Source organism: Tamandua tetradactyla, chromosome 12 (assembly GCF_023851605.1).
Source record: "Tamandua tetradactyla isolate mTamTet1 chromosome 12, mTamTet1.pri, whole genome shotgun sequence".
NCBI classification, from domain to species: domain Eukaryota; kingdom Metazoa; phylum Chordata; class Mammalia; order Pilosa; family Myrmecophagidae; genus Tamandua; species Tamandua tetradactyla.
The window spans coordinates 28,718,504-28,790,592 of NC_135338.1; the positions used below are offsets into that span (position 1 = coordinate 28,718,504).

The 72,089-nt window shown below is 37.2% G+C and overlaps 1 protein-coding gene and 2 pseudogenes across 1 annotated transcript; all 3 read right to left on the minus strand.

Moving 5' to 3' along the window:
* Positions 1-7,308: 7,308 nt before the first annotated feature.
* On the minus strand, positions 7,309-9,801 carry LOC143651934 (disintegrin and metalloproteinase domain-containing protein 21-like). Its single transcript, XM_077122873.1, has one exon. The coding sequence runs from the start codon at positions 9,666-9,668 to the stop codon at positions 7,452-7,454; it is 2,217 nt and encodes a 738-aa protein (XP_076978988.1). The 5' UTR covers positions 9,669-9,801; the 3' UTR covers positions 7,309-7,451.
* Positions 9,802-26,790: 16,989 nt separating this feature from the next.
* LOC143651284 (zinc finger protein PLAGL2-like) lies at positions 26,791-28,769 on the minus strand (annotated as a pseudogene).
* A 6,705-nt stretch (positions 28,770-35,474) lies between these two features.
* On the minus strand, positions 35,475-51,362 carry LOC143651390 (ADP-ribosylation factor-like protein 5A pseudogene; annotated as a pseudogene).
* Positions 51,363-72,089: the final 20,727 nt, after the last annotated feature.

Here is a 72,089-nt window from a genome sequence, read left to right on the forward strand (position 1 = left end):
AGTTTATGTTGCAAACATAAGCCACCATTCAGGTCATAAAGTCAGTCACAACCTAGGTCTTTAACCCTGTGGAGGTGTCAGTGGTGGGAAAAGATGTATCATGGAGTGTGTGGCAACACTAAAAAGAATAAACATAGAGAAGGATTCTTAAGTTTTGAAGCAAGGCCATGGCTTTGGGTCTATGTGCCCCTGATATGTTACTGGGACCTGAGAGAAATGGAATTTTTGAACATGAGACTCCAAGTAAGCATGTGCCCTGAATTTTTGGTATGAGCTGTGTTCTATTGGATATGCCAAGTCACAAGATCAGTGCAAGACCACACAAAAGTAGAAGGCATGTGTAAGCTCTATAACTAAGTACTTGAGATGATCATTTCATTCACCATGGTTTCACCAGTACCCCTCACCCAGCTGGCAACTGTGTTCATATGATGGCGTTGTTCAACCAGCTTAAGGAAGGGAAAAATGCTCAAACTTTTGGTTTGTGGATGGATGGAGTTGCCACGTGGGTAAAAACTTAAAATGGATGGTGTCTGTATGAATACCCTCATGAAAGTTAAGTTCATGTGTCTAACTTGGGCAGGTTTTGGTGTCCAGTTGTTTAGTCAATCAAATACTAGCCTGATTGTTACTGTGAGGTTATTTCATGGACTTAAGTTGATTACATCTACAGCTGTTAATACCTACAATTAATTGAGGAGATTGCTTTCAACAATGAGAGAAATCTCATCCAATCAGTTGAAGGTTTTTAAAAGAAGTGATGATTTTTAGCAATCAGAAGAAAGAATTTCCATCTCTACTTCAGCGAGCCAGCTTCTCCTTGGGAGTTCACTGGAAACCTTCATTGGGGTTCCCACCTTGCAACCTGCACTATGGAATTTGGACTTGCCTATCCCCACAGTCATGTGAGCAAGTTCTTATAAAAATTTACAGAGACCTCCTGTCAGTTCTGTTTCCCTAGAGACCCCTGACAAATAGAGCCCCATTCATGGGTGACTTAAAAAAAAAGGGAAGTGGAAAAATCTCTGTAGTGGGCAGAACTGTGACCAGTGCACTTGCTTATCTACTTTATATGAAAAGTTAATTGGTTCAAAATAAGCTTCTAAAGAAACATCCAGTGAAATAACCACTTCACATGGCCAATGGTCTCACCAACTGTTCAGGAGCCTGGAAAATAAAAGGCTGGAAATTTGGCCAAAGATTGTCTGTGGTAGATGTATGTGACTGCATATCAGAGTGGTTAGGAAGTATAAACATATTTTTTCACAGGTTCATGTCTACAAACAAACATCAACCCTGAAAAAAGCCTTGAACAGCCAAGTAGACAAAATGACATGGTTAGTCAATGAGCCAAACTTCATCACTGACAATCCTGGCACTAGCATACTGGACATAGGAACAGAGTGGCTATAGCACAGAGGTAGAGGCTGCACGTGGGCTCTGAATAACATGAAGTGATTATTTCATTGGATGTTTCATTGGAAATTCACCTTGGACCAATTAACTCTTCACACAAAGTAGATAACCAATGCCTTAGTCTCAGGTCTGTCCACTATGAATATTTTTCCCTTTTTCTTCTTTATTTTTAAGTCATCCATGTATGGAGCTGTATTACTTAGAGTTCTCTAGCATAGACTCCAACTGGCCAAGGATGCTCTTGATACTTGTGCTTGTAAATGTTCTCACTCTCAGCCAGAAAGATAAATGTTGAGTCCCTGATGTGGTAGTATCCCTCAAGAAAACCAACCAACTACTTGGTGAAAAGTCTACTACATTGGGTCTCTTCCACCTGGAAGGACTAGCAATTCATCCTCACAGTAATGTATCCTCATTCTCACTGTGAGTTTGGCTTCCTGCCTCAGCTGAGAGTTTCAACTAGTACCACCAATGGGAGTTCATGAAAAGCTTTATATTCAAGTGTGTAATCCCTCATTACCTAATATCTGACTGGAGGACTTACCCCTCAGTGAATGAAGGGCAGGAATGGGCCCATGATCATGTAACCCATTGTTTGCATCCCATATCAAAATGTCTTGAAGTGGCTGTCCTCACAGAGTGCTGGTATAGCTGAATAAAGACACATTCAAGCACAGTCTTGTAGGAAATACAAATGATGGAGTCCTATCCATCAGGATACAGTGCATGTGTTAGAGATTTCTAAATGATGCTGTATATGCAATAGTTAGAATAAATGGGTCCTGGATTCAAGGGGTAGAGGCAGGGATTGCTTGACCTACCATTACTGTGATTACTGCACTGGTGGCTTTTTGCTTCCCCTGCTGGAAATCTGTCTTTTCTGGAGTTGTATGGCTGAGTCCCTTTAAAGTGCAAGCTATGTTATTTTTTACAAAAAAAAAGAAAAAGAAAAAAAAGGTGATTGTGTTGATAAATGCACAGTTATATTGATGAATTGTGAGCCATTGATTGCACACTTTGGATGATTACATGGCATGTGAATATATAATGTATATGAATAAAACGTTAAAAAAAAAACCGCAAGCTATGGATGTCTCAAGGTACCTTGGTCTTGTACCCAAGGACTAGCAGTTGATGAGTACCCACTTTGGTAGGATAATTAGGGCTGATCAGCAGTAGGAACTAAAGCTGCTACACCTCAACAGAGGCAGGGAGGGGAATATGTAGAACCTGGGTGATTCACTTGGGAACTGTTTGTATCTTTCTTGCGCAAGAGACAATTACAGGAATCCTAATCACACAATGTCTCCTAACCCTCAGGGATGGTATAATACTGCTATTAAAAATATGGTAGAGGGTTCTCTTGTTTCCCATTCCATATACTTTGCTCTTTCATATTCATGTTTGCTATATACCTCACCTACCACATGACTATCCAATAAACCAGAAGTCTGGCAAAAATAATTTTGGAAATACTGATCTATTAGTTGTTGGGAATCCAAACAAAGAGAAGGACAATTGGAATAACTTCCAAGCATGAGTTTTATTTAAAGTTGAAAACAGCAAACTAAACTAAAATGCAAGGACACATATACTCTTTTATAAAAACCCAGATCCTCATTGAGTTGTGAAGTGACCTGGTCTTCAGGTGGTCCCGGATATGATGAATAAAAAGTTAAAAATGACTTTGAGTTGCCTTTCTTTTTCTTTACACTCTGGTGCTATGAGTTGGAACAGGTTTGGACAAATTTCCATCAGTCCAAATGTTTCCATGTTTCTGGTCAAGGACAGAACATACCCAATGCCCTGGTTTCCTTTGGTTCTTGAGCTGGCACCTGCGCTTTGATTTTTGTAATAGAATGGAGATTTTTTTAAAAAAAAAAAAGGTTTAATTTTTTTCTTAAACTTTTTACTTGAAATAATTTCATATTTACAGAACATCTGCAGAAATAATACAAAAACTGTGCAGAGAACTCCAACATAACCAGTTCATGATACCCAGAACTACTAATTTTAACATTTTGCCGTACTGGCTGTATCATTCCATCTATTCTTCTATTTCTCTCTCTATCCTACCATCATTCATCTTTTCATCTATTTTTCTATCTATTTCTGCCTGCTGTCTGTCTACTTATCTATTCATGAGCTATCTATCTATTTAATAAACATTTGAGAATAGGTTGTGTGTGTGTGTGTGTGTGTATATATATCCTTCTTCATTTTCTAAGAATAAAGATATTCTCTTATATAACTACAAGTACAGTTATAATGTTCGAGAACTTTTACATTGATATAAATCTTACAATCTGTGTTCCAACTTTGTTACATCCCAATAATGTCCTTTTGGGCCTTTGTTCCTGGGTTTTATTCTTTTTTTCAGGCTGATCTCTTATCAGACACAAATTATTATTTTCTCTTTGTCTTCTGCAGTTCTTAGCATGAATTGAGAAGATTTTCCTAAGGTAGGGTAAGACCCTCCTCCTTTCTTCCATATCAGACTTCTTTTACTATGAAAAATTCCTAATCTACCAAAACCCTTGATCAGATCTGCTCAAGATAGTTCATTTGGCATAAAGATTGTCACTTTTAATTTTCTCTATATATTCCATGATTTCAGTAAATACAATCTTGAAGTACAGTAGCCTCCTGGTATTCTTGGTGCATGGCAAACTTGTGCATTTGTGTGGCACCTGAGAAGAAAAGGAAAATAAATTAGCTAACACAATATGAATATCTTATTTCAATAGGTCCAAGGATGCCAAGAAAAGAAATGATTGCAGCAGACTCTAATCTTTTGAGGCATCTTTTATATTTGTACATAAATCACTATCATTGTTCACTCTAGACATTCGTAAGTTAAACTGCCTCAGTTTTTATCCTCTATCTTTCCTTCTGATTTCACACACGTCCCCGTCCCTTCTCCCTCAACCATCCTCACATTCAGCTTCATTCAGTGTACCTATATTATCATATTACCATCAGGTAGTATTGTGCTATCCGTTTCTGAATTTTTTACAGTCAGTCCTCTTGCACAACCTGTATTCCTTCAACACCAAATGCCCAATCTCAACCCCCTTTCTATTCCTGATAATCTTCATTTTTAACTTTAACTCTCAAAGTCCATTCATAAAGATTAGTTCATATTAGTGAGACAATACAGTATTTGTCCTTTTGTTTCTGGTTAATTTCACGCAGCATAATGTTCTCAAATTTCAGCTACGTTGTTACATGCTTCGTGTCTTTATTCTGTCTTAGAGCTGGGTAGTATTCCACCATATATGTATATACCACAGCTTATTTAGCCATTCATCTGTTGATGGACATTTCAGCTGTTTCCATCTCTTGGCAATTGTAAATTATGCTGCTATAAACATCGGTGTGCAAATGTCTGCTTGTGTCCTTACCTTTAGTTTTTGAGGCCTCTTTTAAACAACTTCAATGTTCTTCCTCTTCCAAAGACCTTTTGTCTTCTGTCTACCCTATTTCTGCCTCTTAAAACTCCACTCCTTTCACTCTTCCCTCCTATCCTGATACCTGTCTATCTTCTTTTCTTCCCCCTTACATCTCCTCTTCCCCTATCCAGGCCCTGCATACCGTTTGACCTGGCACTTCACCCTACTCTAGGTTTTTTAAAGACCTACAAATAGGAATGAAAAATTTTTAAGTTAACCCTGAAGATTTCAGCCCTGATGTTGTCTAGGAATAGTCGATTCCTGTCGACAAGGGTGTGATGAATCTATCTCAAGTGCCTGGCCCTGATTAGAAACTACTTTTAAGGAATGTTCGAAGTTAGGCTTTAATACCAAAACCTAAATCTGCTTTTATTTATGGTCTAAACCCTGTTATATCAGCTATTGTTCAAAAGCGAAAAATAGAAGGAAGACCACAGCCATCCTCAAGATAAAACACGTCGTTCAACATTTTGAAGAAAGATGATAAACAACATGAAAACCACACACACTCACACTTATGATGCTACAAATTAGACAGCTCTAAGGAAGCAAAAGGTCCTTCACAAATACAAAACAGATCAATAAGGATACATTCAAAAATTGAATACTTAAAAAAAAATAAAGGTCACAGGGTCCACAATCATCATGCTTTGGCCAACAGGCTGCCGAACAGTAACAAAATGACTCCTCCTCTAAGGGAGGCACACTCCAGTGTCCACAAATGCCTTCGAATCAATGTGAAGTAATAACTATATTAGTAAATGGTCATCCAACCTCATTTTGGTAGACACTGGTGCCAAGTGCAAATGCAGCAACCGTGGTTTGACAGGGACATAATAACAGTAAAGCGGGCTCATTATGAATAAAGATCTGGGTTAATTAGATAAGCCACCTAGACACAAAGTGCTGATCAAGAGAGCTGTATAAAAGATGGACAAATTGCAATGTGGTAGAATGGTAATACTACCATCAATAGATTCTGTGCTTGTACATTCTTCTTCTATCCTTGGTTGGCACTCAGCTTGACTCTAAATTTCCTGAAATAGATTTGATCTGAGGCCCAAGGCTATTAAGCAGCATGAATCTAATTCCTTTAGCAAGTCAGACCATGTACTAGTACAGTATTTCTGATGTGACCACTTCCTGTTTCTTTTACCTTAATTTTTGTCTCTATGCATATATCAGATAGTCAGATAAACCCTGAAATTATTAAGCAGTTATTAATTCTCATGATTTTTAGTGTGAAATGCTGTGCTGCTTTGAAATTGCTATTTATCCCCAAAAAGCCATGCTTTCTAATCCAATTTAGTGGGTGCAGACCTATTGCAGGTGGGAGCTCTTATTAAGTTGTTTCCATGGAGATGTGACCCACCTAATTCAAGGCAGGTCTTAATCCTTTTACTGGAGTTCTCTATGAAGAGAATAAAAGGCAGAAAACATAGAAAAAGCTGAGAGCCAACACTGAGAGCTGAGAGATGAAACCAAATGACAAACATTTGGAGATGCAGAAAGAAAATGCTCTAGGAGATGCCAGAAGCTAAAGGAACCATTTGGAACCAGAAGCTTGGAGAGAAGGACCGGAGATGTTGCCATGTGCCTTCCCATGTGACTGAGGAACTTGGATGCCAACTGCCTTTCCTCCAAGAAGGTATCCTCTTGTTGGTTCCTTAATTTGGACATTTTCATGACCACCAAATTGTAATTTGTAACTTAATAAATTTCCTTTATAAAACCAGTCTGATTCTGGTATGTTGTATTCTCACAGCTTTAGCAAACTGAAACAGAAGCTATGACTCAGGAGCATTAAAAGGTGATATATCAGTGATCAATGTATCCTTTTGTTATGGTATTGCGGTAAAGGTATAAGGGCCAAAGAATGATACTTGAAATACCCATGGTTTAGCACAATACAATAATGCCAATAATGTGAGTGATAGCATCTAGCATGTATTAAATGCCTAAAATAGGCCTGGCCTCTTCAGATGCTTACTTTTGGTTTCTTTTTATTCTTTTGATCACTAAACCCTGGAAAAGTGTGCTTCATTCCCAAATATAAACTACTGATCTTGACCAAGATCACAGAGTTAGCAGGTGGTAGAATCAATGTTAAATTCATATCCACGTGACACAAAAAGCCTTTGATTCTTACTGCATCACTGCCAAGTGTAATTTTTATTTGCTTTGTTAAACAAAAATAATTTAAGCTACAAAAATCTAGTTCATAACCGAGATTAAAAAGTCCTTGAAACTGTTCAAATAATTGCATAAATTATTTGATTTTCTAAAAGGGCATCTATAAAAATTAGGATCCAAATCTTAAGTACAGGTCCTCTTTTTACAGAATCCAAGAGTTTCTGCCATCACCCATAAAAGTATACAGAACATGACCAGACATGGAAAGTTAACCAAATTAAAACACAAAAAACCTTTCTTAATTGCCAAGTCATTTTATTTCAAGGTGACAACCTCACTATACATTAAGGATTATGTAATTTCAGAGTGATTATTGATCCTTTTCCCACTAAGTGCCAATACTATTTCCTCTTTTGTGGTCTCCTGTTAGGATACATTGCCACCATCAATTTACGTCTCTGCCCTTCGTCGTATATGTCTTAGTATTTGTGAAAGGGCACCAATGATAAATGTAACCAGAATTAGACTTGTGCGCACCATTACTATCACTAGTATCTTGCTTACATTAAAGATTATGTTGACTTGAATACCATATTCTCTGGCAGGTGGAGGACCACTATCTGTACTGCCACCTGTTCCTATCTGTTCACAAAGTGGTGGTCTCCAACCATGCTGACAGTGGCAATTTCTGTTGTTGTTGCAGACTCCTCTGAAATTGCATTTCTTCACATCACAATCAAAACCCAAGTCTTGATAATAAGTACAATTCTGTTTTAAACAGTATCTTCCAGGGCCGCAAGTTGCTCCATCCACCACAAGCCCCATTTCAGGCAATTCTACCCCAAAATGTGCCTCATATCCAAAGCATGTTACTTGTTTCCTACCTGGTATTATTATGTGACGAAATGTAGTGTGCTCACCTCCACCAGGGATATATTTGGTACTACCACAGTGCAGCAGTCCACAAAGAACATCATCCTCTTCACATTTAAAAGGCTTTCCTCCCCCTGCTTGCACCCTCACCCCACAGTTTCCAAATCGGTCACCTATCATATTCAACTTGTTATAGCATGTTGGTGCAGCATCTTTTATATGTAAGCCAAAAAGGGCTTGACACTGCATATCACGATCACTACAATTTCCTCTCATACAAACGGCTGATGGTGAACATGGGGTTCCATCTTGGACATAAAAGTCATTTGGGCATTCCTGTGCTTTCCCATCACAATATTCTGGTAGATCACAAATACCATGTATATCTCTGCAGATTAGTCCAGGAGGGGCATATTTACAGCTACTGCAGCAACTTCCTGTATTACAAACACTGCCAAGGGTGAGGATACAGTTGGTCCCGCAGCATTTATCATTTGTACACTCTTTTAAGGAGCCACAGTCACATTCTTCATTCTGATTTATGACCTTGTCTCCACAACGAGGAGCTATATAAGGAAAGTTAGTGTATGGAACATTTTGTGGACTCAGACAAGGATCCCATCTATTAAGCCATGCATGCAGTGTTCCATAAGAACAATTGCTCAACATATCTAGAAGACCAGGCACAGGAGCCATGACACAGTTGGTTCTTCGAAAACAGTGACAACTTTCTTTATCATGTGTAAGTTCAAATGCATGACCTACTGCATGTGCTGCAATAGTGGCAGCCAGAAATATGTGAAACATTGACGCATGTACGTATACCACTCCCCAGTTAGCATTGCATATGCTATTTGCAGTGGCATGATATCTGTGCTTTCCTAATTGATGTCCTGTAAGAAGAATTGTAGCATCGTGCGGTATGTGCTTGAACCATGCGTGAAATTTCCACACACCAAAATCACTTGCAGTTGCAGCTGCAGACCATGGTCTATTAAGACTCACTATATCACGACTGTCCCATATGCACAAAACACGTATGTTCACTTCTAGACGACCTTGTGCATAAATGGTATGCAGTATGTTGTTAAAGAGCACTATTTTCTCTATTACATTTGTCTTGTTCGGGTTTAGTCTAAACAATGAATTGGAAACTGTATAGTGAAGTTTCAGGTATTTCCTATGTGGCCACCACAGATAAATGGGGCCTGCTCTAGGAGTTTCTGCAAATTTTGTCTCTTCAAATGCTTGATTTCTTTCTTCCCCTTCATTCCTACACCTTTCAGCCTGGCCTGATGTTCCTTCTGACACAAGCAAAGAAACCACGTGCTCAAATTTGGAAGATGCCTCCAAGGGTTTGATCTCATAAGTAAAGTCATCCACCTGCAGCATGCCACGCAGACCCCCATAGCAGGTGTCCAGTGTGGCCATGGACCCAGGAACCCCTTCCAGGAAGCTGTAGTAATAGCAATCTCGAGGGACATAGGGGTAATCCTCCTGCATGGTGCCTTGATCACTATTGGTAATAACAGGAAAATGTCTGGGCAGCAGCCTCTTCTTTACCTTCATGTGAACCACGTGTCTTCGGCCATGGAAGCGCATGCTGTAGGAGAGCTGGCCTGACATCTCAGCTCCACCCACCCTGCGGGGCATCTTCCTGGGGATCACAACTTCAGAGGAAGTGAATCTCCATGCTGGTGGGTCATGGGAGCAGCAGACAGAGGACCAGAGGGTCCAGAACATATGCACCAAGAGAGGACCTCTCAGGAGAGTCTGGGCCCAGGCAGGACCCATGAGTGTGGGGGCCTGAGAGCTAAGAAAATGCAATCAAGTGGGTGACAAGTCCAGACAAGTGTGAAACAGCAGCTTTCCCAGCAGGGCAGTCATGAGGAGATTTGAGTGGTGCTGGTCTCCACTGAGTGGGGGAGGTGGGGTGGGGAGGTTATTACGTAACAATGGAGGGCTCATTAGGGGAGGCTTGGTGAACTGAGGACCCTAGGACAGGAGACCTAGGGAAGATGGAAAATAGGGGAGCTAAAGAGTCCTGTATTCCCTTGGGGAAAGTCACAAAAGAAGAATAAATGTGTTTGGTGCAATTTCAGAATAGTTATAATGAGTTTTTTCCCAAATCATAATGAAGAAAGGAGTTTGCATCTAATTAAAAAAGGGGATGTAAACAATAGTGAGGAGAGAGGAAGCTTCTTCTTGCATGATTTTATTTTCTTTTGGGGGGTGTGTTGATACTTTTTTTTTAATTTTAATTTTTTTTAAATACCAGAAAACACCAAACACAAACATTCCTAACTTTTGATCATTCCATTCTACATATATAATCAGTAATTCACTATATCATCACAAAGTTGCATATTCATCATCATGATCATTTCTTGCAACATTTGCATCTATTCAGAAAAAGAAAAAGAAAACAGAAAAAAAATTCATAGATACCATACCCCCCACCCCTCCCCCTCATCGATCACCAGCATTTCAATCTAAAGTTATTTTATCATTTGTTCCCCCTATTATTCATCTTTATTCCGTATGTTTTACTCATCTGTTGATAAGGTAGATAAAAGGAGCATCAGACATAAGGTTTTCACAATCACACAGTCACATTGTGAATACAATCATCTTCAAGAAACATGGCTACTGGAACACAGCTCTACATTTTCAGGCAGTTCCCTTCAGTCTCTCCACTACATCTTGACTAACAAGGTGGTATCTATTTAATGCATAGGAATAACCTCCAAGATAACCTCTCGACTTGGTTTGGAATCTCTCAGCCATTGACACTTTATTTTATCTCATTTCACTCTTCCCCCTTTTGTTTGAGAAGATTTTCTCAATTCCTTGATGCTGAGTTTAGCTTATTCTAGGGTTTTTCTCAGTCTCTTGATGCTGAGTCTCAGCTCATTCCAGGATTTCTGTCCCACATTGTCAGGAAGGTCCACACCCCTGGGAGTCATGTCCCATGCAGATGGAGGGGGTGGTGAGTTTGTTTGTTGTGTTGGCAGGAGAGAGAGGCCACATCTGAGCAACAGAAGAGGTTCTCCTGGGGGTGACTCTTAGGCCTAATTTTAAGTAGGCTTGACCTATCCTTTGTGGGGTTAAGTTTCATATGAACAAATCCCAAGATTGGGGGCTCAACCTATAGCTTTGGTTGTCTGCACTGCTTATGAGAATATCAAGAATTCAACTTGGGGAGGTTGAATTTTCCCCCTTTCTCACCATTCCCCAAAGGGGGCTTTGCAAATGCTTTTTTATTCACTGTTCAAATCACTTTGGGATTTATCGGGGCATCACTCTGGACAAACCAACAAAATCTTATATCCTACCCAAGGTTCCATGTACTTATGGTGTTCAATTAAGCTGTCTACATAAGTTATATTACAAAATTCTTGCAAGGGTTTTGAATGTACAATTAGCCTGACTCACACGTTATAGAAATAGGGTAGAGTTGAGGAGACTGATGGAAAAATAATATAGATAGACATCATAAATGGAAAAAGTGAAGGTATAATTATTAAGAGTTTCTTAATGTAGCTATACTTATACTTACCTTAAGATCCAGAAATGCCACTCCTATGATTTGCTCAAATAGTCTTGTATATGAATATCCATAGCAGAGTTATTCTTAAATTTATTCCAAAATCTGAAAATAAACAGAGTCTTATATAGGCAAATGGATAAATACCTGGTGGTATGGTCATCCAATGGAATAACCCTCAGTGACATAAAAGATTGAATATTCAAATGGGCAATGAACAGGAAAATCTGACCCACTATTAGCAGTAATTAGACCAGGAAAATCTGGCCTGCTACCTGCAACAATTAGAGTAGGAAACTGACTTCAAAGTGTCTGTGGAGAGATGAAGAAAGGCACCAAAGGCTTTTTCCATAGAACCCCAAAGCTGGGCTTTCTTCACTTGTCCAGAAAAATGCAGCCCTTTCACTAACTCTCCAGCAGCTCTGAGGAAGCCTAAATCTTTAAGTCTCCTCCTCTGTGGCCCCTGTCTGAACTTGGTTGAACCCATGGCTGGCACTGCCTTTGTCTGGGATGGACAAGTGATCCCAAGTCGCTAATTGAAAACTTTGATCAGTAACAAGTTGTGTCCACATTTTCTTGAGGAGGAGAAATTTTTATGTCCTTCTCGGTCCTTCCCTGTCACCAGTGAGCTAGTCAGGAGCTTTACCTCAGGCCAGCCTGCTGCAATAGAGGGGTCCAGGTGCAAGTAGCCTACAGGCAGAGACAACAACTTATTCTTTTTAACTTTATTAGTTTTTTCCTCCCACTCTTCCTTGGGTGTTGTACAGTGTTCTTTGGTCACCAGGGTTTCAAAATATTTGTTTCAGACAGTTCTTTCTTGTTTAATAGTTTTCTTTTTTTGCCTGCAAGACTGAGTCCTGGAGTTCCCTACTCTTCCACCTTTCCACAGTCCCACTACTCAAACGTTTTCTCATCTAAAAAAGCACTTAACCCTTTAGGTAATAACTCTCTCCTCCTCTCCCTATGCCTGTCTCTAGTAACCTATTTTATACCATCTGTCTTTATGGAATTTGCTTCTTCTGGGCATATCATATCACCAAGATCACACAATATTTCCTTTTTTTGCATCTGGCTTATCTCACTCAACATACTATCTTCAGTATTCATCCATGTTGTAGCACATATTGGGATTTTATTCCTTTTATTAGCTAAATAAAATGCCATTGTGTGTACATACCTCATTGTGTTTATTCATTCATCTATTGATGGATATTTGGGTTGCTTCCACCTTTTGGCTATTGTGAATAGTGCTGATGTCCAAATATCCATTCAAGTTCTTGCTTTCAACTCTTTTGGTTATATCCCAAGGAAAGGGATTGACCTGTGGTATGGTAAATCTTATTTTCAACTTTTCTGAGGAACCACCAACCTGATTTCCAGTGGCTGAACCATTTTATCAATGCCACCAACAATGTATAAAATTTTCTATTTCTTTTCAACCTCACCAACACTTAATTTTTTTTTAATTGCCATCCTATTGAGTGTGAAGTGGTATCGCACTGTGGTTTTGATTCACATTTCCCTGACAACCAACGATGTTGACCCTCTTTTCATGTGCTTATTTGTCATTTTTTGTATTTTCTCTGGAGAAATATATATCCAAGTCTTTTGACTATTTTCCAATTGGGTTGTCTTTTTGTTGTTATGTTGGATATCAAACACTAATAGATATGTGGTTCACAATTATTTTCTCCCATTCTGTAAATTGTCTTTTTACTTTCTTGATAGTGTTCTTTAAGGTACAAAAGTTAATTTTGATGAAGTCAATTTTATCTAATTTTTTTCTGTTTTTGCTTGTGCTTTTAGTGTCATATCTAAGAAACCATAAACAAATCCAAAATTATGACAGTTCCCCACATGTTTTCTTCTAAGCATTTTATGATTTTAGCTCTTGTGTTTAGCTTTTTGTTCCAACGAGCATTAACTTTTGTGTATGTTGGGAAGTAAGGGTACAACTTCATTCTCTTGCAAGTAGACATTTAGTTTTCCCAGCAGCATTTGTTTAAAAGGCCATTATTTCCCCAATGAAGGACCTTGGCAACCTTGTATAGCCAATCAGTTGGCCATAGATGTATGGGGTTATTCTGAACTCTCAATTTTATTTCATTAGTCTAAATGTGTATCTTTCTGCCAGTGCCACACGGTTTTGATTATTGTGGCTTTATAGCAAGTTTTTGTGCTTGTTTGTTTAAAATGAAAAATTTATTTGCTCAGTACCCCAAATAGGATGCAAGCACTGCCCACTGTCATGACAAATATGCAGATCAACTGAAAACTTTAATTTAAATGAAGGTAACTATCTTTACTTGCTACGGTGACATATTCCCAAGAAGAATCTTTTATTTAGTTAACTATACATTTCAATAATAGGTGGTAATGGATTAAGTGGAATTTAGCTTCTGTAAATTGACCTTAAAAATAAAGCTCCAAATCTATTCATCCCTGTTGGTCAAACACTGTTTTAGTTTGCGAGCTACTGGAATGTGATATACCAGAAACAGATGGCTTTTAAAAAAGGGGAATTTAATAAGTTTTTAGTTTACAGTTCTATGGCTGAAAAAATGTCACAATTAAAACAAGTCTATAAAAATGTCCACTCTAAGGCATCCAGGGAAAGATACTTAGGTTCAAGAAGGCTGATGATGTTTAGGGTTTCTCTCTCAACTGGAAGGGCACATGGCAAAGTCTGCTACCTTTCTCTTCTGGCTTCTTGTTTCGTGAAGCTCCCCAGGAGATGTTTTCCTTCCTCATCTCCAAAAGTTGCTGGCTGGTGGACTCTCTGCTTCATGGTTCTGTGGTGGTCTCTGCTCTCTCAGAATCTCCTCATTATCCCATCGTTCTCAAAGGAACTCTCTAGTTCGTGATTCTGCAGCTGTCTGAAGCTTTCCCCAGAATACTTCTTTTTTTATAGGATTCCAGTAAACTAATTAAGACCCACCTTGAATGGTGGACATGTCTCCACCTAATCAAGTTTAATACCCACACTTGATTGAGTCACATCTCCATGGAAAAAATCTAATTAAAGTTTCCAACATACAGTACTGATTAGGGATTAGAAGAAATGCTGCCTTTACAAAATGGGATTAGGATTAAAGCATCACTTTTCTAGGGTACATAAATCCTTCAAACTAGCACAAAAACTATAACTAAAAATTTCAAGTAAGTGCAAAAGGGAAGAAAGGACTTAGTTATCATTTTTATTTGAACAGTCCAGAGAAAAATGGTTGCTATAAATACAACTGGCTAACTGTTAAGTCTGAGTGATCTAAAGCAGTGTAGTAATGAATTTTGGTCTCAAACTATACAATGGTATCATGTTCTTTATTATCATTATATCATCACTGATTTTTAAATATTTTTTAACATTTAAATTTTGACCCATTCATAATGGATTTTATACAAACAAAGGCAAATCCATAGACAGCATACACACCAGGCCTTTTGGCACTGTGCTTAGCACACAGAGACAGGAGTGGTGAATTATGTATAATTTCCTATTGCCTGATGGTTTCTGTAGCACACAGTTCTAGGCGCGGTGGAAGACAATTGACCATAGACTATGGGGATTATAAGCTCCATCTTTTGGGAAGCAGTGTCTCTCCCTGAAATAGCATTCAATATTGATAAGACATGGTAGAACCCTAGTCCACATCTCTCTGATGCCACCTCGGAATTCATTGCTTGGTAGACCATCTACCCCTTCCCTGATGCGATTATGGGTCTGGGGCTCAGGCTTAGCAATTAGAGTAGTATAATGTGACAGAACATTGCGCCTATCTCACCTTATTTTCCTACCTAAGCATTCATGATTGATGGAACACTAGTCACTTCCCTGTGTGATCACTCCACTAAGGTCCAAGCTCTGCAGCTGCAATGATATGATATGGCAGATCAGTCTCAGTTTTCTCCAAAATTATTGCCTTACTGTTGGTTTGTAGTTGATTTCTATGAACCTCTGCAGGTCAACTTCTTCTCTGTTAGGCCAACCTATAGTGAATCAGTCTTAGACAAATCAAGTCTTCTCAGATACTGTAAAATGAACTTGGGACTAACTTTTAAAACAAAATAATATACTCTCAGCAAAGAACATGTTGTGGGTACAGAGGCAAGTGGAGTGTAGAAGCAAAACTATTATCACTCTTTCTTCATTGGTGAGGTAATGGAGAAGTAAAGACATTTTAAAGGCTTCATCTTGGTAGAGGGCAGAGGAGCGGGTAACTAAATTCTTTGGTGACAATAGAGGAAGTAGTCAAAGCAAAGATTCTGGAGTCATTTCCTAGCTTGGACAAAAAGGAGTTACATTCCAGGGCCTGGTACATACCTTTCTTGTTTTCTGCAATGTTTAAAAGACATCTTTTGGCAATGTCATTAGTGTCACTACTGAATTAGGTCAAAGACAGAACATAATGGTAATATCACTAAGGATCTTGTGTACATTCAATTTTAAGACAAAGCTGAATTAGAGGAAGGAGGGATAATTAACAGCTTCCCATTTTTTTACTGCTTCATTATACAATTTGTAATAGGCTGTTTGTCATCCATGTGACATACAATTAGTGTTGATATTAAAAGTAGTTTACGACATGGATTGCTAACATTTCCATGTGGTTTTAATGTTTACTATTGGGAGAAAGGAACAGTTTACATTTGGGTGGTATCTTTTTTCACTTTGAAGTGGCCAAAATGGGAGTGGAAAAAAATTTTTTTAATTTTTTTTCTTCAATTGGAGAAGTCATGCATAAAATACACAAAATAAAGAGTTTCCATATACCACCCTAATATTAACCCAACTATTCACTAGGCTGGAGAAATTTTATAGATGATTTATATGTTTAGCACTGAACTTGTGGTACATTGTGATTTTACAAGGCCACTGATTAAAAGACTTTCATGCATTAGCAAAGAAAACTGCCTTCATAATGGGTTGTTATGCAAGGGGGTAAAAGAATATCTGGCTCTAGCTACAGGTGGAGTTTTGTGGGTAGATAATAATTAGAATGAAATATGAAAAGTTGAATTATGTATATCACTTGACACATATTTCAATGTGTATACCTTTATGATTGCAGCTATAGAGTGCTTCTAACAACAAAGCTTATTCAAATTAACTATGGGGATAGGCAGTAGCAGTAAATTAACTGAAGACAGATTTGATTCTGCAAACTAAACAGAATAAATATGTATGAAGAATAATACATGATTTTAATACTGCAGCAAAATAATGGCAGAACTACAGTAATTTTGGAAATAATTTACTAATGGTATTAAAATATTGATCAAACAATATAAATATTCAGGTAACATCAGCATTTTAAATATATCAAATATTCAAAATCCATGGTATGATGAAGACCAGTTTAATTATTTAATGTATTTCAAATAAAATGTTCATGCATCACAAAGTAGCAAATAAACATATTTATAAAAATAATACTTAGAATAACAAAAATTAATAATTTTAACTATGAGCAAGTACATGAAGTATTAACGTTAAAAATAAAATAAATATTATAAATATGGTTTAAATGGTATAAATAAAACATTACATAAATTAACAGTTACAAATAAGAATAAAGTACTCAAAGATGAATTAAATATTTCATAACTATGAAGAAAAGATAATGAATAATGAAAAATACTTAAAATTATATATTGTGTATACTTACTTTTTTAAAAAGTGATCTCCCTAAAATAGGTTTTTTTTTTTTTTGCATGGGCAGGCTTTGGGAATCCAACCCAGGTCTTGGCATGCCACTTGAGCCACTGTCGCACCTCACCCCAAAATAGTTTTTAATGAAGTCATTGTTGAGCTATAAACATATTTTTCTGTGTAAAAATATTTCTGTTATAAAAATGTTTTATATGTCTCCATTCTTTGGAAGAATAATGCAAAAACAGTTGCAAGCTGATTCCAGATTCTTTCTTCTGATCTTTCACTTTCAAATGATCCTCACTTGGTGATAACTTTTTGATATTTTCAAGTTCGTGTCTGTGCATTGTCTATAATCTTCTCTTATTAATAGAGAGCTGTAGTCTTTCTAATTTACAGTTGAGCTTTGGATGACAAACTGGGATATTTAACTTTTGATCAACCATGTTTTGTTCAGATTAAAAAATCAATTAATCAGATAAGGAGTTTTCACTGCTAATAATTCTTTTAGCTTGACTTATGCCTTTAAGGATTCAGAGAATGTTTTAAGGTATTTATTATGTAATGAAGTAGGAAAACACTAATCCAATGTAGGCTGTATTAAGGAAAGAGTACATATTCTAATCTCTAGCATAGGACTGTCTACTATAGGAGTCATTGGTCACAAGTGACTGTTGAGCACTTGAGACGTGGCTGGCCCAAATTGAAAGGTGCTGAAAATGTAATATACACATTTGATTTTGAATACAATGCAGAAAAAGTAAAATATCTCATTAATAACTTTTCTACTGATTGCATGTTGAAATTATAATATTTGAATATATTGAGTTATAGAGATATATTATTAAAATTAATTTCAATGGTGTATTTCCCACTGTTTTTAATGTGACTACTAGAATATTTAAAATTAATATGTGGTTCACATTCTATTTCTTTTGGACAGCACATCTCAGGAGTAACCACTATATACTATACAAATGTAGGACTAATACAAACAAGATAACATGAAATAATAACTAATAACTGATACATTTTTAAAAGGCAGGGAAAAATAAACAATGAAAAGAGAACACAAAAATTGCAAGACGAGACTAAAATATCAGCACTTACATTAAATCAAAATGGAATAAACATATTTGTAAAAATACAGCGAGTCAAGCAAGATAAAATAACATAAATTCCAAACTCTCTTTTATGAGATTAGTGCCACTTGCTATCAGACAGAGACATTATAAGAAATGAAAACTAAAGAAAACTATTCCTCATGAATACAGGCATAAAAATATTAACAGAATATTAACCAACCGAATACAGACATGTATATAGAAGATGATGGTTATTATGCCCAATTGGAATTTATTCTAGCAATACAATGTTGCTTTAACATTTGAAAATCAATCAATGTAATTAACTATAGTCAAAGAACACAGAGAAAAATCATATGATCATCTCAGTCGATACAAAGCATTTGACTTTATTCAACACCCATTTATGATGAAAACTCTCATTGAACTAGGAATAGATGGAAACTTCTTCAACCTGATAAAGAGTATCTATGAGATAGCTATAGTAAAAAGCATATTTAATGATGAAGAATTACTCCTACTTTAATTAGGGACAAATGAAGGATGTCTACTATCATTCTTGATTTCAACGTAGTAATAGAGGTCCTAGCCAGTATAATAAGGAAAGAAATAAAAATAAAAAGGCATACAGATTTGACTTGAAAAAAAAAAAACATTTGTAGTCAAAGACAACATAGTCCAGTGCACAGAAACCCCTTTAAAATTCTAAATTGAAGTCCCTATAAATATAAATTTAATTTACAAAGTTCCTAAGACACAATGTTATTCAGCAAAAGTCAAACCTATTTCTATGTATTATCAATGGGAAAAATTGAATTTAAAGGTACAATTTACAATAGTATCAAAGTCATGAATTATTTTGGATAAATTTACAAAATATATGCAATATGTGTGCACTGTGAAGTACAGCAGACAAGAATTTTAAAAAACCTAAAATAAATATCCAATTGGATAATTTATTATTAATTAAATGTATACACACAAATGACCATTCAATTCCTAGTAATTTATACAAGTGAAGTAAAAATATATGTTTACATAAAGACTTGTACATGAAGGCAATGGTAGCTTATACAATAGCTATAACCTGGAAATATTCCAAATATTAATCAACCAATGGATGAATAAACATAGAATGCAATAATACTCAGCAATACAAAGGAATGGACAAAATTTTCATGTTGAAAAGACCACTACAGATTGGGAGTATGACCAAAAGAGAAGGAGGAATTATAACAGAGAAGATAGGATTTAACAAACAAGTATGACTGCTGAATCATTATAATGATATTTCTTTTAGTTTCCAGTGTTTGGGAGTAACAAGGGAAAAAGCTGAAGATGTGGAATGGTAACCCATAACAACTTTGAAAACTGTTCTGTAGATACTTGTTAAAATGTCCTTTGAAGATTATTGTTTTATATAATATGTTATATTTCACAATTAAGAAAACATTAAAAAATGGAATGGACTGTGTTCTGGTTCTGGAGAAGATGGAGTCAACACATTTCAGAATTGAAAAATACAATCACTGAAATAAAAAATATAATGGATTGAATCAATCAAAGACTGGAAATGAGACTAGAATCAGTGAACTTGAAGACTGATCAATAGAAATGTTCCAATTTGAATAACAGAGAGAAAATACAAAGAAAACGAACTAAATCACAGAAGATGAATAAAAAAATCAATGCAGGAATGAACAAATATTTGTCAAAATAATGATAAAATTTGCAAAACACATAAACTGAAGATTCAAGAATCTGAGTGAACTACCCAAATAAAAACAAAGAAAAAAATTGAAAACAGTCATATAGAAATAACACATCAACTAGAGGGGAATGGCAATTCAAAGGGGAGCACAGTTATTGCCAGAAATCATGGAATGAGAAAGAAGAGGCACAGCACTTTCAAGAACAAAAAAAGAGATCTGTGAACTCAAAATTCTACCTCAAGCAAAAATATTCTTTGGAGTCTAAGTGAAATGAAAATATACTAAGATGTAGGGAAAATGAAAGAGTTTATTTCAGCACACTTACTTTGAGGACTGGCTAAAGGAATTCTTAAGACAAAAAATGAAATGAAAGTGGAAGAAGGAATGGTACATTAGGAATGAGGAAAGAGCTTGGTACATTAGCAATGAAGAAAGTGCTTGAAAATGATGCCTATACAGTAAATATAATAGGCTTTTATTCTCTTCTTCAGTTTTTAAAATTGTGTTTGACAGTTCAAAGCAGAATTTTAATTGTTTTATGTCATTCTCAATGTGTGTTGAAGTAATACTTAAGACAACTATGTCATAAAGTAGAAAAGGTGTAGGCATGTAGTGTGGTAAAGTATCTACATTTCACTTAAAGTGGTAAAATGTTGATACTGGTAGAGGTGATAAGCTATGCAAGCTTGTTGTAATCCCTAGAGATACTGTTAAATATAATATTAAAAGTGATATGCTAAATACACTATAAAATGAAAATGGATTATTTAAAGTATTGAAGTAACCCAAAGGAAGACAGGAAATGGGAAACACATTAATGCAAAACAAATGGAATGAAAGAAATCAATGGCAAAAATGGTAGACCTAAATCCAAAAATATAAATAATTATGTTAACTATAAATGGTGAAAACACACCAATTAAAGCATAGAGGTTGGCAGAATAGAAAAAACACATGAGCCTATTATAGGTTGACTGCAAGAAAGGCACTTCAAATATGATATATGAAATTAAATATAATATTGGAAAAGGTTATTCCATGAAAACACGGTATCAAGAAAGCTGGAGTGCATATATTAATATCAGACGAAGTAGACATTGTATCAAAGAAAACGCTATATTAAAGCGAGCACTACACAGTGTTAAAAGAGTTAATTCAACATGAAGACATAACAATTTTAAATATTTATGCCCCAAACCACAGAGCTATAAAACACAAGAAGCCAAACTCAACAAAACTGAAAGGAGAAATAAACAAATCCAGAGTTAAAGCTGACAACACCCACAAATCACATTTAATAGTTGATAGAATGACTAGTCAAAAATGTCAACAACTATTTTGAAGGATTGAAGAATACCACCAACTGATTGGCTTTCATAGGACACACCACCCAACAACAGCACAATACATGTCCTTTTCAAGCACCAGAATAGGATATTCACCAAAATAGTCAGTATCTTTGATCATGAAATAAACCTAATAAATGTCAAAGAATTGGAATTATACAAACTATGTTCTTGGATCATAATAGAAACAAAATAGAAATTAATAATAGACAGGTGACAGGTGACAGGAAAATTTCCAGACACTTGAAAATTAAAAACACATATAAATAATCAAAGGGGAAGGCTTAGGGAAATTAAAACAACAAAATGTACTGAATGAAATCAAAATACCACATGTTGAAATATGTGGAATGCAGCTAAAGCAATGCAGAGAGGAAAAGTTATAGCACTAAAAATGTTTAAGTCAGACAGAAAGGAAAATCTCATATCAAGAATCTAATCCCCCACCTCAAGAAATAAACCCAAAGGAAACCCAATGAAGGAAATAATGAAAATAGCAGGAATCAATGGAAAGGAACACAGAAAAATAATATAATCAATGAAACCAATTTTTGAAAGATCTGTAAAATCATGACTACCTAGCCAAACAGATAAAGGAAAATGAGGAAACATATTTTGAATATGGTGAATGTTCCACACACATTAGAATTATAATAAGAACTACAATGAAATTTTTACACGTAAATGTGATGTTAGATGAAATGGACCAATTCCTTAAAAATCAGAACCTACCAAACTTGCCCATAACTAAGTGAATAATCTTAACAGTTCAATATATATTAAAGTAAATAAATTGATAATAAGAGAGTTTTTGGAAAAGACGTAAAGCTCAGATGGCTTCACTGCTGAATCTTACTAAAAATTAAATGAAAAATAAAACTAATTCTACACAATGTCACCAGGCATTACTGTAATAGAAAATGCAACATACAGAATGTAAAAAAAGCAATTACAGACCAAATTCCTCTTGAGTGCAGATGGAAAATTCACATTATAATATAAGCAAGTTGAATTTAGCATTTTATAAGGAAGAAGTACATACTATAACGAAATTGGACTTTTCAGGACAGCTTGTCAGTCCCAATAAAATAATCAATGTAATACTTCATATTAACTGACATTATTTTTTTGCAGAAAAAATACCTAAGAAAATTCAGTACCCATTCATGGTAAAAATGCTCATCAATTTAGGAACAGGAAGGAACTTATTCATTCTGATAAAAAGCATCTACAAAAACAGGCCCAGCATCATACTTAACCTATAAAATCAGGAACAAAGGAAGCATGTCCTCTCTCCCAACTCTTTTTTCAATGTTGTACTGAAAATTCTAGCCAGCACAATAAGACCACAAAAAAAAAAAAAAAAAGGCATGCAGATGAAAAGGAAAAAATAAAACTGTCCCTGTTCACAGTTGATGTGTATGTTTAGTTAGAAAATCTCAAAAATCTACAAAATAACCTCTTAAAATTAATGCCTGACTTTAGTAAGTTCCCAGGACACAAGTTCAATGTACAAAAGTCAATCTTATTTCATATGCTACCAATCAATAAGAAGATAAAACTAAAAACACAATGTCTTTTACAATTGCTCCAATAACATGAAATACATAAATCTAGCTAAGTATGTATAGGAGCTGTCATCTGAAAGCTAATAATATACTTATTAATACTAATTAAAGTAAATCCAAGAATATCTAAATAAATGACTAGATATACTGTGTTCATGGATTGGAAGACACACATGGTAAAAATGGCAACTATCCTCAAATTGATCTAAAGGTTTAATGTGATTTCTATCAAGATAGATAGACAATCTCATTCTAAATTTGATGTAGAAAGTCAAAGCAATTAGAATATTCAAAACAATTTTGAAAGAGAATAAGTTGAACAAATTACACTACATTATTTTAAGAGTTACTACAAACCTTCAGTCATTAAGACTCTGTGATATTGTTGAAAGGATAGAGCATCAGAAATAAACTCACACAAGAAAATATGACTGACTTTTACAAAAATGTACATACAAATCAATGAAGAACAGGGAAATACAGACTTTTCAACAATGATTTTGGAATATGAGTACATTCATAGGGTCAAGGAAAGAAACAGTGGAAACTTCACATCTGGTAAAAAAAAATAATTCGAAATGTTTTATAGAACTAAATTTGAAGTAAATTATAAAAGACTTAAACCATAGAATACAAACTTTGTGTGCTAGAGTTAGATTTAATATTCTGAGGCATAACAGAAAAGGCATTATTCTTATAAGAAAAAGCTGATAAATTGTACCTTGTCAAAGTTAAATTACCAGTGGCAGAGTTCTTGCCTGCCATGTGGAGACCCAGGTCTGATTCGTGTTGCCTGCCCATGGAAAAGGAAAAAAAAAAAAAAAACATAAAAAAATTTAAATTACTTTTGGTACATTCACACAAAAGCAGTAAACAAATGTTCATTGCAGGTTTTGTTTGTAATAGCTCAAAAGTAGAAACAATTCAAATGTCTTTCAAAAGGTGAATAAAGTAAAGTGTATCTATAAAATGGAATAATACTCAGCTGTATAGAACAACAAACTGTTGATTGACTGGAACTCAAGGGCATTATGATGATTGAGAAAAAGCCTAACTAAAAAGGTTACCTAGTGCATGATTCCATTTATATAACATTTTCCAAGTGACTAAATTATAGTGGAGAACAAACCAGTGTTTGACAGGGTTTATGTTTGAAGGAGATTGTGAAAGTTAATGGATTTTTTGTGTGATACAACAGTTATGTATCATTGTGGAGATAGTTGCACAAACCTATATATACGATAAAATTTTGAAGAACTACACACCTAGTAAATATTAAATAAACAAGCAAATATATGAATATATAATTACTTCCTAAGTCAAACTCATAATAATTTATACAAGAAGAGGCCTAACAAAGGGAAAGAATGTTGAAGAGAATGTATAAGGAAATCTTGAAGACTGTTTCTCTATCATTATCTCAAAAAATAATCAATCACTGAAGAGCAGAGCAGAAAATAACAGATTGGGTATGCTTCAGAGTTTTATGGCTCATCTATAGCATGTTCTTCTGGGTACTGAACAGTCAGGAATGAGGGGAGACTGGGTTGCTTATTTGATCACCCCCAGGCCTTGGTAATCTTACCAGAATCCAAATAACTCTTTGTCTCTTATTTCTGAGCTTATCGAAGGTGGCAGATGTTCTTTTCTGTTATTGAGACCTCATGAAAACAACAAAGATTTTCAAAGAAAATCCTGGAAATGTGAATAAACTATGGAAGTGTGCAATGGCTGGATGAATTTCAGAAATTTTATTCTCAATGAAATCAGCCAGGCATAAAACTATAAATTCTACATGATTGCACTTATGTGAAATTCTAGAAAAGGCAAAACTAATGTATAATGACGAAAAGTAGACCAGCAATTTCCTGCATCAATGGATGAAGGAGTTGACTACAATGTGGACCCAGGGTATTCTTTCATCATTCAGAAGGCCTTGATAAACAACTCTTTTTTTTTTCACATGAGTAGGCGCTGGGAATCAAACCCAGGTCTCCGGCATGGCAGGTGAGAATTCTACCACTGAGCCATCTTCATACTGTCCAATAAACAACTTTTATAAAAATTTTTTGAAAATGTAATTGTATAAAATATTGGAAAATCTACTTTAAGAAAGATATGCCTTGTCCATTTTCTAACGGCACTTGTATTTTACAATTAAAAATCTTGCTTTATATAAAACCAAAACTACTCCAAGAAGTTATTCACCATGTGTAAATGTGCTAGGTTTTTGTCTTGTTATTTTCTCTCTTTAAATAATATGGCATTTCAGGGCAGGCCATGGTGGCTCAACAGGCAGAGTTCTCACCTGTCCTACTGGAGATCCGGGTTCAATTGCTGGTGCCTGCCCATGCAAAAGTAACTAACTAAATAATAATAATAATAATAATATGGCATTTCAAAGAGTGGCTGCAAAGCCTTGACCACTGGAAGGCAGGAAGGGGCCTAAGGAGGAGTGGTGTTTCAGGAGTAGTGCCAGATACTTATAGGTGGAGTGCTGTGTACCAGGAGAATCAGCTAAGGACATCAACTGACAACTGAAGAAAAGGGACTGGAATACATCTCCTAACCCTTCAAGGTGCACTAGATGAACACAGTGAATAGATCCTTCTCAGGACCAGAGCACCACTTTCCATTACCATAGACCCAACACCCCAGTGGTGAAGGCCAGAGCCAATTCCTTCTATAGCAGATTCAGAGCCACGGGAGAGACCAGGGTGAGGTCCCAGATGAACATGGACTTTTCTGGTCAACACCTGCTTAAGGCAAAATTTATTACATAAATATCCTGTTTGAAAAACAAAATATTGATCTTGTACATATAAACAAGATTGTTTAAAAAATTGTGCTTCAAAACTGCTCCTCGAGAACAGGGCAGGTGGAAAAGAGATGTAGAGCACAGCTACTAAAAAGAAAAGAGTGCATTTAAAGTGCTACGAGAGAAAGTTCAGGACAGCTGGAGAATTTCAATTTAGGACACTATCTATGAGTAAAAAAGTAATCACAACTGTTTCATGGATTTCCATTAACAAAATGCTATTTGTAGTAGATTAAGGGGGATAAAAACTCACTGACTCTCCTTTCCCAGCCTCTCACCTCTTCATGGTGGTACAGAGATTCTTTGAACCTAGCCCCCAAGGACTGCACTTACTTCTGACCTATTACTCTGCACGGTAGGAGGTACACCTGCCTCTTTGAGAGCAGCTTATGTCTGATGAGTCTGGGAAAGGCTGCAGGGAAAGGGGTTTTACCCTTTTTGTTCTCGTTTGGTTTTCATTGCATGCCATGGTTCTCATCCTGAGCACTTGCCTTCAGGCTCTCATAGCCTCAGTAAGTGTACTAAGTTGGTTTTGTTTATTGAAAGTACGATAAAGGTATTCTTATTGATTGACCAACCAGGCCAATAAAGTTTTGTTGTTTTTTGTTGTTTTAATTTAGGGAGGAAGTTTTAAAAAACGGCTGGGTGACTATGGTCCAAAAAAAAAAGATGAGGGCAGATGCTCTTCTTCACCAACAAAATTGGAGTGATAGGGAAATTCCTAGTTGGTACGAGGACATTGAGGGAAAAGGAAGGGGGATACAGGAAACACGGGGTAATCTAGAAGAAAAGACATGGAGCAAAGATGACCATAGGAGTAATGGGGAAAGCAAGACCTCAGTTATGAGGTTTTAAATAGTTGCTTTGTCTGTCTGTGAGTTTGTTAGCATCACTAATGGGAGTAGAGAATTCAGGAAGGAATGATAAAGAACAGGCACAGATGAACAGAAAGTCTCATCTAGTAACAGTCCATAAAAAATAAAAGTAAAATAGCAGAAGACCTATGGTATTCTATCTTTCACAGGGTTGGGGCTCAAGGCTCTTCCTGGAATTGATCCTGGAGCCTGAACCCCCAAACCAAAAATATGAAACATTTTTCTCTTTGCATCCAGCTCTGAAAGCTCATAGGAGATTCAGATGGGGTGGATACTGAGCTTCCCTGACAGAGCTGAGGTCTCACTGGGGAGCAACTAGAATGCCTGGTGGAAATCAAGTAGGGTAGCGGTGTTGACGCCAGAGGTGAAGATGGGGTGGAGGTGGCGGTGGGCCAGAATTGCAGAGGTCTGAAGCTCTGTAGACCTCTAGCCCCTGGGGCACCCTGAGGCTGAGCTTAAAAAGTGGTAGAAAGCCTATGCTTTGGCTTCAGAGTAGCCCATGACAAGTCCTCCTCTGGCAGTTTACATGAGGGCAGGTTGAGGGAAGAAAGCCCAGTAAGTGAAAGCAGTCCACATTACCAGTACAGAGGGCCTCAGAGAGTTGGCTGAGTTCTTAGTGAGCAGTGTTTCATCTAGGAGAGCCACAGCTCCTGCTGACTGAGGTGATGTGGGCTAGGGACCAGCAGGAAACAGAGACAGGCTTCCAGGAAGTTCTACCAAGAAGACTATCCACCTCCACTTAGGGCATTTTGTTGGACAAGTATGAGGTAGATCCAAGCTGGTATTTTGGAGGAAGCTGAGCTGGGGAAGAGAGAGGTAAGGATCCAGAATATAGCTCACACCCATGGGCAGCATGTTGTGCATCAGGAAGTGTGGCACACCTGTGCCAGGCATGGTAGGGATGTGGGCACCATACATGCCAATGGGCAACAGGCCAGGAAAGGCCTTGGCCCCTGTGGTAGTTTGGTTCAGGTGTCAACTTGGCCAGGTAAAGGTGCCTAGTTCTATTGCTGTGGACAAGAGCCAATGGCATGTGAATCTAATCTGTTGCTGATAACATCTGCAGTCGGCTAGGAGGCATACCTGCTGCAATGAATGATATTTGATTTAATCGGCTGGTGCTTAAATGAGAGAGCTCAACGTAGCACAGCCCAAGCAACTCAGCATACCTCATCTCAGCACTTGCAGCTCAGCCCAGGCCTTTGAAGATGCAGAAAGGAATCACCCTGGGGAAAGTTGTTGGAACCCAGAGGCCTGGAGAGAAGGTCATCAAAGATCACCCTGTGCTTTCCCACGTAAGAAAGAAACTCAATTGAAAGTTAGCTGCCTTTCCTCTGAAGGACTATACATCTTTAAATGAATAAATCCCCTTTAATTAAAAGCCAATCCATCTCTGGTGTGTTGCATTCTGGCAGCTAGCAAAGTAGAACAGCCCCTATCATGTCCAGAGAGGCTAGGCACAGCACGGGGCTCAGCTCTTCCTTTACACTGACTGTGGAGCTACAGCTAAGCAGGCCTAAAATGTCCACTGGATCTGCCTTAACCTCGAGCAGCTCCTATGAGTGAATCGTTTTGACATGTCCTGCCAGGTGATCCTTGCTGGGCACAATACTGACACAGGAAATCCTTCTGGCATGTCTGCACCTCTAGGTGCCACCACACATCCTGATAAGTATAGAACTGCCAGTTGCAGTGGTTGAAGGGGTGCTTCTCTTTGGCACTGCCTGTTACCTGGCATGAGTGGGCTTTCAGGTACTCTAGCTTGGCCTGGGTACTCTCAAACGACTGCAGGCACAATTTGCAACTGAGGTTACCACTGCTGGTAGCATGCATGGCCAGGTGGTACTGGTAGCCCAGCTTTGTATTGTATTGTAATTGTATTTGTATTGTAATTTCAACTGCATGCAGAACAGTGGAGGGCCTCATTGTTGGGGGTATGGGTCTGCAGGTGGTTCTAGAGACGATCCTTGTGATGAAATCTTACCACAGTACATGTACTGATGGGGTTTCTGGGCCAAGTGGGTGGCCATATGCCTATCCAGCTTGTACTTGGGGGCAAAAGTCTTGCCTCAGTGTAGCTGAAAGCAGCTATATGGTCTCTGCTCTGGATGGGGGGGCTGTGAGGCCTCAGCTTCTCCCCACTTGAGAAGGGCATCTCTGAGATTTCACACTGGCACTTCACTTACTGTCCGGCCTCCAGACCCAAAGCCTAGGAACTAGTTTCCAGCCCGCTTTCTCCACCTGCTTTGCATCTTATATCTAGTGGGGATGATGCTGGTGAAAAATGTGATCATGGCACGGCTAATAGCAAAGGGCTATGTTATCCAGAAAGCCACCCCATCAGCTCCACAAAGGCTCTCTGCTCTGTCACAGTCTCCAAAGCGGCTTTCAGAAAACAATCTCTTTGTGAGCTCGGGGCTGTACATTGCAGCCTGGTGACTCTCCAGCTCCACCAGACCTGCTCAGGCCCAAGTAGTGGCAACGGTCAGGCCAGTGTGCAGTGCATTGTGGGACACCAGGGAACTATTTGTGGTGATGGAAATATTCTACATTTTAACTGTGGTGGCTATAGTGTGAATTTATTGGACTGCATATTGTAAATGAGTGAATTTCATTATAGCTAGGTTTATATTCCATTAAAACTGAGGATAAAATAGAAGAGATTTGTAGATAAATAAAAACTAAGTACTTGTCGCTAGCAAATTAGCCCTCCAAGACAGGTTAAAGGAATTTTAGCCTGAATTTTAGACTGAAGTAAAATGATAACAAGGGATGAATAGAGTGTGTAAGAAATGGTAAATAGGATGGCTTTGTGTTTTTATACCCTTTTCAACTCATCTGTGTATTTGAAAAAATATTAATAACATATAGTGGGGCTTATAAGGTAGGAAGAGGTAAAATATATGGCCACAATCACACAAATTAACATTAGACAGAGAAAATCATATTGTTGTAATTTTCCTACATTTGTCATGGAGGAAACATTAACCTAATGGTAATTAGGATTGCATAAAAGAAAAACAATAATATGAAATTCTTAAATACAGTAAAAGTATATGATAAATTTCAGCAATGTTCATCATTAGGAGAAAAATTCAGCAAACTAGGAATAAAAGAGAGTATCCTCATTTTATGAGGGCACCAAAAACAAGCTAATAAACATGTGCCTTCATAGTAAATGGTGATATATTGAATGCTTTTTCTCTGACAATAGAAGGACGTCATCTCTGATGACATCTATTCAACATTTACTGAGGTAGTTGCCAGTGAAAAAAGAAAGGAAAAAAATAAAAAATAAAAAGATTGGAAAGAATATGTAAATCAGGTTGTTGTTTTGATGCTTTTATTCACTGACAAGGGCACCATGATAAAGTCTAGCCAAAAATTTTTTCATCTAACTTTTATTTCTGCTTGAGCTGTTCTTATTTTCAAAAAATTATAACTGCAAACACCTAAGCTGCTGAACACTCCAGCTCCTGCAGTTACAACCCTCTCGCCTGCAGTGAAATATGAAGTCCTGAGCCAATGAAAACGCCAGAACCCATTTCAGTGTTTACTTCAAGTTCCTGCCTCATGGCAGCCAGGTAATCCCCTTCCCAGAGCATGCGCACTAAGCCTACAACCCTGACCTTACTTTACCTTTGTTCATTATAATAAATTCCTTGCCTCTGGGTGGGACTTAGATGCCATTTTCTGAAATGTAATGTATGTAGAAGCATGTTCTAGCACAGCCAGTGACTACACATGCTCAGAACCAACTCTTAGAAAAACCCCTTGAATTCTTTGGAAATCCCCTTGCCCACTTGCTCCAGCCACTGCCAGCACACAACTTTTGTCCCCCTATAAAATATTCCCACTCACCTCCCTTCAAAGAGAAAGTGGCTTTAGGAAATGAGCCACCCTTCTTCATTCTTTGATCAAAGAATAAAGTTCTGTTCTGCTTTACTGAATCCAGTTTCATTCTGTTGTGAAACCACATGACCAGGAGACCCATTTCTGGGGTCTGATATAAGGAGTGCCGGTAACAAATTTTGGAACTCCACTGGGGCTGCTTTGGTTCTAGGCTGTCCTATTTGCTGTCCTGTAACTGGAGTGCCCCTCCATGAGTCCTGCAGCCACAAAAGAATAGTGGTCACACTGAGTCCTTTCTGAGTTTTACCCATTTTGTGGACCCAGGCAGACAGGACGGGGAGTGCTGTTAGTTTACTTTCGGTTTATAACAGAACTAGGGGAAATTTAAGGTTAGAGAGTTTCAGTAAACACACTTGAGGATGTCTGGGTGAGGATGAATCAATTAGGGACGCTTGGCCATAGGATTCCAAGACCCAATTGCAAGGACCCAGGACAAAAGGTAGGAGACAGCTGTCTTAAGTTTCTATAGCCCCAGGGCTGGGCCCAGATTTTTGTATTTTTTCCTCTCTCTCTCTCTTTCTCTCCTGTACCTCCCCAAAAGCTCCTCCCCTGTTTCTCCTTTCTTTGTCATAAGTCCCCCCCCCATCCCTCACTCACCACTCTGACCTTCCTGACCCTTCACATAGATCAAGCTAATACTCGACCCTTTCCTCTTTGCTTAACCAGAGAGCTCTGGAAGCCACTCTCACCCCATATACTCTTTTGAAGGAATCTGACTGGTGCTGGCGGGAACTATCCGAGTGTCAGAGGAAATGATGACTAAGGCCCTGTGAGCCCCTTATCATTTATTTTCTATACCACTAACGTTTGGCCCAGACTCCCCTAAATCCTGGGGAACCTCACAGAGAAAGCTGGCCCATCCCCTCACTTCTCCAGGTTTTTAATGCGGTATTCAGCCTTATCATACAACAGCTTCTGTGGTTAAGATAAAATATCTCATTCCTTGTCCCTTCTTTGGTGTTGGAGGATTCCTTGGGAAAGGAGAGATGATCTCTGACAGAGATTAAGGCAGAGGCATTAAAAAACTTGGGCCCCCAAGACCCATTAGTAGCTGACTGTCTAATTCATCCCGTAGTGGCCTGACTGTAGGAACAACTAAGAAAAGTAAACTTAATCTGGCTCAAGGCCTGTGGAATTTGTGTCCCTAATAACAATTGGGAACTGCTGTTGGGCAGTTGGTCTCACATAAAGAAACCCACCTCTCTAGTATGGGAAATCAGGCATCAACCTCGATGCCATAAGAGAGCCTATTGAGGTTCATCCTAAAACACTGGACCTCTTTTGAATACCATCCTTCAACTGAATTTTCTGCAAAAGATCCAAAATTTGGAAAAAGATCCCTTGTGTTCAATTCTTTGTAGCCTTGTAACTAAGTAGAATGTTACAAAAACTGGTGTCACTGTAACCCATTTTCCTTTTTAACATAACGTTCAAACCAGACAAATTTTGATATTTTACTTTCTTAAGGCGAGCCCTAAAATGATATCTTTTTATTTCAAGCTAAGAGAAAAGATTTGTTCTTTACCCTTATAAAATTGGGGTGCTAAAAATAATTAATTTAATATGTTATGAGTTGCATGAGAAGTGTTTAAAAAATATTTTAACCTTCTGTTGGTCAAGTTTACATTAATAAAACATTATTCTATATTAATATTTTAAAAGACTATATACAATTTCTAAAAACTTAAAAATGTTCTGTCTGTGCTATATCCTAATATTAATCTGCATGATGTTACACAATAGTATTATGTTGTTAGTCATATTTTCAGTTATTTGAAAGATGATATAATGTCACAGATGTAACCAATTTCTCTTATCAGTTACATTATTTTACTCTGATACTTATCTGGAGTCTTTACCTCAAAACCCAGACAAAGTTTCCTCCTCAGAAAAAAAAAAAAAGAAACATAAAACGAGAAACAAGGCAAATCTATAATTATGTTTTATCTGTTAATTATCAGAACCCCAGTAAAAATATAAAAGGAAAACATGAGGAAAACTTTTGCTGTATGGACTGTGGTTACTAACCTAAAGATAAGTCACTGACAAATGTTTTGTTTCTGGAAATAATTTCATTTGGAAGATCTTCATAAAAGAATTAAGGCCTAGACTATAAGCTCTTAAAACAATCTCATTTGTTCCTGGGTTTCACTTGCTAATATGAAATTCTAAAATGCTTTTCTCTTCATGTATAACCTAGTAATTCCCTGGAATTTTGAGTATTTGTGTAATACCTTGGACTCAGAATTAAAGGAGCTACATTAATTCTAGAAAAGGACTCCATGTAGCCACCAATGAAAAAGCTAAAGAAAAGATCAAATTTCAATGACTAAGGTGAATCAGAACACAAGATAAAAAGTGATATTATCTATTTTTTGGAACTTTCATTCATTCGGACCAAGGAGGAGAGATTCATTTTATACAAAATCTATATTTTTGTGACTTTGATTTAACCTGACTAGTCAGTTTATTTAGGCAACCTAGCTTAGTTTTATTTAACATAAACTTTATGTAAAATATTTCCTTCACTCACAATCCAACCTGGACTGACATACAATCCCTCCTGAACATTTACTGATGGGAAAGGAAAAGACCCCTGTCTTAACAGAGCAGAAGAGGAAGAAGATAAAGAAAATCAGGACCATGCTTAGCCTTCCCTGACAGTGATCCTGAGTAGAACTATCTAGATGATCAGGACAAAAAGAGGGTAGAACACAACTGGAATATGAATATGCATCTGAAGGGTAATGAAAGCCACTAGGGAAAACCCCATAAATTGGAACAGGATCATAAATATCGACCAGGCACCTCAAGAAGAGGTTTTAGTCTTCCTTGAGAGATGAAGAGAGGGTCTAAGTTTCTACAGAAGTCTGCCTTAGGCCAAGACTTTCTGAAATCTGAAGACAGTGGAGTCCTGAAAGCATGCTTTATTTCACAAAATGCCCCAGGCATCTGGCACAAGCTAAAGAGATTAGAGTTAGAGTCTGATTCCCCCATGTTTTGGCTGGGATTGGTTGCCAATAAGGTGTTGAACAGCTGAGATAAAGAGGAGGAAAAGAAAGAGGACAGAAAGGCCTAGCAGAATTCTGCCCTGATGACCGTTGCCCTCCAGTGTCAGACAGGTAAATTGGTAAGGGCATTAGCCCTATGGAGACTCACCCATTGGTGAATGGGCTCCCTTTGCCCAGGAAGAATGGAATACCAAGAATTCTAGGCCACAACCAGGGTACAATATATAGATGGAAAGGGCACTGGAAAGGGGATACCCTTTCACCTCTGAAGGGTCAAAGGAGGACACCCCAGACTGGCACCCAACACAAAAGGGCTTCCAGATAGTCCAGATAGATGAGGAATGACAAGGCCAAGGGTCTCCTCACCAGCTTCCAGTTATATGACCACAACCCCAAAGAAGCCCAGCTGACATTGGACATAGGGGGCAAGCTTATCTAATTCTTAATTGACAATGTTGAACACCAAACCTGGCAAATTCACCCAACAAAAATATAATATAATGGTGTACTGGGAAATGCTAATAGTAAATTATTTATAGAGACCCTAGCGTATAAATTATAACAAGCTCTGTTGTTTTCCTTCTTGTATGTTATGAAGTGCCCCATGCCTCTATTAAGAAGACATCTCTTGGGTGGGCAACAGTGGCTCGGTGGCAGAGTACTTGACCTCCATGCCGAGACCCAGGTTTGATTCCCGGAGCCTGCCCATGTCAAAAAAAAGAAGAAGAGATCTCTTACACAAGTTAGATACAGTACAAAGAAATAAGTTACAAATAAATGTTCCCATTTCACAAGGACACAAACTCATCATGCTAAAGACCAAAGGGGAATAGAAAGAGACGTGTTGTATTAGTCAGATTCTCTATCAGAATGGGAAGTTTAAGTTTGATTCTTAAAATGTACAGGGTTCCTATTGCGAATAATGGAAATGTTTTGGTCATTACCAAGACTGCATTAGCCATGTTCTCTAGGGACACAGAACTAACAGGTGATATCTGTAAATATTATAAAATTGTATAAAAGTGTCTCATGCAACTGTGGGGATGCACAAGTCCAAATTCTGTAGGGCAGGCTGATAACTCTGATGAAGATTTATGATGAATTCCCCAGGAGAAGCTGGATGGCTGAAATTGAGGTCAAACTTCTCTCTTTGGACTGCTGAAGTGATCACTTTCCCTTTTTTTTTTTTTTTTAAGTGGATCAACAATTCATTCAGTAATATAGATTGCATACGGACCTATACAGGGAATGATCTGATAATTATTTTCTCTGTAATTCTGCCTATTAGTAATACTTAAGCCAAGATTTGATATAAATTCTGTTTAGCTAAAGAAAGTTTCTGTGTGATTTGATCAACAAAAAAATAAGTACACAACATCAAACTTTTTCTCTTTTTCTTTCTTTTTTTTTAAAAGAGTAGCTTCACGATTTGGGGGTTGGTCAGTACAGTACAGAGAACCTGAGGGGAAAAGTACAAATTAGGCACATAGCACCAATGCCAGTACTAATCATATATGGTTACAACTAAAGATAAATTAATTTTTGGGTAACTCACATTTCTTTAGAACATAAATCAAAGCCATTAACTTGAACTTGAGGTATATACACAATACATACACAGCCTTAAGTAAAATACTTTTCAAAAGTAACATACCACATTAAAATAGTGGAAACTGATTAACTGTGCTGATTTGTTTTGATTTAATAGAACAAGAAGAGAACAACATTCAACTAAGGAAGTTTATACCTGATAATAAAGCTCTTAAAGTTAACAATGTCTTTCTCTCCCTTTATACTTACCACAGGCTAAACAATATCCTGAGAGGGTTCATTATGAGAAAAATGTCACAGCTTCAAGACCTTACTTTGGAAGGAACTAATGAGAAAGCAGATTGGAAGGTGAGATGTCATCTTTGTTTTCAAATAAGAAATCTTAATGTTTCTTCTTACAGAAAAAGTTTAAGTAAGTTTACTATAAATATATCTAAACCATTAATTTTTGCAGCAGGAAAAGTCCAGCACTTTGTTTATATAAAGTCTATAAAAAGAGGTTAGTAGAGATTATCTGATCTTAAATCATGGCATCATCCATTCAAGTCCTGGGCACAATCCCTCACTTGCAAGAGCACGGCATGCCTGTATATGCCACTGGTGATCTTTCATTGAAGTTAATTTCAAAAACTGGGAGATTTCTGCTAGAGTCATATATTCTGTAGCATCTTGTTTTTAGCAAAAATCAGCAATTCAGCTTTTCTTAGGTCCTCATGCGCTAACATTTTATACATTTCTTCACTAGTTACAGAAATCCATTCTCTGTCTGTACTGTCCACAGTTATTACAAACTAAGTGTTAGCATAGTAAATGTTCCAGAAAGAATGAAGCGATTCTTGGCCACCAATATCCCACATTAGGAAACCTATATTATTAATGATTATCTCTTCTACATTACTTCCTATGGTAGGGAATGTATATAAAAGTTCATTCATAGAAAATTGGTAGAGGGTGGTAGTTTTCCCTGCATTGTCCAGCCCAACAATGATAATAACTTTGTGCTCCTGGTGATTGAACAGACTGTATATCCTGGTAAAGAGAATTCCATTCTCAGGCAGTGGACCCCATCCAGCCACCCAGGCCTCCTGGCCTCCCTCGGCTCAGGCTGAAGGGGAAGAGGAGTTAGGGACTCCACCTCTACTGCTGCTACTCTCCTACTTGCCTGGCAGGCTTCTTGGAAACAGGAAGAAGCCCAAAGCCCAGGCTACCCTGCAATGCCTGAGGCTGCACTGCTGCAGTTGTGGCATTTACCTGGCTTGAGAACATCTCAGCCGTGTTTCTGCAATGAGCCTTGCGGGCCACTGTCCTTCCCCAGTTCCTCTCCTGTGCCTGTGGTGGCCCTACCCTATGGAGGCCCACTTCCCCTTTCAAAGCCCTCAACTGATTGGATTATATGTGTGTCATTGCAGAAGGTGCTCCTGTTAGCGGACTACAGATGTAATCAGCCATAGATGAAATCAACACACTGACTATTTAAGTCCATGAAATGTCCTTGCAGCAACAGATAGGTTGGTGCTTGCTTGACTAGACAAATGGGCACCATCACCTGACCAAATTGACACATGGACCTAACCATCACAGCCCACCCTTGTCAGTTTGGCAGTTATACACACCACATTAAACCATGCTTAAATTCTAAATAAAAATAGTAACAGATATAGTTTTCACCTAACAATACTCAACTGTCCTGTGTACAAACAGAAATGCATTAAATCTCTCCAGAATAGGATGCAAGTTCTTGGGTAACATTCACTCTTTAACTTGACATCCTATAACTTAAATACTATAATATGAACAATGCAACTTACACATACCATAACGGGATAAGATAGAAAAGACTATAAGATATTTGCTTTATGTACAAATACCAGCATACTCATAACAAAACCAGGAAGAAATATTCATACCATTACAGTCTTCATTTCTGTTACGGTTCACTTGGTCATAGTTCATATTTATCGCTACCTTCTTCCACTACCCATTCCATGTTTCAGCCAACTGCCCAAACAAAATGTTATTGCTCTTTCTAACCCCTTGAGCTACAACATTGAATTCAGAATCTGTTTAGTGTGCCCATCTCAATGAATTCAGCCTGATCCAGCTTTATTCTTTCTACCATTATCCCACATCCTTATCATCTAGTTATAGGCCTGGAAGAGAAGAGAAAATTTGTTTTCATTTTCTAATGAAAAAAAATTGAAGTGTCTTTCAATCCAATTACCTCAGAACATTCCCTTGCAGTTTCATCTGGTGAAACAGGATTAATCTCTCCAGATAGAGAAGTGAGGACTATTTCCTCAAAGGAGGTGTTTACATATTTTGCAGGCACTGAAGGTTTAATCTTTTAAAGTGGAGAATAGATGGCAGACTCTTCAGGGCATACTAGAGGTCAGAAAGCTGTTTCCTCAGGTAGGGTGGAGGGAATCTCTTTCCTCAGGGCAGATTGAAGGTCAGGTGGCTGTTTCCTCCGTGCAGACCATTACAGGTTTATCTAGCAAAGACTCAGCAGGCTCTACGGCTTCAGTGTTCCCACTGCCATCATTATCAACCCATATGTCCCCATTCCAATTTTCAGGATCCCATTCTTTTCCAAATAATGCCTTCACTTTAACGGCAGAGATCCTACAAGTTCAAGACTTTTGTTTATGTTGTAATCTGCTACTCATACAATGAGACTCTGGGTCTGGTATTCAGAGATCTCAAGTCTGCGATCACAGAAAATAAGATTTTCTTTCAGGGCACACATAGAAAATTTTACATTTTTCATACTGCACTTAAGCTGTGAATTGAAGACTTTAGCTCATCCCTTTCTCTTATAATTGTATTCAGCATATCTAGGAATAATCAGCCAAAATAATTATATCTTTCAACTTCACAAAACTCTGTTAAGGTATAAAAAACACTGTCACCAGAGCCTTGCCTCATAGAAGCACATAATTAGCAGAATAAAATGGTGACATTTTGTGTATCTCTATTGTCAAGTCACAACAAGGACTATCAGTGCCATTTTGATTATGGGAAATAGAGTCATTTGTGCCTCTGAGTCTAAACAGTAGAAAATTAATAGCAAAAACCCATTTTCAAGATTCTAGTTCTTAAAAACCACTCCTAGTACCAAAGCTATAGTAGTCAGGATTCTCTAGGGATATAGAGCCAACAGAAGATATCTGTAAATAGTATGAGATTTTATAAAAGTGTCTCATGCAACTGTAGGGATGTACAAGTCCAAATTTCATAGGGCATGCTGCAAACTGGCTACTCCAATGAAGGTTTTCAGTGAAGTCTCCAGTAGAGCCTGGATAGCTGGCTGAAGTAGAGATGAAAGTTCTCTCTTCTGATTGCTGAAGTGATCACTTCCCTCTTAAAAGCCTTTAATTGATTAAATTAAACATCTCTCATTGCAGAAGACACTCCCCTTAGCTAACTACGACTACAGATATAATAAACCATATTTGCAATGAACATTCTGATCATTTAAGTCCATGAATTGTCCTTGCAGAAACTGATAGTCCAGTGTTTGCTTGACCATACAACTGGGCACCATCACTTGGCCAAGTTGACACATGAACCTGTCACAAATATCAATGCAAAAAATCCCAGTATAAGTTTGAGTAATGTGAAACTAATTGCTTAATAAAATATAATGCAGAATGACCAAATAGTTGTATTCTGAGTATGCAGAGATTAGATATCATGTTGCAAAATAATGTTATTCAGTATATTAAAATATCTAGAAAGAAAATATGTGAATCTTTTCATGAACATTGGAAATATATTCCACAAGATTCAGTATCCACTCCTGATTTCAAACTAAAATTTCTTGGTATAATTGCAATTGTTTAATGCTTCCTTAACATGATAAAGTCAAAATTTTCTAATCTCTACAGTTGATATTTAATGGAATATAGAAACAATAGAAGCATTTCCATAAACACAGGAAAAAAGATTTGAAGGTCATCATCTCCAACACAGTGTAGCAGTTTATTTTCAAAAGCAATCAGACCAGATAAAATAGAAACATAAGACTAAGAAATTAGAAATGAAGGTTTCTTTATTGGCAATGTCATAGCATACATGTAAACCCAAAGAAAATCAATGATTAAAAATAATCATAAACAGTATATAATTAAATTATTGAACCTGACATAAAATTAGCCTAAAACATGTGGCTTCCATGCTTATGAACAATTTGTATTTAGGGGATTTAAGGGGGAAGAAAATTCCACTTATACGAACAACATGAAGTATGAAATATTAGGAACATTTGTTAATGGGCAGTCTTCCAATATATATGAATTGAAATTTAAACACTCCTATAAAAACAAAAACTTGATATTTTTTCTCCAGCACCCAAGGGACTCTACCAATACTTTTAATTATCAGCCCCCCATAGTCTTGGATGTCTCGGGGTATTACATTAAGTTACATAGAATTACAAGACTCATTCCCCTCCTGGGCTCCGTACGTTTGGGTTGCTTAAATGAGCTATCCAAACAGGTTGATTAGATTGTGTGTTACAGAGAATTTAGGTTCTAGACACAATAAACCTTTCTATATTTGGTCTCATTCAGTAGATGAAGCCCTAGAATACACACACTATCATCTTTTGCCCTGCATTCTGATTAGCCTTGGTCCCAACCAGACTGGCTTCATTTTTTATCTCTAATTGAAGCTTGTCTCTTTTTCAGTTACTCTAACTGTTATTGCATGTGGCAATGCTAACTTTTAGAGATACAGAACTCCAGCTCTGAATCTTAGGTACCAAATACACAAATATCCATCATTTTTGGATAGCATGACTTAAATTCATAAAGATACGTTACACTGGTTTGAAACAGTTATGTACCCCCAAAAAAACCTGTTCTTTATTCTAATCCAATTTTGTGGGGGCAATCAAGTTCTACAATCCTGATTCAATATTGTAGGGTGGAACCTTTTTGTTAGGTTGCTTCCATGAGGATGTGACACACCCAATTGTGGGTGTGACCTTTTGAGTAGCTGGAGATGTGACTGCCTATTCAAGGTGGGTCTTAATTAGTTTACTGGAGTCTTTTAAAAGGAGAAACTTTTTGTACAAAGCTTCAGAGCTGACAAAGACAGAGGTGTTTGGAGATTTAGAAAGAAAATGCCTGCAGGGAAGCTGTTTGAAACCAAAAAACAAAAGAACAGTAGACGCCAGCTATGTGCCTTCCCAGCACAGCCTTTCTTGAGTTAAGGTATCTTTCTCTGGATGCCTTTTCATGGCCTTAGGACTGTAAACTATTTTTGTTTTTTTTTTAATTTTTATATTTTTATTTTTTAGTAATTTTTAAATATTTTAAATATATATATCCACAAACAAATACAAACATTCTTAACTTCTGATCATTCCATTCTACATATATAATCAGTAATTCATAATATCATCACATAGTTGCATATTCATCATCGTGATCATTTCTTAGAACATTTGCATCTATTCAGAAAAAGAAATAAAATGAAAACAGAAAAAAAATTATACATATCATACCCCTTACCCCTCCCTTTCATTGACCACTAGCATTTCAAACTAAATTTAACATTTGTTCCCCCTATTATTTATTTTTATTCCATATGTTCTACTCATCTGTTGACAAGGTAGATACAAGGAGCATCAAGCACAAGGTTTTCACAATCACACAGCCACATTGTGAAAGCTATTTCATTATTCAATCATCATCAAGAAACATGGCTACTGGAACACAGCTCTACATTTTCAGGCAGTTCCCTCCAGTCACTCCATTACATCTTGAATAACAAGGTGATATCTACTTAATGCATAAGAATAACCTCCAGGATAACCTCTTGACTCTGTTTGGAATCTCTCAGCCATTGACACTTTGTCTCATTTCACTCTTCCCCTTTTTGGTTGAGAAGATTTTCTCAATACCTTGATGCTGAGTCTCAGCTCATTCTAGGGGTTTCTGTCCCACGTTGCCAGGATGGTCCACACCCCTGGGAGTCATGTCCCACATAGATGGGGGAGAGCAGTGAGTTTGCTTGTTGTATTGGCTGGGGAGGGAGAGGCCACATCCAAGCAACAAAAGAGGTTCTCTTGGAGGTGACTCTTAGGCCTAATTTTAAGTAGGCTTGCCCTATCCTTTGTGGGGTTAAGTTTCATATGAACAAATCCCAAGATTGGGGGCCCAGCCTATAGCTTTGGTTGTCTGCACTGCTTATGAGAATATCAAGAATTTAACTTGGGGAAGCTGAATTTTCCCCCTTTCTCACCATTCCCCAAAGGGGACTTTGCAAATACTTTTTTATTCACTGTTCAAATCACTCTGGGATTTATCGGAGCATTACTCTGGACAAACCAACAAAATCTCATGCCCAACTCAAGGTTCCATGCATTATGGTGTTGAATTAAGCTGTCTACATAAGTTATATTAGGAAATGCACTAGTCAAAATATAAATTTTGTACCAAATAAACATTTTTTGCTTTAGCCTCACATACAAGTTAAAATTTTTAAATATTATTTACAAACTATTTTAAACACCCTGCAGTAATGACATTCCTTTGTTCTTCCTAATGCAAAAACATTTTTAAATTTGTACATTTAGTCATTATCATTATGCACTCTAGGCATTATTAGATTATACCATCTCATTCTTCATTGTCTATCTTTCTTTCTGATTTCATTTGTGCCCCCAGCCCTCCTCCCTCTATCGTTCTTGCATTCAGCTTCATTCAATGTTTTAACATAATTGTATTACAGTTAGGTAGTATTGTGCTATCCATTTCTGAGTTTTTACATTCAGTCCTATTGCACAATCTGTATTTCTGCAGCTCTGATTACCCAATATCTTACCCTATTTCTATCCCCTGATGGTCTCTGCTACCAATGAAATTCTCCAAATTTATTCACTAATGTCAGTTCATATCAGTGAGATCATACAGAATTTGTCCTTTTGTTTCTGACTAATCTCACTCAGCATAATGTCCTTAAGGTCCATCCATGTTGTTACATACTTCATAACTTTATTGTGTCTTATAGGTGCATAATATTCCATTGTATGTATATACCAACGTTTGTTTAGCCACTCATCTGTTGATGGACATTTTGGCTGTTTCCATCTCTTTGCAATTGTAAATAATGCTGCTATAAACATTGGTGTGCAAATGTCCATTTGTGTCCTTGCCCTCATGTCCTCTGAGTAGATACCTAGCAATGGTATTGCCGAGTCATATGGCAATTCTATATGTAGCTTTTTCAGGAACCGCCAAACTGCCTTTCACAGCAGTTGTACCTTTTGACATTCCCACCAACAGTGGATAAGTGTGCCTCTTTCTCCACATCCTCTCCAGCACTTGTCATTTTCTATTTTATAGATAATGGCCATTCTGGTGGGTGTAAGATGGTATCTCATTGTGGTTCTGATTTGTATATCTCTAATAGGCAGGAAAGTTGAGCATCTTTTCATGTGCCTTTTGGTCGTTTGTATTTCCTCTTCTGAGAAGCGTCTGTTCAAGTCTTTTGCCCATTTTGTAATTGGGTTGTCTGTCTTCTTGTTGTTGAATTGAACAATCTCTTTATAAATTCTGGATCCTAGACCTTTATCTGATGTGTCGTTTCCAAATATTGTCTCCCATTGTGTAGGCTGTATTTTTACTTTCGTGGTGAAGTTGTTTAATGCGCAAAAGTGTTTAATTAAGGCGTTCCCATTCATTTATTACTTTTTTCAATGCTCTTGCTTTGGGTGTAAGGTCTATAAAACAGCCTCCTAGTATAAGATTTATAAGATATTTCCCTACATTATCTTCTAACAGTTTTATGGTCTTAGACCTAATGTTTAGGTCTTTGATCCATTTTGAGTTAATTTTTGTATAGGATGTGAAATATGGATATCCAGTTCTCTAGGCATCATTTATTGAAGAGACTGTTCTGTCCCAGGTGAGTTGGCTTGACTGCGTTATCAAAGATCAATTATCCAAAGATGAGAGGTTCTACATCTGAACACTCTATTCTATTCCATTGGTTGGTATATCTATCTTTATGCCAGTACCATGCTGTTTTGACCACTGTAGCTTCATAATACATGAGAAAGTCAGGTAGTGTGAGACCTCCAGCTTCAGTTTTTTTTTTCCTCAGGATACTTTTAGCTATTCGGGACACCCTGCCCTTCCAGATAAATTTGGTTATCGGTTTTTCTATTTCTGAAAACTAAGTTTTGGGGATTTTAATTGGTATTGCATTGAATCTGTAAGTCGATTTAGGTGGAATTGATATCTTAACTGTATTTTGTCTTCCAATCCATGAACATGGTATGCCCTTCCATCTATTTAGGTCTTCTGTGATTTCTTTTAATAATATCTTATAGTTTTCTTTGTATAGGTCTTTTTCTCTTTAGTTAAATTTATTCCTAAATATTTCATTCTTTTGGTTGTAATTGTAAATGGACTTTTTTTTCTTGATATCCCCCTCAGATTGTTCATTACTACTGCATAGAAACACTACAGATTTTTTAGTGTTGATCTTGTATCTTGCCACTTTGCTGTACTGATTTATTAGCTCTAGTAATTTTGCTTTGGATTTTTCAGGGTTTTCAACATATAGTATCATATCATCTGCAAACAGTGAGAGTTTTACTTCTTTCTTTACAATTTTGATGCCTTGTATTTCTTTTTCTTGTCTAATTGCTCTGGCTAGAACTTCCAATGCAATGTTGAATAACAGTGGTGATAGTGGATATCCTTCTCTTATTCCTGATCTTAGGGAAAAGTTTTCAGTTTTTCCCCATTGAGGATAATGTTAGCTGTGGGTTTTTCATATATTCCCGTTATCATTTTGAGGAAGTTCCCTTCTATTCCTATCCTTTGAAGTGTTTTCAACAGGAAAGGATGTTGAATTTTGTCAAATGCCTTTTCTACATCAATCGAGATGATCATGTGGTTTTTCTACTTTGATTTGCTGATATGGTGCACTACATTAATTGATTTTGTTATGTTGAACCATCCTTGCATACCTGGGATAAATCCTACTTGGTCATGATGTATAATTCTTTTGTGTTGCTGCATTCTATTTGCTAGAATTTTGTTGAGGATTTTTGCATCTATATTCATTAGAGAGACTGGTCTGCAGTTTTCTTTTTTTGTAATATATTTGTCTAGCTTTGGTATGAGGGTGATGTTGGCTTCGTAGAATGAATTAGGTAGCTTTCCCTCCACTTCAATTTTTTTGAAGAGTTTGAGCAGAATTAGTACTAATTATTTCTGGAATGTTTGGTAGAATTCATATATGAAGCCATCTGGTCCTGGGCTTTTCTTTTTAGGGAGCTTCTTAATGACTGATTCAATTTCTTTACTTGTGATTGGTTTGTTGAAGTCATCTATTTCTTCTCAAGTCAATGTTGGTTATTCATGCCTTTCTAGAAAGTTGTCCATTTCATCTACATTGTTGTATTTATTAGCATAAAATTGTTCATAGTATCCTGTCATTACTTCCTTTATTTCTGTGGGGTCAGTAGTTATGTCTCCTCTTCCATTTCTGATCTTATTTATTTGCATCCTCTCTGTTCTTTTTTTTATCAACGTTGCTAATGGTCCATCAATCTTATTGATTTTCTCATAGAACTAACCTCTGGTTTTGTTGATTTTCTCAATTGTTTTCATTTTCTCACTTCCATTTATTTCTGCTCTAATCTTTGTTATTTCTTTCCTTTTGCTTGCTTTGGGGTTAGTTTGCTGTTCCTTCTCTAGTTCTTCCAACTGGACAGTTAATTCCTTGACTTTTGCCCTTGCTTCTTTTTTGATATAGGCATTTAGAGAAATAAATTTCCCTCTTAGTGCTACCTTTGCTGCATCCCATACGTTTTGATGTGTTGTGTTTTCATTTTCATTTGCCTCAAGGTACTTACTGATTTCTCTTGTAATTTCTTCCTTGACCCACTGGTTGTTTAAGAGTGTGTTGTTGAGCCTCCACATATTTGTGAATTTTCTAGCACACTGCCTATTATCAATTTCCAATTTCATTCCTCTATGATCTGAGAAAGTGTTTTGTATGATTTCAGTCTTTTTAAATTTATTGAGACTTGCTTTGTGACCCAGCATATGGTCTATCTTGAGAATGATCCAAGAACACTTGAGAAAGAGGTGTATCCTGCTGTTGTGGGGTGTAATGTTCAATAAATGTCTGTTAAGTCTAGCTCATTTATTGTATTATTCAGATTCTCTGTTTCTTTATTTTCCTCTCTCTAGATGTTCTGTTCATTGATGAGATTGTGGAATTGAATTCTCCAACTATTATGGTAGATGTGTTTATTTCTCTTTTCAGTGTTTGTGTCATGTATTTTGGAGCATTCTGACTGGTGCATAAACATTTATGATTGTTATGTCTTCTTGTTGAATTCTTTCTTTCATTAATACATAGTGTCCTTCTTTGTCTCTTTTAACTGCTTTACATTTGAAGTCTAATTCGAGGATATTAGTATAGCTACTCCTGTTCTTTTCTGATTGTTATTTGCATGAAATATCTTTTCCTAACCTTTCACTTTCAACCTATGTTTATCCTTGTGTCTAAGATGTGTTTTCTCTAGAAAGCATATAGATGGGTCCTGTTTTTTATTCCATTCTGCCAGTCTATGTTTTTTTATTAATTAAATAAAAAAAGGAATTAACACAACATTTAAAAATCATTCCATTCTACATATGCAATCAGTAATTCTTAATATCATCACATAGATGTATGATCATCATTTCTTAGTACATTTGCATCAATTTAGGAAAAGAACTAGCAAAACAACAGAAAAAGATATAGAATGTTAATATAGAGAAAAAAATAAAAATAATAATAAAAAATAAAAAAATATATATATAAAAAGGAAAAAGAAAAAAACAAAAGACACAAACAAACAAAAAAACTATAGCTCAGATGCAGCTTCATTCAGTGTTTTAACATAATTACATTACAATTAGGTAGTATTGTGCTGTCCATTTTTGAGTTTTTGTATCTAGTCCTGTTGCACAGTCTGTATCCCTTCAGCTCCAATTACCCATTATCTTACCCTGTTTCTAACGCCTGCTGGTCTCTGTTACCAATGACATATTCCAAGTTTATTCTCGAATGTTGGTTCACATCAGTGGGACCATACAGTATTTGTCTTTTAGTTTTTGGCTAGACTTACTCAGCATAATGTTCTCTAGGTCCATCCATGTTATTACATGCTTCATAAGTTTATTCTGTCTTAAAGCTGCATAATATTCCATCGTATGTATATACCACAGTTTGTTTAGCCAATCCTCTGTTGATGGACATTTTGGCTGTTTCCATATCTTTGCAATTGTAAATAATGCTGCTATAAACATTGGTGTGCAAATGTCCATTTGTGTCTTTGCCCTTAAGTCCTTTGAGTAGATACGTAGCAGTGGTATTGCTGGGCCATATGGCAATTCTATATTCAGTTTTTTGAGGAACTGCCAAACTGCCTTCCACAGTGGTTGCACCATTTGACATTCCCACCAACAGTGGATAAGTGTGCCTCTTTCTCCGCATCCTCTCCAGCACTTGTCATTTTCTGTTTTGTTGATAATGGCCATTCTGGTGGGTGTGAGATGATATCTCATTGTGGTTTTGATTTGCATTTCTCTAATGGCCAGGGACATTGAGCATCTCTTCATGTGCCTTTTGGCCATTTGTATTTCCTCTTCTGATAGGTGTCTGTTCAAGTCTTTTTCCCATTTTGTAATTGGGTTGGCTGTCTTTTTGTTGTTGAGTTGAACAATCTCTTTATAAATTCTGGATACTAGACCTTTATCTGATATGTCGTTTCCAAATATTGTCTCCCATTGTGTAGGCTGTCTTTCTACTTTCTTGATGAAGTTCTTTGATGCACAAAAGTGTTTAATTTTGAGGAGCTCCCATTTATTTATTTTTTTCTTCAGTGCTCTTGCTTTAGGTTTAAGGTCCATAAAACCACCTCCAATTGTAAGCTTCATAAGATATCTCCCTACATTTTCCTCTAACTGTTTTATGGTCTTAGACCTAATGTTTAGATCTTTGATCCATTTTGAGTTAACTTTTGTATAGGGTATGAGATACGGGTCCTCTTTCATTCTTTTGCATATGGATATCCAGTTCTCTAGGCACCATTTATTGAAGAGACTGTTCTGTCCCAGGTGACTTGGCTTGACTGCCTTATCAAAGATCAAATGTCCATAAATGAGAGGGTCTATATCTGAGCACTCTATTCGATTCCATTGGTCGATATATCTATCTTTATGCCAATACCATGCTGGTTTGACCACTGTGGCTTCATAATATGCCTTAAAGTCTGGCAGTGTGAGACCTCCAGCTTCGTTTTTTTTCCTCAAGATACTTTTAGCAATTTGGGGCACCCTGCCTTTCCAGATAAATTTGGTTATTGGTTTTTCTATTTCTGAAAAATAAGTTGTTGTGATTTTGATTGGTATTGCATTGAATCTGTAAATCAATTTAGGTAGGAATGGCATCTTAACTATATCTTAACTAGTCTTCCAATCCATGAACACGGTATGCCCTTCCATCTATTTAGGTCTTCCGTGATTTCTTTTAACAGTTTTTTGTAGTTTTCTTTGTATAGGTTTTTTGTCTCTTTAGTTAAATTTATTCCTAGGTATTTTATTCTTTTAGTTGCAATTGTAAATGGAATTCGTTTCTTGATTTCCCCCTCAGCTTGTTCATTGCTCGTGTATAGAAATGCTACAGATTTTTGAATGTTGATCTTGTAGCCTGCTACTTTGCTATACTCATTTATTAGCTCTAGTAGTTTTGTTGTGGATTTTTCCGGGTTTTCGACGTATAGTATCATATCGTCTGCAAGCAGTGATAGTTGTACTTCTTCCTTTCCAATTTTGATGCCTTGTATTTCTTTTTCTTGTATAATTGCTCTGGCTAGAACCTCCAACATGATGTTGAATAATAGTGGTGAAAATGGACATCCTTGTCTTGTTCCTGATCTTAGGGGGAAAGTTTTCAATTTTTCCCCATTGAGGATGTTATTAGCTGTGGGTTTTTCATATATTCCCTCTATCATTTTAAGGAAGTTCCCTTGTATTCCTATCTTTTGAAGTGCTTTCAACAGGAAAGGATGTTGAATCTTGTCAAATGCCTTCTCTGCATCAATTGAGATGATCATGTGATTTTTCTGTTTTGATTTGTTGATATGGTGTATTACATTAATTGATTCTCTTATGTTGAACGATCCTTGCATACCTGGGATGAATCCTACTTGGTCATGATGTATAATTCTTTTAATGTGTTGTTGGATTCGATTTGCTAGAATTTTGTTGAGGATTTTTGCATCTATATTCATTAGAGAGATTGGTCTGTAGTTTTCTTTTTTTGTAATATATCTGCCTGGTTTTGGTATGAGGGTGATGTTGGCTTCATAGAATGAATTAGGTAGCTTTCCGTCCACTTCGATTTTTTTGAAGAGTTTGAGGAGAGTTGGTACTAATTCTTTCTGGAATCTTTGGTAGAATTCACATGTGAAGCCGTCTGGTCCTGGACTTTTCTTTTTAGGAAGCTTTTGAATGACTGATTCAATTTCTTTACTTGTGATTGGTTTGTTGAGGTCATCTATTTCTTCTTGAGTCAAAATTGGTTGTTCATGCCTTTCCAGGAACCCGTCCATTTCATCTAAATTGTTGTATTTATTAGCATAAAGTTGTTCATAGTATCCTGTTATTACCTCCTTTATTTCTGTGAGGTCAGTGGTTATGTCTCCTCTTCCATTTCTGATCTTATTTATTTGTATCCTCTCTCTTCTTCTTTTTGTCAATCTTGCTAAGGGCCCATCAATCTTATTGATTTTCTCATAGAACCAACTTCTGGTCTTATTGATTTTCTCTATCGTTTTCATGTTTTCAATTTCATTTATTTCTGCTCTAATCTTTGTTATTTCTTTCTTTTTGCTTGCTTTGGGGTTAGTTTGCTGTTCTTTCTCTAGTTCTTCCAAGTGGGCAGTTAATTCCTGAATTTTTGCCTTTTCTTCTTTTCTGATATAGGCATTTTGGGCAATAAATTTCCCTCTTAGCACTGCCTTTGCTGTGTCCCATAGGTTTTGATATGTTGTGTTTTCGTTTTCATTCGCTTCGAGATATTTACTAATTTCTCTTGCAATTTCTTCCTTGACCCCCCTCGTTGTTTAAGAGTGTGTTGTTGAGCCTCCACGTATTTGTGAATTTTCTGGCACTCTGCCTATTATTGATTTCCAACTTCATTCCTTTATGATCCGAGAAAGTGTTGTGTATGATTTCAATCTTTTTAAATTTGTTAAGACTTGCTTTGTGACCCTGAGTATTGTCTATCTTTGAGAATGATCCATGAGCACTTGAGAAAAAGGTGTATCCTGCTGTTGTGGGATGTAATGTCCTATAAATGTCTGTTAAGTCTAGCTCATTTATTGTAATATTCAAATTCTCTATTTCTTTATTGATCGTCTGTCTAGATGTTCTGTCCATTGATGAGAGTGGTGAATTGAAGTCTCCAACTATTATGGTATATGTGTCTATTTCCCTTTTCAGTGATTGCAGTGTATTCCTCATGTATTTTGGGGCATTCTGGTTCGGTGCATAAATATTTATGATTGTTATGTCTTCTTGTTTAATTGTTCCTTTTATTAGTAGATAGTGTCCTTCTTTGTCTCTTTTAACTGTTTTACATTCGAAGTCTAATTTGTTGGATATTAGTATAGCCACTCCTCTTTTCTGGTTGTTATTTGCATGAAATATCTTTTCCCATTCTTTCACTTTCAACCTATGTTTATCTTTGGGTCTAAGATGTGTTTCCTGTAGACAGCATATGGAAGGATCCTGTTTTTTAATCCATTCTGCCAGTCTATGTCTTTTGATTGGGGAATTCAGTCCGTTAACATTTAGTGTTATTACTGTTTGGATAATATTTTTCTTTAACATGTTGCCTTTTGTATTATATATATCATATCTGATTTTCCTTCTTTCTACACACTTCTCCACACTTCTCTCTTCTGTCTTTTCATATCTGACTCTAGTGCTCCCTTTAGTATTTCTTGCAGAGCTGGTCTCTTGGTCACAAATTCTCTCAGTGACTTTTTGTCTGAAAATGTTTTAATTTCTCCCTCATTTTTGAAGGACAATTTTACTGGATATAGAAGTCTTTGTTGGCAGTTTTTCTCTTTTAGTAATTTAAATATATCATCCCACTCTTCTAGCTTCCATGGTTTCTGCTGAGAAATCTACATATAGTCTTACTGGGTTTCCCTTGTATGTGATGGATTGTTTTTCTCTTGCTGCTTTCAAGATCCTCTCTTTCTCTTTGACCTCTGACATTCGAACTAGTAAGTGTCTTGGAGAATGCCTATTTGGGTCTATTCTCTTCGGGGTGCGCTGCACTTCTTGGATCTGTAATTTTAGGTCTTTCATAAGAGTTGGGAAATTTTCAGTGATAATTTCTTCCATTAGTTTTTCTCCTCCTTTTCCCTTCTCTTCTCCTTCTGGGACACCCACAACACGTATATTTGTGCGCTTCATATTGTCATTCAGTTCCCTGATCCCCTGCTCAAATTTTTCCATTCTTTTCCCTATAGTTTCTGTTTCTTTTTGGAATTCAGATGTTCCATCCTCCAGTTCACTAATTCTAGCTTCTGTCTCTTTAAATCTACCATTGTAGGTATCCATTGTTTTTTCCATCTTTTCTACTTTGTCCTTCACTCCCATAAGTTTTTTTTTTTCAGATTTGCTATTTCTTCTTTTTGTTCAGCCCGTGTCTTCTTCATGTCCTCCCTCAATTTGTTGATTTAGTTTTTGAAGAGGTTTTCCATTTCTGTTTGTATATTCAGCATTAGTTGTCTCAGCTCCTGTATCTCATTTGAACTATTGGTTTGTTCCTTTGACTGGGCCGTATCTTCAATTTTCCGAGCGTGATCTGTTATTTTTTGCTGGCGTCTGGGCATTTAATCAGATTTCCCTGGGCGTGTGACCCAGCAGGTTGAAAGATTTTTCTGTGAAATCTCTGGGCTCTGTTTTTCTTATCCTGCCCAGTAGGTAGCACTTGTGGCGCTCGTCTGTCTGTGGGTCCCACTAGTAAAAGATGCTGTGGCTCCTTTAACTTTGGAAAACTCTCACTGTGGGGGAGGGTCACCAGCTGAAGCGGCTTGGCGGAGTGCCAATACGAATCTCCCAGCTGGCCCGGGAATCCGTGCATGGGGAGGGTCGCCGGCCTCCGTGGCTTGGGGGAGTGCTGGTCCAAATCTCCCAGCTGGCCCGGGACTCCAAGCATGGCAGGGGGGCACTGGCCGCCGCGGCTTGGGGGAGTGCCTATCCAACGTTCCCAGCTGGGCCTGGAAGCCACGTGTGTGGAAGGGACCCCAGTCGCCGGTCTCCGCAGCTTGGGAGACCTCTGATCCAATTCTCCCAGCCGGTCCAGGGGGCCGCACATGGTGGGGGGCACCAGCCGCTGCAGCTTGAGAAGACCACCTGTCCAATTCTCCCAGCCGGCCCGGTAAGGAGGGAGGGAGGGACTCCGGCCTCCAGCCGCCCCAGCGCTGGGAAGCGCGTGCCCCTCGGTGATCTCACCGCAGCGGATTCTCCCTGCCGGTTCAGCCATTCCAGAATGGGGTACGCTGTCTTTTTGGTCTCTGTCGTGGCTCCAGGAGCTGTTCTGTACCATTTCTACTTCTTTAATAGCCGTTCTGGAGGAGGAACTAAGACCCGTGCGTCTTACTAAGCCACCATCTTCTCCAGAAGTCCCAGTCTATGTTTTTTGATTGGAGAGTTTAATCCATTAACATTTAGTGTTATTACTGTATGGGTAGTACTTTCTTCTACCATTATGTCTTTTGGATTTTATATGGCATATCTAATTTTTCTTCTTTTTACCTTTACTCATAGTCTTCCTTTTTACACTCTTCTCCACCTCTCTCTCTTCTGTCTTTTCATATCTGTCTCTAGTGCTCCCTTTAGTATTTATTGCAGAGCTGGTCTCTTTGTCACCAATTATCTCAGTGATTTTTTTGTCTGAAAATGTTTTAATTTCCCCCTCATTTTTGAAAGACAATTTTGCTGGATATAATTCTTGGTTGGCATTTTTCTCTCTTAGTATTTAAATATATCATTCCACTGTTTTCTTGCCTCCATGGTTTCTGCTGAGAAATCTATGCATAGTCTTATTGGGCGTCCCTTGTGTGTGACGGAATACTTTTCTCTTGCTGCTTTCAAGATTCTCTCTTTCTCTTTTACCTCTGACATTCTCATTAGTAAGTGTCCCGGAGTATGTCTACTTGGATTTATTCTATTTTGGGGTATGCTGCCCTTCTTGCATCTATAATTTTAAATCTTTCATAAGAGTTGGGAAATTTTCAGTGATAATTTCTTCCACTAGTTTTTCTCCTTCTTTTCCCTTCCCTTCTCCTTCTGGGACACCCACAACACGTACATTCATGTGCTTCATATTGTCACTCCATTCCCTGAGTCCCTGCTCATATTTTTCCATTTTTTCCCCTATATTTTCTTTTTCTTGTTGGATTTCAGATGTTCCATCCTCCAGTTCACTAATCCTATGTTCTGCCTCTTGAAATCTAACACTGTAGGTTTCCATTGTTTTTTCATCTCTTCTACCGTGCCTTTCATTTCCATAAGTTCTGTGATTTATTTTTTCAGACTTTCGATTTTTTCTTTTTGTTCATTCCTTTCCTTCTTTATATCCTCCCTCAATTCATTGATTTGGTTTTTGATGAGGTTTTCCCTGTCTGTTTGTATATTCTGAATTAATTGTTTCAACTCCTGTATTTCATTTGAATGGTTGGTGTGTTCCTTTGACTGGGTCATATCTTCAGTTTTCCTAATGTCATTTGTTATTTTTTGCTGGTGTTTAGGCATTTAATTACCTTAATTAGTTTATTCTGGAGATTGCTTTCACTTCTTTTACCTAAGGTTTTCTTGCTGGATGAATCTGTTGTCTACCTGTTTTGACATTCAGTTCTGCTTATTCTGGGCCACTAGCTTAGGTTTTATTTAACAGAGGGGAATTTTTCAGTTCTTCTTTTCTCGTTTCTTGCCCTCCTTGTATGGTGCCTTTCCCCTGCCCCCCCCAACCCTTAGGATGCCCTACTTAGGTATTATAAACCCCAGCCAGATTTTCCCAGACCAAACTGGCCTCCTGTCAGGAGGAAAGAGTCACCTGCATTAGTTTTTCCTGATGGTGAGACCCAGCAGGTTGAAAGACTTTCCTGAGAAGTCTCTGGGCTCTGTTTTTCTTATCCTTTCCAGTATGTGGTGCTTATCTGCCTGCACATTCCACCAGCATAAGATGATGCAATACCTTTAAGTTTGGCAGACTCTCCCTGTTGGGGGTGTGGTGGAGACAGAGGAGAGGTTGTAGGCTGGTTTTAATGGCTTCAAATTACCAAGCCCTGGGGTCTGAATTCCTTGAAAGAGGGATTCCACCTGAGTTGGGATTCACCCCCCCCCCCCCGGGGGAAGGCATAGCCTCCAGACAAGCCCCTAAGCGAGCTTGTTTCTGCCTATGTCTGGGGTAGTTGCAGCCTGAGAAGCCCTGCCGCTGTATCCAAAGATAGTCAAGCCTTTGTAGAAACACAGTAACAAAAACCTCTGTTTCTTTTTTCCATCAGTGCCCCCCCTCCCCCGCACTGGGGCAAAAATGAGCGACCTCTGCTTTGACCAGGTTCACCTGAGCTAGGGACCTATTTTTAGTAGTCAGAGTTGGTTAATTAATTCCACAATTGGCGTTTGGTGAGGCTCAGACCCTGCTACCAGAAAAGTCCCTTTCCTTCCCCCTCTGGAAAGCAGTCTGTGGGGGAGGAGCGCCAGCCACTGCAGCTTGGGGAACTCATGGTTCTGGGGGTGGCTCACAGCCAGTCCAGCTCTTCCACATTGGTATATACTGTGTGTCCAGTCACTGACGTGACCCCAGGAGCTGTTCTGTACTGTTTCTGGTTATTTAGTAGTTGTTCTGGAGGACAGACTAAAACATGCACATTGCTAAGCCGAAATCTTGGCCCGGACTCTGTATAATTCTTTTAATGAGCTGCTGGATTTGATTTGCAAGTATTTTGTTCAGGGTTTCTGCATCTATGTTCATTAAAGAGATTGTTTTGTAATTTTCCTTTCTTATAGTATCTTTGTCTGGCTTTGGTATTAGGCTGATGTTGGCTTCATAGAATGAGTTAGGTAGCTTTCCTTCCTCTTCAATTTTTTTTGAAGAGTTTCAGCAGGATTGGCACTAATTATTTCTTGAATGTTTCATAGAATTCACATGTGGAACCATCTGGTCCTGGACTTTTCTTTGGGGGAGCTTCTTGATGACTGATTCAATCATTTTACTTGTTATTTGTTTCTTGGGGTTGTGTATTTGTTCTTGAGTCAATGTTGGTTGTTCATGCCTTTCAACAAAGTTGTCTATTTCATCTACATTGTCTAGTTTATTAGTATAAAATTGCTCATGGTATCCTCTCATTAACATCTTTATATATGTAGACAGTGGTTATGACCCTTTTCCATTTTTTTATTTTATTTAATTGCGTTTGGCTCTCTCTCTCTCTCTCTCTCTCTCTGTCAGCCCACCTAAGCTTCCACTGATTTTATTGATTTTTCTCAAAGAACCAACTTCTGGTTGTGTTGATTTTCTCTATGGTTTTCATATTCTCAAATTCTTTTATTTCTTCCCTAATATTCATAATTTCTCTCCTTTTGTTACTTTGAGGTTAGTGTGTTGTTCTTTAGTTCTTCCAGGTGTACAGTTAATTCATTGATTTTGTTCTTTCTTATATTTTAACATAGGCATTTAAGGTAATAAATTTCTTTCTTAGCACTGCCTCTGCTGCATCCTATACATTTTTTAACTTTTTTATTGCATAGTATAACATATATACAAAGCTAAGAAATAAAAAAGAAACAGTTTTCAAAGCACTCTTCAACAAGTAGTTACAGGACAGATCCCAGAGTTGTCATAAACTAGCATAAGATCCTCTCATAATTTCCTTTCTACCTGCTCCAGGATATAGGAAGCTAGAAGGCATAAAGAATTTTTATCATCACAATCAACTTTTTCCCCATCTTTTTTGTGAAAAATAGCATATATACAAAACAGCTGTAAATTTCAAAGCACAGCATCACAATTAGTTGTAGAACATATTTCAGAGTTTGACATGGGTTACAATTTCACAAATGCTTTTACTTCTAGCTACTCTAAAATACTCACGACTAAAAGAAATATTTATTTAATGATTCAGCATTCATATTCATTTGTTAAATCCTACATTCTCCGTATAACTCCACCATCACCTTTGATCTTTCTATCCCTCTCTTTAGGGTGTTTGGACTACACAGTTCTAAATTTTTCATATTGGAAGGGTCTGTCACTAATATGAGATAGAGAGAGATGGAACTATCTGATGTTCTGAAGAGGCTGGGCTAGATTTCAGGAGTTATCAGTACCAGGGACTCATCTGGAGGTTGTAGGTTTCTGGAAAGTTACTCTAGTGCATGGAACCCTTGTGGAATCTTATACATTGCCCGAAGTGTTCTTTAAGATTGGCTGGAATTGGTCCTGGTTGGGGCTTGGCAGGTTATGATTGAAGCTTGCGTAAGACCAACCTCCAGAGTAGTCTCTCAGCTCTATTTGAACTTTCTCTACTACTGATACTTTATTAAACTTCTTTTTCCCCCATTTTGTCAGGATGGAATTGTTGATCCCACAAGTCAGGTCTGAATTCTTTACCCCTGGGAGTCATCTCCCATGTCACCAGGGAGACTTTCACCCCTGGATGTCATGTCCCATGTAGAGGGTAGGGCAATGATTTCACTTGCAGAGTTGAGCTTAGAGAGAGTGAGGCCACATCTGAGCAACAAAAGAGGTCCTCCAGAAGTAACTTTTAGGCATGCCTATAGGTAGTCTAAGCTTCTCTGCTACCTGCATAAGCTTCACACAAGTAAGCCTCATGATCAAGGGCATAGCCTATTGATTTGGGTGTCCCTAAAGTTTGACACAGTATCAGGGGATTTTCTTATGGTAAGGTTTAATAGTTCCATATCTTTCTTCCCTCCCTCAGGGGACTTTGCCAATACTTTTTGATTATCTGCTTAATATACTCTAGGGTGTATCCAGGCATTAAAATAATCTATACAGAATTAAAGGACCTCTTTTTATTCTGTGCTCCCTGTGTTTCAGTTGTTCAAATCAGCTATACAGATAGGTTGAATTAGATTATGCACTACAGAAAATTTCAGTTCCAGACAAAATAAACCTTTCTTCCATTGGTCTCAAAGAGTATGTGTGGTTCTAAAATATAGACACTGTCTTCCTTATCCCATGTTCTGAATTACTTTAACCTCAACCTGTTTGGCTTCATTCTTCTCTCTAAATATCAGGTTATATATATAAAACAGCTTCTGATAATCCAGGAATAATAATAATCACCACTCCAGACTTAATGTATCCGCTCTAAAAACTTACAGTCTAGGCCCCTGTTTTCTTTTCTTTCTTTCTTCTTCTTCTTCTTTTTTTTTATTTTTTTTTTTGCATGGGCAGGCATCAGCAATCAGACCCGGGTCTCTGGTATGGCAGGCGAGGAATCTGTCACTGTGCCCTATTGCCCGCCCGCCCCGTTTTCTTGTAAGAATTTTCTAAAGGTGACCATACCATTCTTGTTCTTTTGTTTCTGGCTTATTTTGTCTCACCAGATGTCCCACCTGTTCATTCACATCATTGCATGCCTCATGATTTTGATCCTTTTTGTAGCAGCTCAACCTTCATTTATAAATATACACCATTGTTCACCAATCTACTTCTCCATCAGTGCATCCTTCGGCCACCTGCATTAATCAGTGCATCCTATAAGTTTTGATACGTTACATTTTCATTTACAATTGCCTCAAGATATTTACCGACTCCTCTTGTGATTTCTTCCTCAATCCACTGGTTGTTTAAGAGGGTGTTATTTAGCCTCCACATATTTATAAATTTTCTGGCCCTCTGCCTGTCATTGATTTCCAACTTAATTGCATTATGATCCAAGAAAGTGCTTTGGATAATTTTGATCTTTTTAAATTTATTGAGACTTTCTTTGCCACCCAGCATATGGTCTGTCTTTGAGAATGATCCATGAGCACTTGAGTAAAAGGTGTATTCTGCTGTTGTGGGGTGTAATGTTCTGCAAATGTCTGTTAAGTCTAGTTCATTTATTATATCATTCAAAATCTGTTTCCTTATTGATCCTCTGTCTAGATGTTCTATCCATTGATGAGAGTGGGGAATTGAAGTCTTCAACAATCATTGTAAAGGTATCTTCTTCTCCCTTCAGTGTTGTCAGTGAGTGCTCTTGCTTGGTGCATAAATAATTATGATTGTTATGTATTCTTATTGAATTGTTCATTTTATTAATACATAGTGCTTTTTGTCTCTTTTAATTGTTTTACATTTGAAGTCTAATTTGCTGCATAATAAAATAACTACTCCTGCTTTTTTCTGATTGTTGTTTGCATGAAATAGCTTTTCCCGGCTGTTCACTTTCAACCTATTTTTGTCCTTGGGTCTAAAGTGAGTCTCCTGTAGGCAGCATGTAGATAGGTCCTGTTTTTCAATCCATTTTGCCAGTCTATGTCTCTTAATTGGAATGTTTAATCCATTACATTTAATGTTATTACTGTAAAGGCAGTAATTTCTTCTACCATTTTGACTTTTGGATTTTATATGTTATATCTATTTTTTTCTCTTTTTCACCTCTACAGACACTATTCATTTCTACACTATTCTCTAGACCTCTCTCTCCTGTCTTTTCCTATCTGCCTGTATTGATCCCTTTAGTATTTCTTGTAAAGCCAGTCTCTTAGTCATAAATTCTCTCAATGACTGTCTGAAAATATTTTAATCTCCCCTCATTAAAAAATATATATTTTATTGAGAAATATCCATACACATACAGCCCAATCATCTTATACAATCATTGGCTTCCAAAATCATCACATTGTTGTATATTCATTACCATGATCATTTTTAGATTATTTGCATAACTCCAGAAAAAGAAATAAAAAAAGAACTCATAGATTCCATACCCTTACCCCTCCCCTCATTGGCCAACAATTCTATCTATCTACCCAATTATCACCTCCTTTTTTGTACTTTTTTATCCTTGTTATTTTTGTTTACTCATCTGTTCACACCCTGGATAAAAGGATCCAAGGTTCTCACAATCAGTTGGTCACATTGTAAAAGCTATATAGTTATACAGTCTTCTTCAAGAATGAGGTCCACTGGAACACAGTTCAGCAGTTTCAGGTACTTCCCTCTAGCCACTCCAATATACCATAAATTAAAACAGGATATCTATATAATGGCTAAGAATAACCTCCAAGATAACTTCCCAAATCTGTTTGAAATCTCTCAACTACTGAAACTATTTTGCTGCATTGCTCTTTTCCCCTTTTTGATCAAGAAGATTTTCTCATTCCCTTGATGCTGGTCCTGGCTCATTTCTGGGGATCAGGTCTCATGTTGCCAGGGAGATTTATACCCCTGGGAGTCATTTCTCAAGTATGGGGAAGGGCAGTGAGTTCACCTGCTGAGTTGTCTTAGAGAGAGAGGCCGCCTAAAAGTGACAAAAGAGGCTCTCTGGGGGTGACTCTTAGGCATAATTATCAGTAGGCTTAGCCTCTCCTTTGCAGAAATAAGCTTCATAGGGGTAAGCCCCAAGATTGAGGACTTATCCTATTGAATTGGTTACCCCACTCCTTGCAAGATTATTATGCGTTCCCCAAAGGCGGAAATATAATATTTCCCTCTTTCTCCCCAGTCCCCCAAGAGGACTTTGAAAATACCTTTTTATTCTCTGCCCAAATTACTCTGGAATATATCAGGGCATTATACTAATCTATATGAACCAACCACATCTCACGCCCTATTCAAGAATCCATGTAATTATGGTGTTCAAGTAAACTGACCATACAAGTTAAATTAGATAATGCACTACCAAAATATAAATTTTGGAAAAATAAACATCTCTCCCTTTGGTCTTTCACAGAGGTTGAAGTTTGAAAATATGGGCCATTTCATCCTTTACCCTGTATTCTGATTTACCTTAGTCCTATCCAGATCAGCTTCATTCATATTTCTAAACAGAGTCTGACCACTTTTTCAGCTTTTTATTTTTTAAGTTGCTGAATGGGATAATGCTTTCATAGTTTCAGTGCTCTGCATTTCAGTTGTCACATAAATACATGAAGTTTCAGGGACTGACCAGATTATATACAGATAGTTCAGTATCCCAGAATTTAGAAATGCCAGTTACAATTCCTAAATATACATGACTGCAATAAAAGCTTACAATCTAAGACCCTGTACAATAGGCCCCAACCTCATATCCCATGCTGTCAACTTCATTTCTCTGAGTTTATATATTATAGATAATCCATATGAGTAAGGCATGATGATATTTGTCTTTTTGTTTCTGACATTTTATTCAACATATTGTCATTAAATTTCATTCATCTAGTTGTATGCCTCACAATCTCATTCCTTCTTTCAGGCACTCAGTAGTCTGTGGTATGAAAACACCACAGTTCCCCCTTCCATTCCTCAATCATTATACCTTGGGCCACCTCCATCCATTGAGATTTATAAACACTGCTGCCATAAACACAAGTGTGCAAATGTCCATTTTTGTCCCCACTCCCAATTCTTTCATGTATATACCTAGCAACAAAGTTGTAAGATCATATACCAACCCTGCCCCTAACCTCATCTAAAACCACCACATTCCCCTCCAAAGGGGCTGCGTCTCTCAGCTTCCCTACCAACAGTGAATAGGTACATCTCTTTCTCCACATTTTCTCTAGCACTTGTTTCTCTTTGTTCTTTTTTTTTTATGCAGTATGGTGAGGGTCACATTTCATTCTTTTTCCATGTGAGTACCCTGGTATTGCAGCACCATTTGTTGAATTTTTTTCTTTTGCAAGTACATGGGTGGGGAATTGAAACTCGGTCTCTTGAATTGCAGGCAAGAATTCTACCACTGAACTACAATTGCACCCCTCTTCTCTGTTCATTTTTAAACAATTTTATTCACATATCATACAATCCAAACTAAGTAAATAGACATGCCTTCACCACCATAATCTATATGAAGTCAGAATCTTTTCTTCTGCATAGAATCCATACCCCTCCCCCATGCCACTTGTTGACAGGGTTTTGGTATAATGTCTTTGTTACATTCAATATTGCTGTTGACTGTAGAGCCTATCCCTCTTTGACTGTACCTTTTCCTGTATGCTATCCATTTTCAACTGTTTGCAATGTGACATTCATTTGTTCTCCCTAATACAAAGTTTTAATATTTGTACATTTAATCCTCATCTTTGTCAACTCTAGGCATCCCTAAGTTATACTGTCTCACTCTTTGTCCTTTATCTTTCATTCTAGAGTCATCTGTGCCCCTAGCCCTTTTCCCTCACCCATGCTCACATTCAGCTTCATTCAATGTACTATCATCAGGCAGTATTGTGCTATCCATTCCTGAATTTTTACAGTAGTCCTGTTGCACACCAAATGCTCAATCTTGACCTCTTTCCATCTCCTGTTAACCTGTGTTCTCAACATTAACTCTCAATGTTCACTTATTAACATTAGCTCATATTGGTGAGACCATACAGGGTATGTTTCTGACTAATTTCACACAGCATAATATCCTCAAGGTTCAGCTACATTGTTATATCCTTCAGGACTTCATTCTCTCTTAAAGCTGTGTAATAGTCCATTCTATGTATATCACAACTTGTTTATCCACTCTTCAGTTGATTGACTTGGGCTGTTTCCATCTCTTGGTAACAGTAAATAATGCTGCTATAAACATTTTCTCTATTGTTTTCTATTCGCAATTTTACTTATTTCTGTTCTGAGCTTTGTAATTTCTTTCCTTTTGTTTGTTTTGGGGTTACTTTGCTATTCTTTCTCTCATTCTTCCAGGTGAACAGTTAATTTCTTGATTTTTGCTCTTTCTTATTTTTTAATATAGGCATTTAAGATGAATTTCCCTCTCAGCACTACTTTTGCTGAGCTCATAAATTTTGATACATTGTTTTCATTTTCATTTGCCCTGAGATATTTACTGGTTTCTCTTGTGATTTCTTCCTCGACCCACTGGTTGTTTAAGAGTATGCTGTTTAACATACATATATTTATGAATATTCTGGCCCTCTGTCTGTTATTGATTTCCAACTTCATTCTATTATGATCTGAGAAAGTGCTTGTGTGATTTCAATCTTTTAAAATTTATTAAGACTTCCTTTGCTACTCAGCATATAGCCTGTCTTTGAGAATGATCCATGAGCACTTGAGAAAAAAGGTGTATCCTACTGTTATGGGGTGTAATGTTCTGTAAATGTCTGTTACGTCTATTTCATTTATTGTATCATTCATAATCTCCATTTCCTCATTGATCCTCTGTCTAGATGTTCTATCCATTGATGAGAGTAGCGAATTGAAGTCTCCAATTATTATGGTAGAGCTGTCTACTTCTACCTTCAATTTTGCCAGTGTTTGTCTCATGTATTTTGAAGCACTCTTCCTTGGTGCATAAATATTTGTGATTCTTATGTCTTCTTGTTGAATTGTTCTTTTTATTAATGCATCATGTTTTTCTTTGTTTTACATCTGAAGTCTAATTTATCAGATATTAGTATAGTATACCTTGCTCTTTTCTGGTTGTTGTTTTGATGAAATATTTTTTTTAGGTGCATGGTCTGGGAATCGAACCTGGGCCTCCCACGTGGAAGGCAGGCATTCTAACCACTGAGCTACCCATGCACGCCACCTCTTCATTTTTGAAGGACAGTTTTGCTGGGTATAGAACTCTTGCTTGGCAATTTTTCTCTTTCAGAGTCTTAAATACATCATATCACTGCTTTCTTGCCCCCATGCATTCAGCTGAGAAATCTACACATAATCTTATTGAACTTCCCTCATATGTGATGTATTGCCTTTCTTTTGCTGCTTTGAAGATTCTCTGTCTTTGACATTTGAAAGTCTGATTAGTGTCTTGGAGTATGTCTATTTGCATCTATTCTGGTTGTGGTACACTGCATTTTTTGGATCTATAATTTAATTTTTTTCATAAGCGATGGGGAATTTTCAGTGATTACTTCCTCCATTAATCTTTCTACTCCTTTTTCCTTCTCCTCTCCTTCTGGGACATGCATAACATGTATATTCATGTGCTTCGTGCTCTCATTAAATTCCCTGAGACCCTGCTCATATTTTTCCATTCTTTTCTCTATGTTTTCTTTTGGGTGTAGGATTTCAGGTATCCTCTCCTCTTATCCACTAATCTTTTCTTCTACTTCATCACATCTACTATTTTAAGTCTCCATTGTTTTTCCCATCTCATCTATTGTGCCTTTCATTCCCATAGTTCTGTGACTTGCTTTTCCAGACTTTCAAGTTCTTCTTTATGTGTGCTCTATATCTTCTTTCTATCTTCCCTCAACTCTTTTATTTGATTTTTTATGAGATTTTGCATGTTGTTTGAAACACCCGGTTTCAACTCCTGTACCCCATTTGAAGTGTTGGTCTGTTCTTTTGACTGGACCATATCTTCAGTTTTCCAAAAACAAACAAAAAAATGACTCATTATTTTTTGCTGTATCTAGGCATTTGATTTCCTTAATTAGTTTTTTCTGAATGCTGTTTTCACTATTTTACCTAGGGCCTTATTTATTTTATTTACTTCATTTTTTTTGCATGGACAAGCACCGGGAACGAAACCGGGTCTCCAGCATGACATGCAAGAACTCTGCCTGCTGAGTCACTGTGGCCCCCTAGGGTTTTCTTATTGAATGGCTTTGTTCTCTATCTGTTCTTTGACATTTGGTTTAACTTTTTCTAGACATCTTGCATAGCTTCTGTTTAACTGATCAGAATTTTTCAGTTCTTATTTGTCTGTTTCTTGCCCCCTGCCTATATAGAGCTTTTTTTTTTTTAGGAGGGTCTCCTGAGATATGATCAACCCCAATCATATTTTCCCAGAGCAGTCAGGCCCACATCTCAGGAGGAGAGTGTATCCAGTATCTCATTTCCTTGAGGTTGTAACCCAGTAGGTTTTCAGACTTTCCTATGAAGCCTTTAGAATCTGTGCTTTTTCTATCCTGCCCCAGCATGTGGCACTTGTCTGCCCACAACTTCCCACCAGGGTAAAGTGATGTGGTGCCTTTAATTTCAGCAGCCTCTCTCTGCCAGGGACATATTTGCAACCAAGGCTGAGGTAGTAAGTGGACTTTGATTCCTCCTGTTTTCCAGCCCTTATGGCCTGAATCCCTGTAGGAGGGTTGCTACATGAGCCAGGTCCCACCCCCTTTTCTTGGGGAAGATACAAACTTTAGGGAATAGGCCACCTGATTATATACTTTGTCTCTCAGGCACGCCTTAATTTCACCTTGCTTGGGGCAATACTGGGGCCTGAGAGTGCTCACAGTTCTATCTAATGAGCTATTAAGAAGTTAAAACAACAACACAAAAAAGCCTTTTTAGAACAGGGACCCTGCTTCCCAGGTTTGCCATACAAGAGCTGCTGTTGTTATGTGGCTGTATGTGTTCCCAGGCTCTATGTGCTCCCTTTTCTTAAGGTCCAGCCCTTTTTCAGTATTTTGTGCTGTCCAACTCAGAAAGCCTCCTTTTTTGTGTTTGTTTTCTGTCAGCCCTGCCCCTTCTCTGCTAGGGCAAAAATTCTCAGACCCTTTAGTGCCTCATCAAGGTTTGTCTGTGCTTCAGGCCTGTTTTTAGCAATCTGAACTTGTTAATTAATTCTGCAATTGGAGCTTAGTTGAGCAAACTTCCTTGCTGCAAGTAACATCTGTTTCTTTTCTCCTTGGGGAACCAGCCTGCCACAGATTGAGAGACCTCCAGTTCTGTGTGGTATCTCAGCCATTCCACCCATTCCAGACTGGTGTACACAGTGTGTTCAGTCAGTGATGTCCCCCCAACAATTGCTCCATACAGTTCCTGGCTATTTACTAGCTGCTCTGGAGTACATACTAAATTCCATACTTTGCTATGCTGCCATCTTGCCTTACCACTTCATTCCTTCTTACAGCTGAATAATATTCCATTGCATGTATATACCACATTTTGCTCATCTGTTTTCAGTTGATGGACACTTGGGTTGTTTCCATCTTTTGGGTAATTGTGACTACTGCCATGAACATCAGTGCACATATGTCTGTTCATGTCCCTGCTTTCAGTTCTTCTTTGTATATACCAAATACTGGGATTGTTGGATGATAGGGTGTGCTGGTTTGAAAATATTTATGTACTCTAGAAAAGCTATATTTTAATGCTAATCCCATTTTGTAAAGACAATCATTTCTTCTAATCCCTAATTCAGTACTGTATGTTGGAAACTTTAATTAGATTATCTCCATGAGGCTGTAACTCAAACAAATATGGGTATTAAACTTGATTAGGTGGAGATGCAACTTCACCCATTTTACCTGGGGCTTGATTAGTTTACTGGACTCCTATAAAAGAGGAAGCATTTCAGAGAAAGCTTCAGAATGCCACAGAACCATGAAGCAGAGAGTCCACCAACCAGTGACCTTTGGAGATGAAGAGGGAAAATGCCTCCCAGGGAGCTTCATGAAACAAGAAACCAGAAGAGAAAGCAAGCAGAATTCACCACATGCCCTTCTAGCCAAGAGAGAAATCCTGAACTTCATCCACCTTCTTGAACCAAGGTATCTTTCCCTGGATGCCTTAGATTGGAAATTTCTATAGACTTCCTTTAACTGACCTTAAAACTATAAACTTGCAACTTATTAAATTCCCCTTTTTAAAAGCCATTCTGTTTCTGGTATATTGCATTCTGGCAGCTAGTAAAGTAGAACATAGGGCAACGCTGTACTTTAGCTTTCTGAGGACCCACCAAACCATTTTCTACAGTGTCTGTGCTTTTTTACATTCCCATCAGGAATGAATAAGTGTTTCTATTCCTCTACATCTTCTCCAACACTTGTAGTTTCCTGTTTGTTTAATAGTGGCCATTCTAACAGATGTAAAATGATGATTCTTTATGGTTTTGATTTGCATGTCCCTAATAGCTAGTGAAGATGAACATCTTTTTATGTGCTTTTTAGTCATTTGTATTTCCTCTTTGGAAAAATATCTATTCATGTCTTTTGCTTATTTTTTTAATTGAGTTGTCTTTTTTATTGTTGAATTGTAGAATTTCCTTGTGTATTCTAGACATCAAACTGTTATCAGATATTTGGTTTCCAAATATTTTCTTCCATCAACTTGTGTGCCTTTCCACCCTTTTGAAAAAGTCCTTTGAAACACAAAAATATTCCGTTTTGATGAGGCCCTATTTATTTTTTTTTTCTGGGGTGTGAGGTCTAGGAAACTACTACCTATCACTAGACCTTGAAGATGTTTCCCTACATTTACTTCTAGGAGTTTTATGGTTCTGCCTCTTATATTTAACTCTTTGACCCATTTTTTTTCTTTTACATGGGCAGGCACTGGGACTCGAACCTGGGTCTCCAGCATGGCAGGCAAAAACTCTACCACTGAGCCACCGTTGCCTGCCCTCTTTGACCCATTTTGACTTCATTTTTATATGAGGAGTGAGATTGATGTCCTCTTTCATTCATTTGGATATGGGCTATGGCCATTCTAACTTCTTCATGTTAAAAAGGATTGTTGATATTATGGGATATGTGAATACAACTGGTTGGTGTTCTTGGAGAGACTGGTACCTTTGGATTTCAGGGTTTACCTGGAACCCTGGTAAGGTTTTAGGTACAATCTGGAGGTTTTAAGTTTCTGAAAAATAAACTTAATAAGTAAACTTTTAGAGAGTCTTATATAAATCCTTGGGTATTCTTTAGGGTTTTCAGGATTATTGTTGGTTGGGCTGCATATACTGTGGCAGTTTACAGCAATATGGTTTATAAGTGAAAGGTTTAAGATCAAGGGATTGGTTCATTAACATAATTCATTTTATGAGACAAGGCTCATATATTCCACAGTTTATCTTTATAGGTTTCCCTATTATAAGCTTAAATGGTTTTCAAAAGGAATTGCTTTTAGATTTCATAAGATTGTAAGAAAAGCTTTTGACCTCGATAGATTGAGGAACTTCAAAAATTTAGCTAATTGAGCTTTAATTACACCACCCATTTATTTTACCTTTCCTGACAATTGAGGATGGTAGGGACAGGAAAGACCCTGGTTGATGGGTGAGACCCCACAAAGATTCCTGACCATTTTCCGCAATGTGGGAATCTCTAAGATTAAGAGCCTGGTGGAAATTCCCTAGGTGCTTTAGTTTGTAAGCTGCTGGAATGCAGTATGCCAGAAACAGAATGGCTTTTAAAAAGGAAATTTATTAAGTTGCAAGTTTACAGTTCTATGGCATGAAAATATATAATTAAGGTATCCAGAGAAAGATACCTTAACTGCAAAGAGAGGGCTGGTGAAGTTCAAGATTTCTTTCTCAACTGGGAGGGCACATGATGAAGTCTTTTAGCTTTTTCTCCTCATCTCACAAGGCTTCCCTAGGGGTATTTTTCTTCTGCATCTACAAAGTTTTCGGGCTGTTTGGGCTCTGTTGGCTCTAAAGCTTTTTCCAAAATTGTTGCCTCTTAAAGGGCTCCAGTAAGCAGGCCTACCTTGAATGGTTTGAGACATACCTCCATGGAAATCATCTAATCAAAAGTTACCACCCACAATTGGGTGGGTCACATCTTCATGGAAACAATAAAAAAGATCCCACCCAGAAATATTGAATGAGAGTTAAAGGACATGGCTTTTCTGGGATACATAATAGCTTCAAACTGGCACACTAGAAGAAGTTTATTAGTTTTTTTAAGAAAAGAAAACCTCTATCCATACAGAAAATAGATATATGGCAACAAGGACACATTCATATCCTGTAGAAGTATGAAGCTATATAAAGTCCACTTAAGATGTCCAGAAGGGCCCTGTCAGTCAAAGCACCTGACTCTGCCTCAATGCTACATTTTTATCCAGTTACATCATTGACATGTGTATTAGTTAGGGTTCTCTAGAGAAACAGAATCAACAGGGAATACTTGCAAATATAAAATTTATAAAAGTGTCTCACGTGACTGCGGGAATACAGAGTCCAAAATCTGCAGGGCAGGCTGTGAAGCCAACGACTCCGATGGAGGGTCTGGATGAACTCCACAGGAGAGGCTGACCAGCTGAAGCAGGAATGGAACCTGTTTCCTCTGAATCCTCCTTAAAAGGCTTCCCATGATTAGATTAAGCATCACTCATTGTAGAAGACACTTCCCTTTGGCTGATTACAAATGGAATCAGCTGTGGATGCAGCTGATGTGATCATGATCTAATTCTATGAAATGTCATCATTGCAATAGACAGGCCAGCACTTGCCCAACCAGATAAACAGGTACCACAACCTGGCCAAGTTGACACATGTGTCTGACTATGACAACATGTAAAACATAATTTTATATTAGCCTTGCTTTTCGGTCAAAGTCTCTTTTTGCTGAACACGAAGCTCTGCCTTGCAACTGGTCATTTGCACTTTCAAAAGAATCATCTGAGTATAATAATACAACTGATAGTGAAATTTGGTTACTTCTCTGACATGCAATATTTTTCTAATAAAAAAACATGAACAATATCACTATACTTTTGTCTAATATCATTAAGATCAATATCAGTATATATCATGGACAGTGAGAACACTGTTAAATATTTAAGAATTCAACACAATCTCTCTAAATATTTATGTGAATAACATTTCACCCATACAAATTCAACCAAAAGAAGGTTAGAAAATCCCTTTTAATTTGACAACATTTCCCATGCAATTCATAACATATCAAATGCATCTAACTATTTCTAGCATCTCTTTTTACAAAGTGAAAGAACAAATCCTTTGTGATTTCCCAGAAGTCCCAAAGACACATTGGAATGAGAAAAAAATATTCTTTAGGATATGACTTTGAGAAGGCTAAATGTCAAAAGTTGTCAGGTTTGAACATTAGGTTAAAACAGGATTATTGGGTCACTGTGAAACAATATTTGGTTCCCTGTTTAACCAAAGTTAAGGAAAAGACTAGCTTTTAAAAAGTGAGACTACTTGCTTTCTTTTCTAAACAATAAAGGATAAGGTCAACATAAACATCAAGTGAGGATATTATTCTGATATGACAGAATTTTTGTCTTCTAGGCAGAATATTCAGATGATTAAGAAAACCCTTTTATAACCTTTCATTAAGAATATACTAATAGGGCAGACCACAGTGGCTCAGCAGGCAAGAATGCTCATCTGCTATGCCAGAGGACCAGGGTTCGTTTCCCGGTGCCTGCCCATGTAAAAAAAAAAAAAAAAAGAATATACTAATATTCTAAGAATACTTTATCATTTTAACAGGGAGAAAACTGAACTCTTGTTTTTCATGAATACACTGCTTGATAAAAAAGCTCTTAAAATTTTAGGAATGAATTTATCAAATCTTAGTCAGCAGTGATCATGACAAATAAAATTAATTATCACAAATTTTATATAATTTCCTATATTCATTTATGCTTTGTTCTGCTTTCATTCTGTGAAATCCAGTCATATTTCTTAGGGAAAAAAAATGACATCAGTTTTCCTTAACAAATCACATCCTGCATACTTTATATATCTGGATACCTTAAGTCACTAAAAGGGTTTTTGAATAGAGTTCAAACATCCCACAAAACACACTTAATCTTAACATAAAGTTTGCTAAATAATAATTCAATTTTGTTAAGTGCAAAGTTATATTTTTATCATCTTATACATCTAATAGATATAATTCTAGCTTATTTTATCAGCAAACTTATGTAAATTTAGGGAAAATATGCCTAAGTAGGATAAAATGGTATGCTTATACTATACTTAATGTTGATAGCTCAGAAGACATAATTATTTAAGGGGATAGTTTCTAGAAATTTTACTTTCATAAGTTTACTATTTTATTAATATTTCTGTGAGATATATTATGAATAATTTCTGAAACAGTCTTTTGAAGGCAAGTAGGAAGGAGAGGTTTATCATTAGGCTAGGATTTTTTCAATTTTTTTCTTTAATATAGTTTGGTTCAAAATTTATTATAGAAACTGGAATAGTACTGGAATTTGTTGCTGAAGTTTTTCAGATATATCTGCCAGTGCTTTCTTCCATGTGTGCCTAAAAATGACCAGAAATTGTAATTATACCAAAATCCTTGAAATAATACAGCATCTAGCAATTTCTTAACACAAACACAGTTTCCTGGGTTTTTCCCCCCTTTGGGTGTTAAAAAAATAACACTTTGTTTTCGTAAAACCCTAAATAATGTTCAATCTTATAATTATACTGACTACAAGGCTAGGGAAAATACACTACATTTGTTTAATTTGTACCAAAATCTTTTTATAGCTCTCAAGGACATTTTCCTTTAGCTAATGGACTTTTGGAAATTTGGCAACTAGACTTCATTTAACTATCTCTATACCATGCCTACAAACACGCTTTCCAAATGACCCATCTAGTACAGTCACTGCTACAAAGCATTATCAGAAAAAAAAATTCTAAATTGGGCAATTCCTATGAAAATCCAAATCTATGTGGCCCATTTTGCAACATTCCCTTTGTGTCCATTACCCCCAATCCTCAGGCTCAGAAGAAAGAACTGTATATCAAACCTACCCCTCCCCCATCTTCCTTTATTCAGTCCTTCCCTCATAGCTGCTCCAGCTGGTTCATATATCCATCCCTGAATTATTTTTCTACCAAGAGGGGAGGGTTAACGATACAAGGCAGATAAGATGGGATGGCCCTAGTATGTATTAGAGCCCAGATGCCCTAATTTTTAATTATTTCAATTAATTAGACTATTTCACCTAAATATATGATGTGGACAATTGGAATAATATCTGCCATTTCCTGGGATAGCCTAAGCAGGTGCATTGAAAGGAACTTTGCTCTCCTAGAAGACGAAGAGCGTAGAGGGGAGTTTGCTGCTGTTTTCAGGAAGTTTTGGACCACCTCTTTTTCATGCTCAAGTTTACAATAACTGCAAAAGCAGATACAAAACCAGTACTGTGAACTCTGGTGTCTAATATTAGAATAATTAGCGTGAGGAGTTCCATATAATTTTTCAAATTTAACAATGCATTTGAATTTTAAAACATTTGGATTTAATTTATGAAAATGATTTTACGTCGGAAATGTTGGAAGTTCATTTTCATTAATTTCCTAAAGATTAGGATCATTACTTAGCAATTAGCATATATAATTGCTAATTTACCTTTAAGCAGTTTGAATACAGTTCTTATAAGAATATTCTTTTTTGTTAATTTGGTATAATCAACTGCATGTAGAAAAATATATACCAAACAGACAGACATAAATGGAAAATCAGACACTAAAGCACAGAAACACAGAACTATAAAATTCACTAATGTGAATCATAATTTTATACTTTTTCTGCAAATTCTTATTCAGGGCAGGCCATGGTGGCTCAGTGACAGAGTTCCCGCCTGCTAGGCCGGAGACCCAGGTTTGTTTCCCTGTGCCTGCCCATGCAAAAAAAAAAAAATTCTTATTCAGACACAAAGACACAAATGGCTGAACATATGGGATTTTTGTCTAATTTCTTTCCCTTTTTACAATATAAATTGAATTGTAACACAGTATTATAATTTAAAAATCCATTTTTCAGGCCAGTGTTCCCCAGATTCTTAAGTCTAATCCCATTTGAAATCTGCTTCTTAATGGACCTGAAATAATACTAGGGGTGTACTGAGAATGGTGTCAGAAAACAGACAGCAAATGGGGGTTGAGTGCCTACTCAATCATTGACCCGCTGTTGAGGAGTTTTATTAAGGAAATGCCTGTGGATCAAGGATGCATTAACAAACCAGTTAGATATCAGTGAGCTCTGAAAACTACAGAAAGAGGGAGAATGGGAAGAGTTGAGTAAGGTTTGAAGGATCGGGTTGGGAGAGTCTCAAGTTACAGACTAGTTCTGAAAAAGTTTCATCCAGACTAAACTAGTGATGCCCTCCCTACCTCTGTCTCTAGATAGGACATCACTAAAGAGAACTGTGGATCAGTGTTACTGGGTTGACAGTCCAACCTTGTTTTCTCTTATGGTAATCATACATACACTTTGCCTTCAATAATTAAATGCCACCATCTGACTCCTGACATTTTGGAATACTATAATTTCCAATACGACTACAGTGGCCAGTTGCACAGCAACAACTAACCCTGTCTACAGAGGGCAACAAACACTGAGCTCCTTCAGAGTGCCAGTGCCCTCCTTCACCAGCACATCCCCTAATAGATTTAGTGGAGAGATACTATTATGAAAAAGAAAACATGTTATGGTGTCAAGTTGTTTGAAATTACATAATAAATTCGTTCTGACATGTCTACTGTAACCACTGACTACAGCGGTTATGCTACTAAATGTAATTGTTATTTTATCTTATTACTTTTGCTTGTTTTTTTAGTTATCTTATCTTCACTGAGAGATCTTTAACAGTGTTGTAACCAGATGCTTTTCTCTGATTTACAACCCATTTTTTTAGTTTATTTCTATTCTTTAATTGTTATTGTAGTTGTCATCGTATGTTAACTGAGTGAATAACATTGCTGTAACTTGATGCTTGCCCCTCATCTAAAATCCCCATTGACAGCCAATTTTGCTTATAACAACTAGTTTTAATCAATTTTCAAGGGTTTCTTATACCCATGCTTCCTTTAATTCACCAATCTGGCCTCTCTAAAAACTGGATGGACCCTAAAGAATGACTGTAGACTCTAGAGTCTACCAAATAATATCAGTTACTGCCACAGCTGGGCAAAAAGTGCTATCACTGCTCAGTTACATTTCATCATACATTTGGTGAATGTATGCTCTTATATTCTGACAAAAATAGAGCATCAGGAAGAATTTGCATTAATGTGGGATGGATAAAAATAATTGTTTGAAGCTTTATTTCCAGGGATTTGTTAACTCATCTGCTCTAGGGCATATGAAGTCCAAAAAAGATCTAGCCTATCTGGATATTCAAAAACTTCTCATATATTCATTGCATCAGTGGTATCATGCTGATCAGGCAGGGTGAACATGAAGTGGTGCATTTACTGGT

Coding starts and splice junctions, on each gene's coding strand:
- LOC143651934 (XM_077122873.1), bottom strand. CDS start 9,668: ATGGGTCCTGCCTGGGCCCAGACTCTCCTGAGAGGTCCTCTCTTGGTG.